The sequence below is a fragment of the Calidris pugnax genome, unplaced genomic scaffold (assembly GCF_001431845.1).
Source record: "Calidris pugnax isolate Ruff unplaced genomic scaffold, ASM143184v1 scaffold273, whole genome shotgun sequence".
In the NCBI taxonomy this organism is placed as follows: Eukaryota; Metazoa; Chordata; class Aves; order Charadriiformes; family Scolopacidae; genus Calidris; species Calidris pugnax.
Window position 1 is genome coordinate 7,556,934 of NW_015094508.1, and position 51,254 is coordinate 7,608,187.

General features: G+C 38.7%; 1 protein-coding gene across 2 annotated transcripts; it reads right to left on the reverse strand.

Annotated features, from left to right (window-relative positions):
* Nucleotides 1-8,176: 8,176 nt before the first annotated feature.
* On the reverse strand, nucleotides 8,177-48,669 carry RGS7BP (regulator of G-protein signaling 7 binding protein). Of its 2 annotated transcripts, XM_014965115.1 has the most exons (6): nucleotides 48,508-48,669; nucleotides 25,176-25,306; nucleotides 16,608-16,685; nucleotides 15,285-15,432; nucleotides 13,783-13,853; nucleotides 8,177-11,333 (listed from the first exon to the last, which is right to left on the reverse strand). In XM_014965115.1, the coding sequence occupies exons 1-6, from the start codon at nucleotides 48,576-48,578 to the stop codon at nucleotides 11,242-11,244; spliced, it is 591 nt and encodes a 196-aa protein (XP_014820601.1). In that variant the 5' UTR covers nucleotides 48,579-48,669; the 3' UTR covers nucleotides 8,177-11,241. The 2 variants fall into 2 exon arrangements, with proteins under 2 accessions (XP_014820601.1, XP_014820602.1); XM_014965116.1 differs by lacking the exon at nucleotides 16,608-16,685.
* Between the last annotated feature and the right edge of the window lie 2,585 nt (nucleotides 48,670-51,254).

Sequence of the window (51,254 nt, forward strand, 5' to 3'; positions counted from 1 at the left end):
GTGGTGGGGTGATGTGTGGGTGGGTGATGGATTTTTGGTTGGGGGTTGTTGTGTGTTTAGGTGGTGGGAGCTGGTGTTGTTTGTTTGGTTTTGGTTTTTTTGTTTTTTTTGTGTTTTTTTTTTTTGTGGTTGGACTCGATGATCTCTGAGGTCCCTTCCAACCACTACAATTCTGTGATTCTGTGAAATCCTGACATAACTGCTGCTGTTGTGCAGGCCCAAGGTATTGATTGTATGTCAGCTACTCAACGAGCACCAAAGATCTTACAATATACGGGTGATGCCGGTACAAACAAGGGCTGTTGTTCCCTGTCAGTTTACCTCAGTTATAGAATTAAATGCCTACTTCCAGAGAGAAAGACAAATATTTTTTTCTTGCCTGTGGGTGGGGTGGGATGAAGAAAATAAATGAGGGCAGGGGAGTGTCAGATGGATAGAATAATGAAAAGTCAACAACCTCCATATACCTTACAGTAATCTCTGAAATGCAAATCAAGCTCTATCAATAGGCATCCAGAATTGAAGTAGATAGCTGGTGTTTCCTTCAGTCTTCCTTCCCAGATAGTGGAAGAAGAACGTGAACATCTGCAATCCACCTTCTCCTGGGGAACAGACTGTGCACCGAAGGCTGGAATCACTGAATCAAAGCTGAACCAAGCTATTGTTTGACAAACAGCTAAAGGAAATACACATTCACAGCACAAAAATTAGAGCTTCACCGTTCTCTGTAGCAGGTGAGACACCATGAGATTTTAGTCTGTTCCGTTATGTATATATACTTTTTTAGGTACCTAGAGTAATGGAAAGATACTTTTCAGCACAATCTACTAAGTTTGTATAGCGTGTTTTAACTTTACTTGAGTACATATCAGACTGGCAGGGGTTTTGTACAACAGTGCAATTATCTTTTTAGACTTTGCTAAAGTTACACTTCCATGCTTAGTAGTTTTCATGATCTTCAGAGCATTTTATCAATATGAACATAATTGTTGTCTTCGTGGTCTCTTAGACTTCTGAAGTATTCTAATTGCTACTGTCATCAGTTTGCAGTGTGAGAAAAGTGATGTGTACATCACTGATAGCTTAACATTTTAATATTAGTTTTCTCTTTTACCATTACATGTTCTTTTACCATCCAAATTTAATGGATATTACACCATCACTCATTAAGTTTACATTTTTTAGATTATGGCATTTGGTAGTGTGAGCTTGTGCTGTTTCCGGGAGATTTTCCTGAATATTTTCTGCAGGTGAGTCAGATACATATTTACTTTTTTTTTTTTTTTTTTTTTTTTTTTTTGGGTTTTTTTTTATGTTTTGTTTTGTTTTTTATTTTTTTTTGTATTGTGAGCTCTCTTCAATGGTCTATGCTGGTTCTTGTGCAGTCTGCAAGGGAGCATAAATGAGGTCAAACAGAAGTATTACCCATAGGCATCCAAGAGGTGGGACTAAAATTGAAAGAAAAATAAATTCTGAGTGATACAGTATTATTACACACCTCTGCAGCTGAAGAGTTTTGTGTTCTTTTTTTTTCAGCAATAAATTGTGATGAAGAGTCATAGCTAAGAATTGCAAGAAGGCAATTATAGATAGGAAAAATTGCAGTGTCTAACTATAAACTTGGAACAGACTGAGTAACCTTACAGGTTTGATCGTTAAGGACTTAAAAGCTGCTGAGATAATCAATGCATATTGAACTCTGTTCAATGTTTTTATAGTTCAATTCAATTCAAACTCAATTCAATGCTTTTATAGTTGACAGCAACAAAGAAAATTGTAGCTGCAGATGACTCTAAAGAGTATCATGAGTAATGAACCTGACACGGTGCTTGTCTGTTTCATGCAATAATCAGTTCCAGGAACTTTTAAGGTGCGTTTTCAGCAGTTCATCTTTGCAGTTCCTCACGACTTCTCTCACCAGTAAAAAAAGGGCACAATCTGTATGTATGCAGACACGTATGTATGCAGTGTCAGATGTCACAAACCTTGTAACTGAACTGATTGCTCAGTAGTGCCAGGCAGCCTCCACAGTAGAGCGAGCAGTGAAGCTGTTAGAAAGGAGCTCTGACACTGCCATGTCTTGGGCACTTGCCTGTCTTAACTTGTCAAAATTACTGTACATCAGAGACTCTTTTAGGCAAAAGCACGCGCTTGGTGCCTCTCACCACAATTCCTCTGCCTCGGGGCAGAGAAGGACATTATTGGAGATTCTAAGCTACCAATCACAATAAATAAGAGCAAGGATGGGAAGAAAAGACATGTTTTTTAATACAACAGGAGGCCTCCAATATTGTACACTGATAGTAAGCTGTCTCAAACAGGCTTCAGATAATATGTAACAGAAACCTTTCAAAACAAAATCTAAGAAACTCAGATGCTGGTAGGTGTTTCACAGACCACAGAAGTATCTGGGCATTTATATTAAAAAATTTCTTAATACGATGCTTGACCCAATAATTTTATTTCTGTATTTAGGTAACCAGTATGATGGTTTGCCAGTACATGAGAGGCTAATTTGCCAAACAATCACTGGAGGATGCTTAAGTTTCCATTAGAGTTTCTTCCTCAATTCAGGTAAGCTCTCTGGGGAGGTATTGAAATTAAAGAAGTTCTGGTGGTATTAGGCCCAACTTCAGAATAAAAGAAGTGGGGAAGATGAGGAGGATGAAGTTTTCTTTCTAAAAGACTAGGTTGCTTGTGCCAGGGGCTAGGAGTATAATGGTACTGGAAGAAGGATGAAAGACTGGGATATAACCAAAAAAGCCTTTTTGTGGATTTGTACCAATGAGAACTTGAATATTTCTTTCAAAGGAGAAAAACACACTCAATTGTTTGAAAGATACCATTTTTTCAGATAACCTTGACTTCCTTCGGGAAATCTCTTCTGTTTTTTTAGGTTCTACAAATTCACTTTGCCAAACCTTTCCAAATCTCTGAAGTGTTCTGAATCTTAAATAATGCTCTCTTTCTAGAACATCTGACAGATACCTCTTCCATGTGCAATTGCTGTTTCTGATGTTACTGTATCTTCTCCTGGCTGAGAGAGATTAATTATTTGAATCTGGAAAAAGGTGGCCAAAAGAGTGTTGCTTTTGGATCAGCAACTCTTACCTTCCCAGCCCCGCACCTGCCCCAGCTTCAGAAGCTTTATTACTTTTCTTCTAAGTTGCAGCACAGAAGAGATTAAAAAGACTGTCCTCAGGGCTGACAGTAAAAATTTTTTCTTTAAATTTTCCCAGATGTCTAAAAATAATTTTCCAAGTTGATGTAGAGAAATAGGAGGTAAGTAAATTAAAGGAAGAAAAGACAGAGAAGAATAAATATTTATGTTCCGTTGTGAAATGAGTATATGTGTACTTTACATTTCATTAGATGGCTAAAAATGAATAAGCTATTTCCAATATGAGTGGAAAAAACCCACACATTTCTTATTATTAAATCAAAGGATTTTTTGCTCTTTTCTGTATGCTGTGCACAGATCTTTTGTATTCCTAAACAAAGCCTTAATTTACTACCTTTTCCCTCTTAAATTTGATAAGTGCATTGTATTGTGTTGTTTCAGTAAACCGTTACTGAAGGAACTCAAAGCCAGAAGAAAACTGGTATTTACTGGTTTTTGAGGTGGAAGGCATTATAACTCATCGTTATAGCAATGTTTACAGGAAATTAGAGAAACTTAACTTTTCAATTAGCAAAATCCAATCTGATAAGGCTATAGGCCTTCCTAAATGTTAGGGGATAAGATGTAAACAAAAGCAGAGAAAGCACTTAAAAGATAATATAAGTATACAAACAAGTTGGTATTATTTGTCCAGGAGCAGATTTAGGCTGGAAATTGGCAGAAGGTTTCTACGCATCAAAGATCTGCAGTCCCAGAAGAGCAAGAAATACAACTTCTGAAAGAGGGAGCTTGGTACATATAATGCCTCAAATGAAGATGTGGTTGCATGAGGCAGCAACAGACTAGGCAAACAGAACTAGGTGTCCAGAATTCCCATTACTACTGGTACTTAAATACACAAGGAAAATGGAAGGGATATAAATATCATACCAAGAAAATACACAGATAATAGGAAAAAAGGTCAAGTCTCAAGTACTAGTGAGGAGGAGACCAATAGTTCAAAGCTAAACGAGTTCAGACAGGAAAATGAAAAAAGTCTGAGACTGGCAACATGAGGCTAGTTCTGGACAGTAGATTAGGCATATGCTGTGAGCAGGTTAAATTGAAAAATACACATTAGAGGATACAAACACCAACTAAGGAGGAAAGGTATACCTCTTACTTGAGGTATGGCTGAGGTAGTAATTGAGATTTTAAAAATAGTACAAGGAAATAGAATCTCAGGAAAAAGATTTCTGGATTTAATATAAATGATTCAGCTGTGGAACAGTTTAAAGTCAGTGTTCCAACCTTTGCCACACTGTGATCCCTAGAAAACGTCTCCCGTCCACCTGTATTTAGCCTGGCTCAGTTCTTTTTGAAGCAGAAAAGGAAGTTTACGCAAGTAAAAGATAAGTTTTGCTGCCTGTCAGACAGTGCCTTGAAGGTCCTGGAACTTAAACAGGACTACAAACTTCCCAAAATAATGCTACAAATCTATTCTGGCTGAAGCAACACAGGACCAGGCAGGAGCAGAAATGTCCTCTTGTCCATGAAGCCAATAGGTTGCCTGCTTCTTACACGGATAATAAGGAATCTCACCTTTACACCAACGTAAGACCAGTAGGCATTTTAAAAAGAGGTATCAGTACATCACTGTGCATTTATTCCTGAAATGGGATAAAAGTAGGCTATTGTATTTTTCCCATTTGCTGACACAGATTTTTCTAAGCTGAATATCAAACCAAGATAAGACTAAAATTTAAAATTGTAATTTTAAGCTTTTGTTTCCTCATGATGTACTGGTTTTGGATGGGATAGAGTTAACTTTCTTCATACGAGTTCATGGGGTGCCGTGTTTTAGATTTGTGACCACAGCAGCCTTTTTTTGTTGCCCAACCTGGGGCTTGAAGTTTTCCAGATAGCAACAGATATGACTGGATACACAACAAATATCACACCTAGTTTTGGGTGAACTACGTCATTGTTTCTAAATCTAAGCACAAAAAGCCCAAATAGCAGGAATGCAATAGCGCTGAAGTCCCAAACAGCTGTAGGGTGAAGCACATCAACCAAGAGGCCCGTTCTGGGCTAGGCTGAGGGCAGTGCCGTGATTCTGCCTGCAGAGCACTTACTTTGGCAAGTGGTAGATGCAATGTCTGGGTAGAGGCAACTCCTGAAGGACCTGGCATTGCAGGCTGGCAGACAAAAACTGAACCAGAGGAGGGAATGACCTGCAGAAGGCATACTGACAGCATGTGATGTTTCCAGTTCTACACCTTTGCAGATTTTGCGTGCTAACTTTTACATATTGTGCAAGTTAACACGCAGCCTTCTTTATGTCATAAAGGATGAGGAAAAGGCTGAGGTGCTCAACGCCTACTTCGCGTTGGTCTTTAGCAGTGGAACTGGCTGTTCCCTGCACACCCAGCCTCATGAGTTAGGAGACAGGGAGGGGAAGCAGAATGAGAGCATCACTATCAAAGAGGAAGAGATCAGTGACCTGCTATGGTGCTTGGATGCACACAAGTCTATGGGACCGGATGGGCTATACCTAAGAATGCTGAAAGAGTTGGCAGATGTGCTTGTCAAACCACTTTCCATCATTTACAGGAAGTCATGGCTGACTGGGGAGGTCCCAATGGACTGGAGGGTGGCAAATTTAACACTCATCTACAAGAAAGGCAAAAAGGAGGATCCAGGAAACTATAGACCTGTCAGTCTGACCTCAATACCAGGGAAAGTCATGGAGCAGGTCATCTTGAATGCCATCAAAATCCACATAATGGGCAACCAGGGGATCAGGCCTAGTCAGCATGGGTTTATGGAAGGCAGGTCCTGCCAGACAAACCTGATCTCCTTCTATGACAAGCTAACCAGATTATTGGATGAGGGAAAGGCTGTTGATATTGTATACCTGGATTTTCGAAAAGCATTTGACACTGTCCCCCATACAAATCTGGTGGAAAAACTGGCTTCACACGGCCTGGACAAGCATACAATCTGCTGGATCAAACACTGACTGACTGGAAGGTCCCAAAGAGTGGTGCTCAATGGATTCAAATCCAGCTGGCGGCCGGCCACAACTGGTGTGCCTCAGGGCTCAGTGTTAGGACCATTTCTGTGTAATGTCTTTATTGACGACCTTGACAAGGACATAGGGTGTATCATCAGCAAGTTCGCAGATGACACCAAGTTAAGCAGGGGTGTTGATTCCCAGGAGGATAGGGAAGCCCTACAGAGGGACCTAGAGAGATTGGATCACTGGGCCAATATCAATGGCATGAGTTTCAACAAGGGCAAGTGCCAGGTCCTGCACTTGGGCCACAATAACCCCATGCAGCGCTACAGGCTGGGGGAAGTATGGCTGGAGCTGCCTGGAGGAACGAGACCTGGGGGTTCTAATTGACAAGCGGCTGAATATGAGCCGGCAGTGTGCCCAGGTGGCCAAGAAAGCCAATGGCATCCCGGCTTGTATTAGAAATACTGTGACCAGCAGAAGTAGGGAGGTGATTGTCTCCCTGTACTCAGCACTGGTGAGGCCACACCTCGAGTATTGTGTCCAGTTTTGGGCACCTCAATACAAGAGAGATATCGAGGTGCTGGAGCGAGTGCAGAGGAGGGCAACGAAGCTGGTGAAGGGCCTGGAAGACAAATCATATGAAGAGCAGCTGAAGGAGCTGGGACTGTTTAGTTTGAGGAAGAGGAGGCTGAGGGGAGACCTCATCACTCTCTACAACTACTTGAAAGGACACTGTAGAGAGGTTGGTGCTGGTCTCTTCTCACAGGTAATTAATGACAGAACAAGAGGGAACGGCTTCAAGCTCCAACAGGGTAGGTTTAGATTGAACATTAGGAAGGAATTTTTCACAGAAAGAGTGGTCGGGCATTGGAACAGGCTGCCCAGGGAGGCGGTTGAGTCACCATCCCTGGCTGTGTCTAAGAGCCGTTTAGATGTGGCGTTGGGGGATATGGTGTAGGGGAGAACTTTAGAGTAGGGTAGATGGTTGGACTCGATGATCCCAAGGGTCTTTTCCAACCTGAATGATTCTATGTGTTTACTGTCTACTTCTATATGCTTTTATTTTGCTTCTGCCCTGAAAACTTTACACTTTGGACTATACATAGATAACCAACTTTTTAGACAGGTTTTTTTTTCTGACTTGACATATCTGTGAAAACAAGACACTTAATACACAGGAATGGTGGTTATAAAGAATTTGGTTTTGCTCTGAAAGCTGGAGCTGCACAACGTTTTAATAAAAAAGAGTTGCTGGAACTTGACATATTTGACGGGTACAGAAATTGTGCTTCTTGTTCAAGCCCTGCAAGAGTTGTGGTGCCTTTATCCTACAGCATTTTCAACTACAAAGTTAAATCCCCATTCGGGATTTAGAAAGCAAGTACTGTTTTCCTCAGTATTTTCCTTAAATTGACTGTTTCTATTCACTCAAGCATTTACCAATATAAGTTGGCCCTTTTTTTTGGCAATACTTGGAAAATAAACAAATAAAAGAATGGTTCTAAATCATCTCTAAGTGATTTGTATATCATTTTGTTGTGGGAACTTTTAAACTTTGACTCCACATTGCCTGATTCCACTAAAATAAAATGTAGTAATATCATTAACATTTGTCCTTATTGGAACCATATGATGTTTCAGGGCTTAAAAAGTTTATTTTGTTTCTCTTTGAATTTTAGTGAAAGGTAATCCTCTGCATTCCTAACTAAACCAATTTATCCCTTAACACCTTTCAATTCATACACTTACCAGGCCTTGGTTTGTGGTCATTATCTATTGAAAGATAACTGGAGGACATTCCATTCACCCTTGATCACCAGTATTCCTTAAGTGGCCATAAAGGTTGGGAATTAAAGCATGTGTCTATTAGGATTAGCAACAGATATGATAAATAACAAGGGGTTTGAGAGAAGCTGCAAAATTGCTTAGAAGTACAGAAAGGCTTCAAAATGAGCAAAGACTAAAATATTAGTAGTCTTTTGTTCAGGAATAAGGGACACAAAAAAAGTTTCCAGAATAGCTAAAGGTAAAGGAATATGCACATTACTGTACACTTTAAAGCAGTGCACACAGGAAAGACTTTAAAGACAACGTATGTAAATCTGTTTCCATCACAGAATGTGCTAAAGTTGTGCAGCAAATTGTAATGAGGTATGACGGATGTCAAGAGCTTTGCATAATTAATTAACATGTATACATTTGTCTCATATATAACGTACACTCTATTCCAACAGATGTGATAAAAACACAGAGATTCGAGCTGTCATGTAACTTGGCATGTTAACTTAAGTGTGATGATATGTGGGCAGGTACTGCACTAAACAGGCTTACTGGTTAATCTTCCTTTGAAAGCAGTTATGAAAAGACATCACACTGAACTGATAAAGCAATGTATGTGTGTGTACTAATATAACAAGTTTTTGAAAGAATTAACAAGTTTGCTTTTGTGAAATTTTGTTCCTTCCTTTCTCATAGCATTGCTGCATATTTAGTCTTTTGTTCATATGTTGCTTTTTGGCATTAACACCTACAGGATTAATAAAATAGTAACAGTCTGTCTTTTTAATTTATGTGGAACCAAAATTAATTGGTTAATTGTAATTATAGATAACTCCCCAGACAATATTTTTAATAGCCACTAGACATCAGGAGTTATTTTTCCAAAATTTTAACAATTGCAAAACCTGTTGTTTCTCTGGGGATGGCGTCATAAGGCAAGTCTGCTTGTAGACTTCTAACAAAAACACATCATTGCTGCCATCTTTCGGTCATTCTTTACCTACTTATTATGGAAAACTAGGACAGTTAATGAGGACAGTTAATGAGTTAAGGAGGGGTAATGGTTTTAAACTGAAAGAGGGTAGATTCAGATTAGCTACTAGGAAGAAATTCTTTCCTGTGAGGGTGGTGAGACACCAGAACAGGCTGCCCAGAGAAGCTGTGGATGCCCCATCCCTGGAGGTGTTCAAGGCCAGGCTGGATGGGGCTTTGAGCAACCTGCTCTGGTGGGAGGTGTCTCTGCCACAGCAGGGGATTTTAACTAGATGATTTTCCAACTAGAACCATTCTACGATTCTATGAAAAATGCATTTGAACTCACAAGCACACAGCTTTGTGAGTGTGCAGGGATCTCCCTGCATTAAATGCCATGTACACTGAAGAACATTTTGTGACCTGAAATCCTTTTTCTGTGATATTTAAAGAATTCAGTCATGCATTCCTCAGATGGAATTAATTGTGCTTATGGAAACACACAATTTCCATGAGAGCATTTTAGATTTATTTGCTGTTATTGTAGTTAAAGTATTTATTTGAGGGCCTCATTTTTCAAATATACATTTTTTATCTAGGAGACAGAAAGGTGAAAAACGAACAGACTGGTTCTGTTCTGGAAAAAACCAAAGCACTCTGTTTTATCATCTGAGTGAAAAGAAAAATATCCTTCCAGAGAAATTCTGGAAGCTCAGTTACATGAATGCCTGAAACAGGAATGGTGTGGCATTCTGTCTTCCTGTCTTGGGAATTAGATTTGAATTTTTGGTCCTTGTTATTGACCCAACAATGTGGGTGTTTCCTTCCTTGTTCAGCAAACAGCATTCTAGGAGAAAAACCTGATATCAAAATGAGTCAGTTCAAACTTTGTAGGTGCCAGATATAGTTATAGCTATCCCCAACAAACTGGTTTCGGGAGTGTACTAGTATCCTAAAAAAACACATAGAATTTAACTGTATGGGTGTTTCATGTGACAAGGAAACAGTATCTCTTTATGCGCCACTAAACCCTCACACAGTAAGAAGGAATTTGGTTCCTGTTGATGTGCTGGGTCTTGGTGGAATGGCAGAAGGGCTCATAGTCACCTTCCTCATGTATTACTGACTACAAGGGTACGGTGACCTGCTCTATGCAATAATTAAAGACTGTTACAGGTTTCATAGCATTGCAGTCTAGTATTAGTCTAGTTCTGGTGTCCTGCCTATCATCCTGAAATCTCAGTACAATGAGTCTGACCTATTCATTTCTATTGCTGCTACTAGCTGTCAATTTACCATTTATATATTCATCACAATTTTTTACATGTGTTTGTTATCATAGTACTTGAAATGGAAAAATCATCAAAACTTACTGCACTACTCTGACAACAAAATTAGAAAAAAAAAAAGGCATATTATTGCAATATAACTAGAAGCAAGAAAAGAGTTAGTTTAAATAAAAATCTTTATTAACAATGTAAAACGTTTAGTATCTTAGAATTTGAGATAATTCTGGCATGCCCTATAGGAGTTAGTACTTAGTGATATGCAGACACCATGCTTTGAATTCTATTGGAAACAAAATCGGTTGGTGTTGTGTTTTACATTGTTTATTTTAATACACCTTCTTTTCATAAATTATTTATTTTTTCCAAAAGCTTGTAGAGACACTATAGGCTTAGAAGGAAATCTGTTGCTTCTACGCATTGTACAGTATGTAGATACTATGATTTCTCTGTATTTACAAGTTCTAAGTATTTTCTTATATGGTTTGTGTGCCATAAATTAAGATATTTTTCTATGAAGCTTTTTAATTGAGATATAGTGGAAGACTAAATATGAATGAGAGCACAAAAAGCAACTGGAGGTTTTGTGCAAATTCTGTTACAATATTGTTTAAATGTTTCAGAAGTTTAATACTTTTGCTGTTAAATAGTTTTCTATGCTTAAAGACTGTTAGAATATGATCAAGTATTTTAATATGATACTAATAAGAGTACTGTACTATGCACAAACTTTTAGCTGCAGTTCAAACAATAAAAAAAAACTTAAAAATTATCTATTAACCATAATTCATGTGTCTTTTCTTGGAGTGGCTGAACATAAGCATGCAAAACATACTTTAAAAAGTTTTTAAAACATTCTTAGTTATGTTAGATCTATTCCACAGCTGGTTTTTGACCACCATAACTTCAAACTATTAAAACTCTTATTTTGAAAAGGGGGATGAAGCAGAAGAGAAAAAGGAATAGGCTAGTGTAGAAAATGTACTTTATAATCAAGAGTAGTAATGTTCATCTTTTCAGTGGCCAAATAATAGTGGTTTAATCAAAGTAATGGTTTTCTTGGTGCTTCTGTACTTCATCTTCTAACTTGAGACAAGGCAACACAGTCCAAAGAATCTTCGCTTCCGTCTTCTTACCAATGGATACGGAGTCAAGTTTAGGAGGCTGCTATCATCTGTGATGAAAAAACCCACATTTTAATACAACTATGTACGCATGTACACACACAAAGGAGTTTACTTCATTTATGTGTTCTTACAGCACCTACATGATCAAGTAATAGATCCCGTCGTTCTCTGCATAGAGCAAATAACAACCTGCATTTTGTGTTTAAGAGTCTTACAATGCTAATTATCAGCATCTCCATAATAATGCGATATAAATTTTGGTGAGAAGAATACCAGTTCAATGACAAAGGCTAAAGGAAATTGCACCTCCAGTACTGGGAGACCTAAACCACAATGTTCCTGTATAAATGAATAATGTTAGAGTTCCAAATGAAACATAAAGATAAGTAGCTTGAGATGTTGCAGACATGCAAACTTGGAAATTTTGATCCAAAGCTTAAATTCTGGCCTATTTGAAACATAAAAACCCCTTGTTGTCCATGTCAGGGAGAACTGCCATTTAAAACTGCAACACTGGAACATCTTTCCACATCAAGAGAAAAAGCACTTGTCTGGGAAAGTTAGCACAGTATGTTCACCCTGTTGCTGGTTAGCTTTCTACCTTTTATATTAACTCCTTTTAAATTCATATAAAACGTATATATTAGTGTCCACACTTACGATAACTCATGCACTGTCAGTGAGCTATCTCACAAAAACTTTAGCATTCACTTTGAATTTGAGCTATCTTCAGGCACTGTTTCAGGCTAAGAGCTCTGCCTCATTATGTGCCTATTCTGGTTACATCAGGTACCTAGTTTTGATCGTATGCTCTAGACACTACTGTAACAGAAATACTTAAGAACACAGGTAAGAGATCATTTCATATTGTGAGTCAAGCTTATGAACCATATCAACTAAATTTCTTAGCATAGTAACTTTCCTGTTCTCACTTAAGAAAATTCCACACGAAAAAAAACCAGGTCTGTGAGGAGTCAGCAACATTTTGTACAGCTTTTCTGAGCTTGCAATAGCAAAACACTCAGTCATTTACTGAAAGCAGGATTGGGTCTTGTAAAGATAAACTCATTCAATGGCATTAATTCATCTCATCATCGCTTTCTTAAACAGTACTTGTAATTCATATACATGTCAAAATTACAGTCCAGACCATATTAATTACCTATAATGTTATTTGTTTGTTCTATTTACTTATACTGTTATCTATCTTTAATTAATTAAAGGTCTTGGAATATTTCAAAAATGTTAAGGGCTGTGTGAATAGTGAGCATGACTGTCCATTCCTGAGGCATCCGTTCTGAGAGGTCACCTGTAAGCTATGATCATGGTTGGAGTCTGTGGGAGCTGCAAAAACACCATTTAAGATTACCTGATCCTGGGACATGTCTCAGTGCTTTTAAACTCTAGTTGCTAAGTTTTCTACCCTGCTGCACAGGTGATCAGTGATTTTCTGGCCAGTGTTGAAGGGTAGACTAGACATCAGAGAAGAATTCTGTATGCCCTTATCTCTGTTCTGAATTCAAGTCTTTATATCCCCCAAATTTGTCTTTTTCTTCCTTATTTCTACCATGGTCCTTTCTTCTTGTCTAGGCATGGACTTTATGGCATTTTTCCAATCTCTACAATGGCACATCTGCATCATGTATCATAAGCAGCTCCCTTTCTCCATTCACATAGCTTTCCACCAAGCCATATGGCTATGAACTCTTTACTTGTATAATGAAATCATCCTTTCTGTATTCATTTCTTTCCATATTATGATGAATGTTAGACTGCTTAGTTACTTGGGACAAGATCTAAGACACATTAGGCATAGTCCATCAGCTGCCACTAAGCAAAGACTACACAGCATTTAAGAAATACACATTATCAAGAAAAAAATAAAAAATTATTATCTTTTTAATGTTGTTCACATGAAGAAAGAGAGTGCCTGCGTATGTGGAATATTTAACACTGCTAGGCCACAAAATGAAGGCCCACTGCATAGGATCCTGTGCCCCTGCATTTGTATAAGGTGCCTTATAGCTGGCTACTGGGAAAAGCAGGTTGCTAACAGATTCGAGGCAAGTATCTTTTCTACACAGGGTCAATGTCATGTCACAGAAGCTACAAGCCTTGTAGGGGTAAAGCAAACCCCACCAGTCAGTAGGATCCCTGTCATAGGGATCTGTGCAATTTACACCTTCACTACCTTTGAAAAAGAAAGCCTCCTGACACAGGGAATTAGTTGTGTTGCTGCCACCAAGTCACCAGAAAAAGTCTTTTATTTTATCTAGAGATACTGTAACTAAAATTCCAGAATATTTCATGGGAAACTCGAGGGTCCAAAGTTCACATACTGAATTCTGGTTCCACTCAATCAGTAGGGAAAAGACTTCACCTAGATTTTTCTTTTTGCAACTTCTATTAAAAACCCCTAGATTTCTTTGGATGTGATGGAAGGCAAACCCTTTAATTGTCTTCATTTTCCTTACATGAAGAAAATACAAAACCTACCTTGATTTTTCAGTGGTAAAGGCATAGTCTCCCTGAGTTTACTTAAAAGGTTTTTCATTTCTCTCATATCTCTGTGGAAACAAAAATGAAAAGAGGTACAATAGAACAGCAGTTGAAGACTTAATGGGGAATGGTTCACAGTATAGCTTTATATGCTGAAATAATGGAGCAACAAATATCAAAACCTATTGGGCAAGTATTTGGTTCACACACATGTATCAGAAGATGCATACCAAAATGAAGAGCAGTAGATTTAATAAGGGAGCACTTTTAAGGCAGTCTGACATTAACTATTCATATCTGGTGCAAATTTATGATCTATTCTGGCATTTGAGTATTCCATATTAAATGAGTTGGTGGGCACAACATGATCCTAGTGGGAAAATACACAATATGGCTAGTACACAAGCTAGTACTAATACCAACTTAATACCCCTTATCAGCAGTTTGTAGCTTGTGCCATGAATGGTTTATTGCTTAGAAGGAAATTACAATGCATGTAAGTAATCCATGACACTTAAGCTCTCTGCAAATTAAGTGAAAATTTTAGAAAAGTGGTTTTCTCTCTCACTCATGAGGACTCTGCCAGGAAATTTTCTAAAAGGCAGAAGATGAAAAATATGATAACAAAATATCATCTCATAAAGCAAGTTACATTTGGATATGTCTTGAGAGAAGTAAGAAGTTGCAAAAAGTTTCATGTTTTACAGATAGATGGCAGACTGGCAATTTTGTGTGCAGGCTTGTAATGTTTTAAGGCTTTCAGGATTTACAAACAATGTGGTCTTGCCTCATATCATCTACATATAAAATAGGCCTTAGAAATGAAGCAGTATGACTAATAAGAAATTGCTTAGTTTTATTCTCCAAGTTACTCTCGAGAACCTCATTTAATATAAATAAGCACAGTAACCTTTAAAATCTCAGCAGCAGCTTAATATACAATGCCATCAAAATAGGTAAGAAATGTTGGCCATAAGGATTACTCCCTACTAAAGGATCTCATTTTTTGTCTTTCAACTGCATAGTTAAAGGGGTAAGAGAAGTCCACTTCGAGAAACCTGTGGATGATGTTCCCCTCTCCTTCTAAGGCTTCCACACAAATAACTATGGGCAGAAACAACTGACATGAACTAGATTCTGTGCTTTCCATTTATGAATGCAGAACCACAGGTCAGCAGATTTCAGGTACAAAATCAGAAACCTCTCAAGGTGAGACAAAAGTCGCCTCTTTTAGAGAACCTTTTAGAGAAATAGCAACATCATTTCCCACTCTTTGTTTTTTGACAGTTACTGTCTGGTAATTAGCCCAATTAAGGATGTCACTTTTCTCTGCCCTTCTTTTAGGACTTGCTCTCAGATATGTTAAATGTAACAGAAATGTTAACAGGTTATTTAATTTACTAGTACCTTTAAGAGCAACACCAGCTGCCTGTTTAGAAAAGACTAAATACACCTAAGTTAGAAATTTGTTTTGTTTAGGAATGAAGTGCCACACATACCTTTCAGTGTTATCAATATCTGTGGAAACCTGCCATAAGTGCTGCTGAATATCTGTTGGTGATGATGACGTGTCTTCTAAAATAGGTACTTCGGAACTCTCCTCCACTTTAGTATTTAGGATCTTGGCTGGGGCACAAGGCTCTTTTCCTTTAAGATATTTAAACAAAAAATATATATCCCCTTTATTAATTAAAATACACACTCAGATTATAACATTGATGTTTCGAAGTTGATAAGTGAAGAGAGACTGCAGAACACAAGCTGAGTAAGAACTGTTCAGAAAGAGAGTGCAGACCCCACCAGTCTGCTGATGGGAGTGCTGCTACATGTTACTCTACCCAACAAAACCAAGAGAAGTCCCATGCAGGCACGTGTGGAGAATTCAACATAGTAAGTATTATGCAGGGTTTCAGTTAAAACTCCAGTGGCTCATATGTGACACAACATAAGAGCCAGAAAACAAAACAGAACAAAATAGGTAAGAAAACAACAGCATACATTCTGAAAGCAACTTCAAAAACTGTGACACCAAAGAACTTTGCAATCCATGTCTCCTAGTATTACAGCAATACTAAAGGAAAACAAAAGACAAAAATGCGAAGCTTTGTACTTGGTGATTTTAAAACCAATATATGGCTGCCACCACTCACAGCCCAATATGCATTATATTCTGAATTTTCCTAATTCATGCTCACTATATGAAAATACAGTGTTGGAATCTAATGGGGTTTTCATGACAGATCTGCCAGGCCTTTTGTCAGGGAGAGAATAGGATAAAGGATGTGGACCACGATAGTGGAGCATGCAAAATAGTTAACTGCTGGTGGAATTTTTTTTTAATCTTTGTAAATCTCCTGTGGACTGTCTGATGGTACTCCTTTTCTGCAGTGGCAAGTACAGTCCTGGCACCAAGTACATTTAAATGAGAAAAATAAAACTGGAGTGCATGCCAGACACATTATTGAGAAAAGTTTTTCCTCCTGAAAATGGACTCATGAAATGGAGTAAACGATCTCAGAAAGAAACAAAGAAAACTTTCTAAAAACAGAGAAAAAATGTCAATGTTTAAACCAGTGATATGAGGAGCTGAGTAGGAAATATTTCTTTATCTCATTTTTTTGCAATTTGAAAGGTTTGACAAAGAACAGGAAGAACAAGAACAGGTAACAGAGTAGTGGTCATTCAGCCCATTTTTCTGGGACATTAGAGACATAAAGTTGAGATCATGCTGTATTGCTCTTCTACACCACAAATATCCCTGCTACCAGACTTGTAACCTTTTTTTTTAAAAAAAACAAAACAAAACACAAGCAACAACCAACCTAGAAATTCCTGGATCTTAAGAAGCTCTTTTTGGGCAGGTTCTCTAAACTGCTGCATTCTGGTAAAATGTTCCTTTGCTGAAAAAAAACAATATTCTTAGCTACTTGTCTGAATGTCAAACTAGACATTACTAATACTACAGAAGATGCTTGCTTAATGTTCTCATTACTCTCTAAAGTCAGTAGAAGCACTTTTCACTGCTCTCCCCCCGCCCCCCCCAAGTCATTCAAGTATGATTCCAAGACACTGCATTACCTGACATTACAACTTTACTATCTAGAAAAGAATAATGTCTCGTATCCATTCTTTGCTGCTTACTTTGGCATCCACTGCTAACTTATGCTTTGCCAGATCCTTCTGGGAGCCACTTTAACCTATCAAATGGTAGAAGATTAGCCCAATACAAGGAAAAATAAAATGTGAAGTTTTCTAATGTTGCTGTTATTTAAGTGAAGAATCCTACATGTTCCAGAGCAAGTGCCAGAGGCGGATGATCATACGGCCAGGAGCAGTGGAAAGGAAGAAGAATTGAAGGTATGATGAGGGAGGGGAAAGGATCAAGACCTTTCTGGTGGTAACAAGCTATTATGCTGACTCAATTGCTTGTGGAACAGCAGCCTATGCCCAGATTATACGTTTTACTGTGTATCACCCTGTAGGTGGTAACTTTCAGCCTTTTCTAGTTCTTAGCTGCAGCTTATGCTATTATTTTGACATACTTCATCTTGTACAATTTTGATCTGTGTAAGCTTCATTATTCCAGTTGGTGGCTGCTCACAAGTGGTGTTCCCAACGGCTCAGTATCGGGGTTGCTTCCGTTTGATAATTTTATCAACAACCAGGACAAGCGGATTGAATGCACCCTCAGTAAATTTGTAGACGAAACCAAGCTGGGTGAGAGTGTGGATCCGTTTGAGGGTATAAAAGCTCTACAGAAGGGTCTGGACAGGCTGGATTGATGGGCTGAGGCCAATGGGATGAGGTTCAACAAGGCCAAGTGCCGGGTCCTGCCCTTGGGTCACAACAACCCCAGGCAGCGCTACAGGCTGGGGGAAGAGTGGCTGGAGAGCTGCCGGGCAGAACAGGACCTGGGGGTTATGTTGGCCTTCTTGGCCACCAGGGCACACTGTCGGCTGAGCCAGCAGTGTGCCCAGGTGGTCAAGAAGGCCAACAGCATCCTGGCCTGCATCAGAAATAGTGTGGCCAGCCGGATTAAGGAAGTGATCATCGCCCTGTACTTACATTGAGGTGCTGGAATGTGTCCAGAGGAAGGCAACAAACCTGGTGAGGGCTCTGGAGAACAAGTCTTATGAGGAACAGCTGAGGGAGCTGGTGTTGTTTAGTCTTGAGAAAAGGAGGCTGAGGGGAGACCTTATTACTGTCTACAACTACCTGAAAGGAGGTTGTAGTGAGGTGGGGGTTGGTCTCTTTTCCCAAGTGACAAGCAATAGGACAAGAGGAAAAGGCCTCAATTTGTACCAGGGGAGGTTTAGGATGGGTACTAGGAAAAATTTCTTCATAGAAAGAAACATTGGAACAGACTGCCCAGGGAAGTGGTTGAATCACCATCCATGGAGGTATTTAAAAGATGGGTAGACGTGGTGCTTAGGGCCATGGTTTAGTAGTGGTTTTGTCAGTGTTAAGTTAATGGTTGGACTTGATGATCTTAAAGATCCCTTCCAACCTAGACAATTCTATGATTGATTATTTTTCACATTATAAGAAGCCCATAACAGAACATACTGTTACCAATATCTCACCACTTTGTAAAAGAGGGTTGCTCCAGGGAAACCATCTAATTTGCCACTGATATCACAAGGTGTTACTGCTGTAACTGGGTATTAGTTAATTTTCCCATCACGTTGAACCGTTATGTTGGAACTCTGACCTGACCTTTGGTGACAAGCTGTCAAGAAAAACTCTGTCTATAGATGCATCCTTCAGGGATGTGAGAGGTGCCTCAATGGAAACAATAACAATGCTAGATGAAATAACAGAAAAGGTTCCCTTTCGCAACTTGAGAACAGAAGCACCAAGACTGTAATGTTCTTTTTGTTAGCACAAAGGCAAGCTCTTGCAGATTTAGCTGAATGAACAGCACAGACTTCTTTTGAACTGAAAAAAGCTCTTTACCAGTAATTCTGTTGTATTGTGAACAATTCATGAAGACTTTCTTAAATTTCAGAGCATCTGCTCAATCACTTGAAAACAGTTAAAGAGTCAGCTAATGATAAAGGCTTTTCTTGAATAATGTATATGACTCAGGCTTAACATTTCTACTACATAGCATAGCCTGTAGAGAAACAAAAGCTCTTTAATCTTCTCATCCTTCTACTGGCAGAAAGGATATCTTTTGTATTACACATTCTTAAAATAAGGATATAAACCTAAATTTTACTTTCAATTTAGTCAGTGGAAAGATCTTACTAATTTAGTTGGGGTTCGATCGTGCACACAATGTTTTCAGAGGTGTCAACATACACTTGCTGTTCTTGCCAGTTGAGTAGACAGAAGCTCTTTTTACTGTGGATTTTGATATAAAACATGATGTATTTTTTGTCTTCTAGTTTCTAATTCAGCTTTTTTTTTTTTACTTTAAGAAGCAGAAAATGTCTTTGGTATGAAATTAAATTAACTGAATTAAATAATGCTGAAGATCAAACTTGAGTGAGGATAATCAGAAGGTAGAAAATTATCAGTTCAGTGGGCTACATAAAACATCTGTCATCACTGTGCTTTATGTGTCTCACCTGTTGTGCTCCTTACTGATTCAGTGGTGACCTCTGTGTTTGCCTCTGGCATGCTACCCTATGGACCTGCCCTTAGTCATCACCAGCTTCCCAAAGAAACTCACATAATTAAAAACACATCTGTTAAAGGTCCCTCAGAGCTAGTTAGATTTCACTGCAGATGATTTGGAAAGATCTTTGAGGGGAACAACAGAATTTAACAAAGCTGAGAAAATGCCTCTCTCAAAAAAGAAGAATCATTTGTATCAGGCTTCTAGCCTAGCAATTAAGGATAAATGCACATGCCACAGATCATAGCTAAAGTGAATGAAAAGGAGAGCACAAAAAGGGGAATAGGAAAGAATCATGCAGGAAGTAGAAAAGTGGCAAATACACCTAACAGCCTAACAAACTTCATTCCTGATTTACACTTGGGACCTGCAGAGCTCATGAGATTGTCTCACCAGAAATATTACTATTAGGGAAAATGCAATAGGAACAACAAGCCTGTAGAAGTTGTGTTTTCCTCCTACTATGCGTATTTCTATTCTATTCATTTTGGCATGTTCACAGTATCCACATGACAATGGGTGATTCTCTGGATTTTTTAAGTGCTTGCTTCTCCACACCTATGTACTTCTCTTCTCTCTCACATCTTATCCCTCTTGTGTAAATAATATGTCTAAGTAATTACACAAATTTACCAATCTTTAAATAGAATGCTGAGATTGGAGCAGATCTGTTAAACAATCCTTCCTTTCTCCTTCAAAACTCTAAGTAGCATGTATTTTAAACAAAGCCAAATAAAACAAAAATCCCTTTCCCTTTTCTGAATTGAGGGTTTATTTTTGTAATCTGTAATATAAGCTATCACAAGCTTTTAGGTACTATTTTAAGGAAATACATGTTGTTATCACAAAACACACACTGGAAGAACAACAATTATGCTATGAACTTCTATGGTACATGACACACAGTTACCTATGATTTGGTATCATTCTCATGTACCGACAATGCAGGAATGAGTTCCGTCTGAACTTCCATCCTAAAAGCCTAATGTCTTCTGACTACAGTATCCACACATGATTTTCCCATATGACTTAATTCTTCCCTTTTTTACCATTTCATACAAGAAACTCTAAGATTCCAGGAATCTAATGTACCCTGGACTCATTTTTTTCACACAGATAATCAAATTCTACCAAAATGACTAGAGGTATGTGCAAATAACTGACAGTAGGTATTACCTCTCAGTCTGTGTACGCTTCTTTTTGAATAAGTTACACACAAAATAATAGGTTGTACTGCCTTGGCCTCTGGACTCATAAGAATAATATATTCTTATATCTACATAGAAGCAACAACTTACTTTGTTCAAACTCAGCATAAATGACTGTACAAAGCCTGTACTTCTTCGACAAGGTAGCTTTAACTACTTTTACAGCATGTTTTGAACTCTGGAAAACACCTCCAGTTCATTTAAACTGTCTCCTCTTGCCTTTTTATTTTTTACACGGGCCTACTCCTATAATTATTAAAATGAGTTCCTTGAGCAAATACTGTATAGCTAGTTAGTAAAATGACTGCAATCTGAAATTTAGAATTTTAAAACACATTTTCTAATATATGTAATTATATAACCAAAAAAGCCATTTATATCTGTAGATGATCCTAAGAAATTAATGGTTTCTATGTAAACATGTATAGACATTAAACTTTGGTAATGTGTGCTTCCACAGTGACATGCTATAATGATCCAATGATAGTAATAATATTTAAAGTTCCCTACAATGAAAGGAATATATTATTATTTTGGATATATGAAGCAGCAAAGCTTTTTCATCTCTTATGTTTACACATTTGGTCACATATTAAAAATGCAAAGTTCTTCATAATGTATCAGTGAAAACCTTTGATCCCAAAATATTTGTGGCTGAACTACAGCAGCGCATGCTGAAGAGTACTTAAGAACTCAAAAGTTTTTCTTTGTTTTCTCAGTGTGGGACCCTTGACAACCTCAGTATTAATTCGGAAAAAAAGGCAATCACATCCAGCAGCTTCCCTGGACAGAAATTCTGTCAACTAGTTCTTCTAGGACCTTGCTAGGTGTGCCAGGATTTGCTTATTTCATCAAAAGCATGCAAAACCAAGGTTAGGAGAGAAGCTGCAGTTTCTAGGTAAGTGAACTCATCTGTTGCTTGACAAAGTCTGAGAAAGATGACTCTATCCAGAGAAGTTCTGCCAGAGTGTGATAATGATGCAGAAGGAAACGAAGTGAACAAGTGCAGTGAGAAGTCTCAGAAGATTTCCTGGAGGAGCTGGAGCATAAGCTGCCATGTGTCATATCTGCCCCAATAAGTATTTGCTGTAGTCACCCCCAACAGGTATTTGCTATGGCAAAAGGGACAGTCAGATCCTTACATCCATCGTGTTAGAGACTGCAGGAAGACATCAGAGAGTTTCTCACAGTGCTGCCCTGAAAACTGGATTCTATACCTACCCAAAGTTTTCATGTGATCCTATCCAAGTTGCTTAAACCCAGTCCTCAAAATAGTTATTGATGAAGTATTTCTAATTGTCTGGCTGCTCAACCCAGAGCCTCTTTGCACTCAGCTGCAAATGAAGCTACTGAAAAATTACTCTATAAACACACACAGTGCTGCAATCTCAGATTCTAAATTAGGAATCTTTAGCTTAATCTCTCTTTGTTCTTTTTTTTCAATGGGAAAAATTGCTACTCCCTCACTACTCAACGCAGTTCTGAAGATGCCCCCACCATTGTATGAGTTACTGAGAACTATCTGAGGAACAGACAGATTCTGCCTTTACAACAGAATTGTGTGCAATAAATACAACATATGAAAACGAACAATTAGGATAAATGAAAGACGTATGCCCAAGTAAATATTTATATGTGTATTAGTCAGCCAGGAATCTTGGGATTGTGAAAAGGAGGAGTAATAAAATATATAGTCAGGTAACCAAACACCTAGTAACTACAAAGAGGTTGAATTATAGCTACCTGGACACAGGTTCAGTGTGTCCAAACTTTTTGAATGTTGAACTTTGCAATCATAATGTATTTTCAACACTGAGCTTTTGTGGTGTATGTATCTTAGAAAAAAATAATTTCACTTACTGCATAACACAGCTGGAAATATTTATGGCTTTTAGTCCCACTGAGACTTTACATGTCAAAGAAATAACAGACTACCTGACTTTTCTAGCAGAGGTTGTACGACAGCAGTAAGTTAATCTAAAGCACTGTAAATATGTAAGAAATTTCTGTACAGAAAGCTTGATATATAATATACAATATATAAGAATGTTTGTTCAACGGAACAGAAAGATTAGGAAAGACAGAAGATCAGTGCTGTGAAAGACAGTGAAGATACCCAGAGCTCAGCCCCTCAGATTGTAGTGTGGTGCTTCATTAAAAGCCATGTTTCCCAGATCACTGGCTGAGCTTCTCTCAGGAAAAGAGCATCAGCGTGTCTTATCTTTATCAGTTCTATAGTTGGTTGATAATGTCCAGTACTCACATTATTATGTATTGGCTGCAAGTTGCCGAGAACAGCCTGCATGTCCTTCTACTTGAATCTCTGCTGGCTCCCAAGTAAGAACATAAATTGCTGAAATCTCATGGGAGATTTAAATACCTAACAAACCACTTAACCAACAGGTAAGAGGACTACAAAATGGAAAACATTACATCCAAATAGAAAATACTACCTTCAAAAATGAGCTTCAAGACACACATCACACATGCTCATTTGTGACTTAAGTAATGTTTCTACAGTTAATACTCTTCGTACACAAGGAAAGTAATTTCTTTTTCTATGGTCACTCAGATGGAAAAAAACAGATGAAAAAACAAGTGAAAAAGTAAAAAAGCTATATACAGGCAACAGCACAATATATTTTATAATGGTGAAATCACCAGCTCTTTCATTCCTAGAGATAAATTTATGCACTTTGCCTACACTGCAGTACCATTCTCCATAAGTAAAGAAATTAAAGAAAGGTAAGTGTTCATTCTTCTTCTTGGAAAATAGTATATTTTCCAGAACACAGAATAAATAGGTTGCAAGGTAATCTAGTTTAACAGCCTACTGAAAGCAGGGCCAACTTGCATCAGATTGCTCAGGGCTATTCAAGTTATTAGTGTCTCCAAGAATGGAGAATTCACAGCCTCTTTGGGTGTCCGTTCTAGTACATGACTACCTTTACTGTGAAAAAATACTTAACGCGTAATCGGAATTTCCCTTGTTGCATGATGCCTTTACAATACTTCTAGGTGTTGTAAATACCAAGTATTTAATATACAAGAGCAGTGTTCTGTTGGCTAAGTTCCAAAATTCAAATCCCTGTGACTACATAATTTTTGCCTATTATGATTTTTTCTCAAAGAATATCACAAACACTTGGAGCCAAGTTACTGTGGTTATCTCTACATGGTTACAGAACAAAATTACTCTATTTAGCAATGGCAGAATAGCTACCATGACTTTCTCTATGATGAGAGGAAGAACCAAGTTAAATCAAAAGTACTGCCAGATAGGACCTAAGCTGGCCCATAACATAATGCTGTAATTAATTTTGTCCAACTTTAGACTTTAGATTCTCATAGTTTGATGTTTAGTTTAAGTTATTAATGTAGATTCCATCCAGAGGCAAAAGGGAGAGACAAGTCAGATCAGGGTTATTCAATTCACCTCAAGCTACTTTCTTTCTGCAATTACAGAAGGTGGTTTGACAACTGTAGCCAGTGCTAGGAAACATAGTACAATCTATGATGATTCATTTCAGCAGCTACTGGCATCTTGTTACAGAATCGCTCTGTTAATTCTGCCTCTTCCTATTTTATAGATTTCTTTTTGACTTGAGAAAAATCACTGAGAAACTCAACTGAGCAGTTACAAACCTCTAATTCTTATTTTAATAACAAAAACATCACTGGCTTTAGTTGTATCCTATTGCTAGATATGAAAAATACATTATGGGATCTTTCAGCATGACAGGAAATACATAAGGTTCATTACAAGACTTTCATTACAGTTCATTACAGAACTTTGTCTTGTCTTTACCTAGTATATTCTGCCAAGATTTTAGCTGGGGAGAGAGTAGTTAAAATTAGCAGAGATACAGTCTCAATCAGTGTGTGCTATCATTGAGTAATGAGGTTACTAAGTAACCTATTCAGTGAATTATCTGCATTTCCACATCTTCCTTTCAGTAGGTGGCTAATCAAATATGAAATCATTAGAGAGATACATTTTCACTGAAGCAAGGACATCTCCTTTTTGTGTAAAAATATCCTATGAGGTAGATTTCAGTTCTGAATCTAGTATCTAGTTTTATAGAGGTAAGCAGCTTTTTAACCATATTTGTCTGTCTTTTGCTATAAGCTGGTGTTGTTGGATAAATAAAACAGGCATAGTAAGGGATGTGCTTAGTACTAAACCCATGCCATATTGCTCCACCAAACACTTGCCCTCAAATATCATACCCAACAAATACCTGTAATAAAATGACTAAGATAGTTTGCTCACTGATCTGACTAATGACCACAAAAAATTTTGGGATGGCTCTTCAAAAAATAAAATAAAATCAGACTTCTAAACTACAAGGCCATTAGAGATACATGTCTGATATGACAATTCTGTTAAATGATGATAATGAAACAGAAACACAGCCTTTTTTTTCAGTAGCTGAAAAGCTTCAGTGGTAGAGTTCAGTTAACAGTTTGGTGCTTTGTCTTTCATGAACACGCGTACATGCCCCCAAAGGCTGTTCTTTCTTTTAAATCAGCATCTGTATATTTATGCAATTCAATACCTTTCCGATGAAACTGCAGTGATCCTAGAAGACACATGGACTTAAGCATTTCTGTGGTGTACATTTCTAAGCAACACTGCAACTGGATGTACAGCCTACAGATTTCAGGATGAATTTCACCATCTTCTGGGCTGCAGTAAAAGAGAAAAATTTAGTTAGGGATGGAGTGGAAGGACATGAGGGTCATCAAATCCACTTTCCTACTGTTGAAAGCAACCATATCATAATCTGCTTAATATGCTATTAAGATAAAAAGATATTCAGATAAAAAACCTATTTCTACCAAACTGTATTTACAAGAAATTCTTTAGCTCTGCAAAGCTCTAGGATCAAAACATCTAAACTTGGGTTGACTTTGGTAAGATTGAATGTCCTTAATTTCTTCTCCGAATATTTTTGGAAAAGGTGTGAATGTGTGACTGAGATCTCTTCTCCTCTTTAAAATCTTTGGACACGTATTTTATGGTAGATTGCAGGGTTCTTTTTTCATCCAGCTCCAGTTACCCTTGGTCCTGCTGCAGACGCAGGAGACTGCAGGGCCACTTTCACAGTTACTTTTCAGGTTACAAATCCTGGGTCAGGCATAATCAACCCTACTTTGAAGACACTCATCAGAAACAAGTCAGTTGTGTCTTTTGGTTCTACAGTTTTGCCTGAATTTCTCCCCGCCCCCTCCCCCCCATCTTTAAATTAGTATTCATGTGACACTGCACTGTGAGGAGAATGGGATGTTCAAGAATTTTCTTCAGAAAAGTAATAATAATATCGAAAACAAATCTTGAAAACAAAAACTGAAATCAAGAGTAATCCTACACCTCCAATTACTTGCTTAGAAAATTAATTGCTAAGAAAATAATTTACACATATACAGGAACCAATTCTCATGCCTGGCTGCAAAAGTAGGACACTGAACCTCACATCTACTTTCTTACTTTTACAGTGAAGTCTGTGTTTGCTGAAAAATTATACCATGCACTGTATGGTATTTCCTGCATCTTAATCATAAGGACAGAATAAAGCTATGGTGACAGAACAAAAATGGTTCACCCCCATTACTCTGAAGATGCCTTTTCAGATGCTTCCTATAATATTTCTTCCTATTCTCAGTGATTCCAAGCTGGAAAACATTTGATAGCCTTAAGACCCTGAATAATTTTCGTGAAAAATTAATAACTTGACAGTTTTGGGGTTTATTTTTACAGAGTCCTTAACTGCATGTGAAAACACGTATTTATTAGAAATGAATCTGTGTTGAAATCTCACATTCTTTCAAAGGATGGGAAGATAAATTTTTTAATGACTTCATAAGCAGTATTATAACAAAATAAAGAATGCTAGTTCTGAAATGCTGAAAATTATGCTTAGAAGACACACAGCATTACAACACACATATATGCACACAAAATTACTTTGGGGTAAAATGAATTTGATTTTTTAAAAACTGTACTTAATTGCAGACTCCTCAGACACTTAGAAGTTCTAATTTGTATATTACAATATTTTCTATGTTTTAACCTTGCATTAAGTATCTAGTGCTTTTTATCTTGCATTAATCCATAGCATCTAGTCCTGGTTTAACAAGAGTTAAATCTTAACATTCTCTGCAGTTGTGTTTGCTGTTTCTTTCATTTTTAACCAATCTATTTGTTACATGAATTGCAGCTGTTAGATCTGTGATCACTTAGCTGATTAGGAATGGACTGTTCTCTCTGCATAAACAATCACCATAAATTTAACAGCATTTCTTTTCAAATTGGCAGATGGCAAGAAGGGTTTTTAATGTAATCATATTGGTATTAACCAAGGAAGATAAAACACATATAGCCCAGATAGAAATATAATTTGTTTTAATATAATTCAGGAGCAGTTCTTCAGAAGCAGACTGTTATTTCTAAATCACATCAGCATTTTAAAGACCAGCATCTAGTCCTTCATTTTACACGTACGGCTAATGATTCCAACATTTTCTGTAAAAGAGTTACTACAAAATTGGATGAATCTTAGAGAAGAACAGGATTCTGACGTTTGATGTAAGAGATAGTCTCTGGAGCAAATGTAACCTTACAGAATTGATCGAACCAAATTCAGCATGAACAAGCAACTAGCAAACGTACAGCGCACCACATTTTCTTCCTCTGGAATAGTATTTTTAACTTTCTGAACTTTGGATCGTATATAATTTGTTTTATTTCTCTGATTGCTAAATTTAAGAACCATGACATGCATATTTAGGTAGTACATGGCCTCTTGAAGGCTTTTACTACCTTGATTTGTCCTACATTTTAGCTTATAGATGCGATCTTTCATAACCCTTAGTGTCACATATCCTTACATGTGCATTGAACACTCTTCCCAAGTTGAGCACCATGGAATCACTGCAGTAGATGAAGATACGGCGCCCCCCCATCCCATCATCTGCATCATTTCTCCATGGACACACATACAGGAATTTCCTTTGAGCTGTCCTTACCAACAGAATGATTACAAAAATATTTGGGAGTGTAGAATTCCATTTACTTTCCATAATTAGCACCCAGGTCCAACATCTAGCTCTTCAAAATTATTGCTTCTTTCATGTAATACCCAAGGCCTGGAGCCCCAACAATATACACACAAACACATTCAGTCTCTGCTTGAGTATCCTAGATGCCTAAACTTTTCTTTCTGAGCAGGTTTTCCTCGTCCTGATGATGAACAGTTACACAACTAATAGTGGATAAATGAGTCATTAATTTGTCTATTCCACCTGCAGGGCGCTGCCCCACAAACATTCACGTGCAAAGTGGAACCTGCAAAAAACACAGCCACCACAGATGGTAAGGATGACCTTTTTCTGCTCAGTGATGACAGCTCTTCCTGGTAGGGAGATACAGATCTACTCCACTCTCTTATGCAAATAATGCTGAATCTGTCTAGTTCTTCTGAAAGCTAGGAGCATGGAAACTTACATCAGGATAAGACAATTTCCATCTACTAGATTTAGGCAAAACTGGATTACGGTTGACCTATTTTTCTCTGCAATGTTTCAAATGTTAGAAATCCTTAGATTTTTCAGAAGCCATGGCCAACATAGGAACTTTATTTACGATCTTGAATGTATTGATTTCTTCACTTACACCTGTCACAGGCAAAAAGATTAAGGGCCTGCACATGGGTATAAGAAAACAGTATTTTCCTTATACAACTATTTAATTTCTAAGAAGTAAAAATGGTGAAAGCCTTTCTTTAAAACTTTTTTGGTCTTACTGACAGATTTTTTAATTGTGCAGGGTAAGAAAGCAGCAATTACATATAAGATTGTTGGCTCATAAGCCAATTTGAATTTATCAGTGTCTTCTTATTCACAAATGAGCTGGAAGAGTGACTGGAAAGCACAGTAATAGGTATTTTAATTTACTTTTTTGCCATTGTAAATCAAATATATTTTTCTTGTAAACTGTATTTATGAATAGCAAAAGAATAAAAACTAGAAACATCTATGATATATGCATGTTCTGACCCATTCCTGTTTTTTCAAAAATATGGAGCATCTGTAATTAGACTGCGAGCAAAATTCTTCTCTAACTTGCAAATCCAGAGTGACAGCAGTGACATCCAAGAAAAATACTTTTAATTATCCAAAGTTTATACAATGGGAATTATTTCCAGGCCACTACCCCCGCTGATTGTCTCAAACTGTTTAATTAGTGTTTAGTTGCAATAATGACCACAAGAATCCCATTAGCTTGCAACCAAACGATTTTCTCTGATGCACGTATATAGGCCTCATTTTCACTGAATTTCACTGAATTTCACTGAATTTCACTGAATTTCTAGAGTTGGAAGGGACCATAGAGATCATCTAGTCCAACTCCCCTGCTGAAGCAGGATTGCCTAGAGCTTGTCAGAGCATGTTACTCAGGACTGCATCCAGGCGGGTCTTGAAAATCTCCAGAGAAGGGGACTCCACAACCTCCCTGGGCAGCCTGTTCCAGGGTTCCGTCACCCTCACCGTGAAGAAGTTTCTCCTCATATTTGAGTGGAACCTCTTATGTTCCAACTTGTGCCCATTGCCCCTCGTCCTCTCACTGGGAACCACTGAAAAGAGTCTGGCTCCCTCCTCCTTCAACCCTCCCTTGAGATACTTGTAGGCGTTGATAAGGTCTCCCCTCAGCCTTCTCTTCTCCAGACTAAAGAGTCCCAGCTCTCTCAGTCTCTCCTCATAAGGGAGATGCTCCAATCCTTGAATCATCTTTGTAGCCCTACGCTGGACTCTTTCTAGTAGTTCCCTGTCCCTCTTGAACTGGGGAGCCCAGAACTGGACACAGTACTCCAGTTGTGGCCTCACCAGTGCAGAGTAGAGGGGGAGAATGACTTCCCTTGACCTGCTGGCTACACTCTTCCCTATACAACCCAAGATACCATTGGCCTTCCTGGCCGCAAGAGCACACTGTTTACTCATTGTCATTTTACTGTCCACCAGGACCCCTAGATCTTTCTCTTCAGTAGTTGCCTCTAGCGGGTCCACCCCTAACCTATACTGGTACCTGACATTTTTCTTCCCCAGGTGCAGGACCCTACACTTTTCCCTGTTGAACCTCATGAGGTTCTTCTTTGCCCAGCCCTCCAGCCTGTCCAAGTCTCGCTGGATGGCAGCACAGCCCTCCGGGGTGTCAGCCACTCCTCCCAGTTTGGTATCATCAGCAAACTTGCTGAGGATACACTCTGTCCCCTCGTCCAGGTCACTGATGAATATATTAAACAGCACGGGTCCAAGTATTGACCCCTGGGGGACTCCACTGGTTACAGGCTTCCAACTTGAACCTGCTCCATTAATAATTACCCTTTGGGTCCTGTCACACAGCCAGTTCTCAATCCACCTCACTGTCCCCTCATCCAGCCCATACTGCCTCAGTTTCCCAATGAGGATGTTATGGGAGACAGTGTCAAAAGCCTTGCTGAAGTCAAGGTAGATGACATCTGCTGCCCTCCCCTCATCCAACCAACCGGTCATGGCATCATAGAAGGCTATCAGATTGGTCGTACATGATTTACCCTCTGAAATCTCTGAAAGCCACATGGTCTGATGCCAATGTACACAATGATTTCTTTTATAATCCCTGAAGTACCTTCTGCATAGTGGGCTTAAAATTTCCCTTTAAAGTGTCATCAATTTCACTTCTCTCAGTAATCTATTTCTGTAGGTTCAGCATCATGCCATGAGGAAAGCTGACCAGGGGGCTAGTACAGACATAACTTTCAGAATGCTGATTATGATATGTTTATTATTAAATAGCTATATACCAAATTAATATATACTTACAAAGAGAAGTTCGTGCAAACTTGTATTATTAAGCCCCAAAGTCAGCTACCTTTGTTCCAGTTAGTCCCTCTGATTTCTTTATGAAGACCACTTAGATGCTGAAGAGAAATCTCATGTAACACAATCTCATACAACTGCTGTGCTAAATTGTGTTCTCAAGGGAGCTGTTTAATAAGCTCATGTGCAGCTGGACGTATGAGAGCCAGCACGGCACTGAGCACCTGCCCATGAGCCAAATACCAGTTCCCAATTGCTGGCTTCTGAGCACAGCTGCCATGAGGCTGTGAATAGGAATTACGCTCATTTCCTGCATCCCTTGTGGAATGGGGAGAAATTTTCTTCCTTCTCCCTATCCACTTAGGTAAGACAAAGAGGTACTGATAACCATTACAGCATTAGGATACACAGATTGTGGCATCCTGGGGACACTTCATCTCACAAGGGAACACTGCTGCCTTTCGTAAGACGAATGCAATGAATGGCCCACGTAGAAAGGGACTAAAGATAAAATTGATGGAATTCTACTTCTCTGAGAAAGACTCTTAGATTGCCAGTGAAGCAGCAAGACACACATGTTCCTGAACAAGAGGAAGGGGAAATGGTGAGATGGGCATACATGTGCATATGCAAGTATTTTGCCCGTGGGATAAAGTTCATAGGTGCATACATGCCGGCATATTGCTTAATAACTGTCAGGCTTCACTCCTGCCTGGGCTTCACTAGCAAAAAGGAGGCTTTGGTTTTCAAATAGAACTAAGAGAATGGGTTCCCTCATACAGAGATTAGTTTGGAGTTTTTTTAGTAATAAAAACTCTGTATGAAAGAAAGCCAGACGGTTGGCTTATTACTACCCGCAACACATTTTCCACCATGAGGTCTGTAGGATTACTAATTTGACTTAGAAACACTTGCTGATGTCTAGGGAAAACTGGCAGATCATTTGGCTCCGACTTTCCTTTTTAATCTCTCTGCTAAATTATGCTGATAGCTGTATATGAAATAGTTTCAGATTCTCTCCCTTACTAGAAACTTCTGAAATTGTCACATGAATATTATACCACCAGGGTGTCATAAAGGGTAGAAGTCCTTATTCAAAGATGTGAATACTACTCAGTTGATGAGAAATTCATACTCCTGTGAGCCATACTTCTGCAGTTTGAGAGCTCTGAGAGCTATGTGTATTAAAAGTAGTTACAAAAGAGAAAATGCTGGTTTATTCCTTTATATAACAGTAGCTGAAGTTATGTAGTTTATCACGCTACTATTAAAATTAAAAGTATAAATTTTTGTAAATGTAACTTAAATAAATCTATAATGTTTGAAACTCTGTTTTTTAAAAAACAGGTCATTTTGTTCAATTGAATGTGTTTATGGAGCACTGACAAGAGGTGGAATTTATTTTCGTTTACATTTTCCTACACTGATACTTAAAATAAAACCTATAGAGGGAGCTCTTATACCAACCATATAGAACGCAGTACACATAAGAAAGGCGAATAAATGCAGTTCTTAGAATAATAATTTTAAAATACAAAAATAAACATAATGAAAATGCCCCTCCTTAATATGAAAAGATAGAGTTAAAATTCCATTTACAATTTTAACTTTTTTCCAAAATAGTTTAGAGATTATTTTATTGTACTGCCAAAAGTTGGTTACAACTGAAAAATGTCTTCCAGTTTTTCTGAATTCCCGCAGGTGTCAACATTTATAGTTTAATTGAAATTAGTGAAACTTAAAACTACCGGAACTTAAAAAAGATTGTGGTCTAATTATGAATTTAACTTCAAAATTTTACTCACACATTTAAAATAAAGCAGCATTTTACTATCAACAATATTCAAAAATACATACTGATGTATTATCTCTGGTTAAAAGAGTAGCTAAGTTATATGAAGGGTTTGATATACCTTTTAAAAGTACTGTTTTGACAAATTCTGTGCTAAGAAAAAGTATTAATTTTATGAACAGTGTCAATAGTTTTAAAGTATTACAAGCTGAAACGACAATCTAGGCATACAATGAAGACTGCTTTTCTTCAAAAGCTAAAGGAAAATAAACCCTTGACAAATCAGAAGTGAAAACTAATTAATCAAATACTACCTTCAGCACCATATATGTACTTACAATGAAAAGGAATATAAATTGGCTTGGTAAACTGTGGAAAAATCACTGTCCACAATTATTATCCTGTAGATTGTCTTTTAATTTAGTATCAGAAAGAGTGCAGTTTAGAAATAAATAGCAGCTACAAAGAGGATCCTGAACTAAGACCTACCTCACACATTAGGGTTCTTCTGCTAGAATTAAGAATGTGACAAATACTGCAGAGGAGACAAATACTTAGATAATGAGGGCAAGAGGCCCCACTGATTATAGCTGAGGTGCAACAGACTCTTGAACCTGCCTCTGCTTTTCTGTCTTAAACACATAATTTATTCCTTTATCACTTAACCATTCATCTTTAAAGGTAACAAAAGACTTGCTGATTCATTTTGAATGTAAGTAGAAAAGCCATCGGACGACAATGTTTTCTTCTAAACAGATCTTTAGAAAATTCTTATTTGTATTCCTCCCATCTGCTGAGGGTTTTTTGGTTGGTTGGTTGGTTGGGGTTTTTTTGTCCAAAATTGCTGTCAGTTTCCGTATAACATTTATTTTTTTGTTCTCTACTAACGTGCTGTAATACTTTGATGCAACTGCTACATAACATGCTAGTCCAGCCAGAGGAAAAGCAGTGCTAGTTCTTTCTAGCAGACCCATAAATGGTTGCAATGTTGTTTTTATTAAATCAGATTGTTGTTTTGAAGCAGTTACAACAGTGCTCTCAATAGCAGAAGACATGTGATCAGATTTTGTGCAGTTAGACCAGTGTAAATCTCCAATTACTCTGATAAGGCTGATGGAGTCAATCTGGGTGTATGATAATACAAAGAGAACAAAAACACAATGCAGTGATTCATATTGTAGAGACATTTCTAACTCCCAAGTTGATGACAGTTTAGATATTTCCATGCTACAACAATTTAGCTACAACTATAACAGTAGCATATATACTTTTCTTATCCATTCAAGAAAATCTCACAGACTTCCACAGAAGTTATGTGATAAATCAAGGGCCATGTCTGGTCTGCAAATTACACTCATTTTGAATACACTGTTCCTTCCATTTTCTGGTGGGCTCCCCTCTTTCAGAAATACTCCCAAAGGAAAAAATATAACATCACTTGCATTATTGAAGTCTTATATTTATTTTTTTTAATGTTGAAGTTCTAAAATTATTTTGTAAACTCACTCTATGAGATAATTACTACAAATGCAGTGACCTTACATTAAAATGGATTAATTAATTACTAATTAATTAATACTGTGATTCCTCCACACCCCTGGCTTTACGTTATCAGGAGAAGAAGCATCACACACTATTTTTAAGAGCTGTGCATGTACTTAGCAGCTTATCCAGTACTAGCAGGTACTAGTCAGAAAACATTTCTTTGAAACAATCGGTATCACAGACTGGAATTTTTTACATTTATTCCTTCAGAATTGAATTTTACTGGCTGAATTAACTCAAGCGTGGGCAAGAAGTAAATTACCAAAGGACTATCCAAACTGTTCCACTAGAGGACAAAGCCATTGGCAATCACTTGGGGGACCCACAGCAGGTAACAGGGGAGCCCATCAGCCAAGTATGTGCGTGTCACCTCTTCAAAAACTTATTTTTAAAAAGGGCAGAAAACTCCACAGGAAGAGAGGAAGAGGGAACAAAAAGCGTGAGAAACAAGAGAGGGAACATCAAGGTCAGCGAAAGGAGGAGGAGGTTCTCCATGGCAGAGCAGATATTCCCTGCAGCCTGCAGAGAGGAACACACCAGAGCAGATGGATATTCCTGAAGGAACTGCCACCTGTGGAGAGCCTATACTGGAGCAGATTTTCCTGACAAGAACTGCAGCCTGTGGAGGAGCCCACGCCAGAGCAGAGGGAAGTGTGGAGAGGAAGGAGAGGCAAAGCAGAACTGTTGTGGACTGACTGTAGCCCTCCATTCCTCATCCTCCCTGCACTGCTCGGGGTGAGGTATAGAGGAGTCTGGAGTCAAGCTGAGCACAGGGAACGGGGGGAGAAAAGGTGTTGTTTTAATGTTTGTCTTTTTGCTTCCCATTACCCAAATTAGCAATTACTTTTATTTTAATTGGCAATGAATTAGGTTCATCTTCCCCAAGTCAAAACCTGCTTTGCCCACAACAGTAGTTGGTAAGCAACCTCCTCGTCCTCATCCTCCCCCCAGCTTTCTCATTCCTGTCTTCCTGTTTTCTCTCCATGTCCTGCTGAGGATTGCGTGAGCAAGCAGTTGGGTGGGAGTCTGGCTTTTGGCCAAGGCTAAACCACCACACTAGCTAAGCTTAAAATCCCACGATACTTCTAAGCACTCAGAATTCCAAGTGAAATTGCACATGTCTCTCATTATGCTTTTGAGTTATGAGAAGATTTTAAAAAAAATAAAAATGCCGGGCTTCACCATCAACAGTCGCAGAAACTCTAACTCTAAGCCCCCTTTCCATAGTTCTTTCCTTCAGCTGGTTGTCCCTTGCCTTTACTTTAGGGAAACCCATAAGAGCTCTGCACTAGCCAAAGATGGGCCGAACAGGCCCTTTCTCTCTGTGCATTATCAGTCCTCTGATTAGAAGACATGGTGTCAAGGTAGATGAAAGAAATTTTTGGGTGAGTTCTCAAGTCAGCCTTGTTCAGCTCTAGCCTCAGCTAGCGTCATAGCTTCAAATCATATGACAGACACTACAAAGTAATAGACAAACCCAAACAATGACACAGACCTTCCAAAAAATACCTGTACTAACCAAGAAGGTGGCAGTCAGATTAGTTGTATATGCAACAATTTTTAAGTTTCCCAAATAAATTCCTATTCAGCACCCTGCCTTGTCAGCCTCTGCAAGTTGTTCTCACATAAATTTCTCTGATAAACCAGTACCGAGAGCAGAGACAGGTCTGTGCCAGCCAACAGGCTCAAGCCCAGTATACCTCCATATTGTCTAGTACAACTTGACTGCATGTGAATTTCCCCTTTGATTTTAGTTAAGCTTCTAAATTCTTTAAAATGCCCCTTAATCACTTAATAGTCATTAATAAATGATTTACGATTCTATCTTTGACAAGACTTCAAAGCTTAAATGGTAAGAACTCGTACCTACACTCCTCTGTAATTTCTTTGGTTACTAGTTGAAAAAAGAATGTTTGAAAACTATCAAGTATCTCATGGGACATGATCTATGAAATTTGTTCTGATCTGTGTGGACATATAGGGTCAGACTTCCCAGACAGGCTTGAAAAAGAATGAAAAGCTTTGGGTATTTGGTGCTGTAGGATCTAGGTCACAACAAACTACTAACATATGGGATTTAGAAGGAACTCTGCTGCAGGCAAGTGATGCCATCTGCTGTTGACCATCCACAGGACACTAAACCAGATGACTGCTTTGATTTATGACACTTCTCTTTTCCATTTTTTCCTGTCTGGAGTACCTACTTTGAATATAAATTTCAAGATAAAATTTTTTCCAAAGGGCATTCCATAAAGTGCTTGTGTGATCTGGATACCTGTTATCTGTCTGTAACTTAGATTTCTGGTTTCCCATATTTCAAAATGAGAAAAACAGAGCAGATATGAAGAGATGGTGAAATAATAATAAGAAGGAAACAATGTATTTGCATTTCCTCAAAAATAAGATAAAATATTTTGGTACAAAGGCTATTGAAATTAAAGAGGAAATGTTCTGCAAGCTTCACTGAGATTTGGGTAAGAGCTGTATTGCATTAAAAATTACCGAAAAGATCCGTATATTCTCATAATCCTTTTTTTTTACATTTATTTTTTATTTTAGTCAAACAACATGACTGCTACAATTCTAAACTGTAAGGAAAACAGTCCACCAAGCAGACCATTACTAGGTTTCTCAGAATAAAGTAGTATTTGGGATTCTGGATGTATCAAATGCTTCTAGGAGTGCTTTCAATAGGTGTTTCTTATGTCCTGGAGTACTTTTTTGAAAACAAATATCCAAGTACCTTCATATAAAAGTATTCCAAGTGAAAAAGAAATTGTGGTATAGTGACAGTAGAAGAATCTCAGAGAGCCCCATCAGATATTTCACAGATCAAATCTGTACGAGTAGTTAAGTTAAAAATCACAGCTGAGAGACTGTGAGAAAACTTGAATGTGTCAAAAAAAAAGAAAAAAAAAAGATAAAATAGAAATACATTAGCTTCCTGAAATGTTTAAATTCATATATGGATAAAGAAATTTTAAAAACCATCTGTTGATAAAATGTGCTCAGGAAGCAGTATTTTAACATAAAGATCTTTGCATTTTTTTCACTTTGGATTTTTGAATCCTGCTCTAGTCTCCACTTGACTTTATGAACTGGTGTTACTTTTTTTTCCTCTTTGAAATGCCTATTTCTGCTTGAGAAGCAAGGATGCTTCCACAAAGTCTTCCTTGGGCATCCAGTACCCTCTATTAGCAGCCTCACAGACATACTACTCATTTCCACATCTTGAATGATGTAAAACGTATAGCGTGGCTGTACACTACATTGAGGGGGTCTGCAGCTTATTTAAGTGCTCAGACTTTGGAATGACCACAACTTTGGGGCCCTGGTGTTCCTCAGCCTGCATGAAGGAACTGCTTCCTCAGCACACAGCCCCACATCCCTCAGCCCATGGTCCAGGGCTACAGTGGCAGCTGCCGTACCATCCCCATGGACCAATCTCTGTTTTGTTGGTGTTGGAGATTTTTATGGGTGGACAGATCTGCTTCACCACAGTAACAGCTCCAGAACTTGCAGAAATAATTGGAGACTGCTGTATAAACATGGCACTTTAAGTATTTTGTCACTTAGCCATCTGACATGCCGACAAGGTTAGCAACAGTACAGTTGCACGGATCTGTCTTGCCATAGACAGAGATACAAAATGTCAGATTTTCTTTGCTCACAGAATAAATGCAAACTTGCTTTCTTCTGCAATGGGAAATCAGTTTGTTCAACAACTTTGAGCACGTAATTTAATATAGTATGACAGTATTTGAATTCTTATGTCAAATTCCTATACTGACAGGAGATGTTCACACAGAAAGTATTCATATGAAATGTAATAATAGCAAGGTAAAAAATGGAATGTAAGAGAGAAAAGCAAGACCTGCAGTGAATAATTGTTCATATACAAATAACAGTATTATTCCTCTTATAGTTAAAAATTATGTAGAAAACCTAAATGTAGACCTGCAAATGTATCCATTAAAAAGGAAACAGTATTCAATAACATCCAGCACTTCTGTATATGTTTAATTTTAAAACATTTAAACGTCATATAATTGATAACAGTGGAAGGATTCCTGATTAAGGAATACTTTGATACAAAACTTGAAAAAGAATTAAGAAATGAGAAGCAAAAATCCAGCATATGTGGAATTATAAGAGCCCACATTGAAGTCTTTTTCTGATTATCTCATGTTCTCATTTCTCCTAAGATATATGAACATACTGCTAAAATAGTCTGGATTTATAAGAACTTCAGTGAGAATCAGAAGTAATTTTCTGAAAACAACATAACCAAAGCTTTACAGAACAAAGGTAAGCAAAATGTAGAACACTAAAAATTGCAGCCATGTGGGATTTCTTAATGAAATGGTATTTAAGAAAATGATCAGGAAAGAAACACTTAAAACTCATGACTACACTCTCAGCTTCGGCCTCAGCTGTGCTTCAGTGAAAATCTAGAGAAGAAAATTACTGAAATATGCTGGTTAGACAGATCTCAGTGCAGTGGGCCTAAATGGGACATAAAGGCGCTCTTCTTGGCCGTCTTCATCGTACATCAGTGCAACTGCATCTTTTAATCACATCTGTGAAGACAAGCATGAAACTACAGTATACTTTTTTCAAAAAATGTGGGTTTTGCAAAATTTTGCAATAAATAAATTTCCTCTCAGAAATACTGAAATGAAAATAATATTTTTGATTAGTCTAACATTAATTTGGAACTCATGTAGGCTTCCGTGGTACCCATAATTTTTGTGGGCATAGGGTCATTAGCATGACATGAAAGACTTATCATTAGCTGCATTTGTAAGTCTTCAAATACCTTTTAAAATTTAGTTCTAAATCCCTTTTTAAAGCACTATTTACAGCTATAAGTTAGTATCACTCGGGATTTTGCACAGGAAGAGTTCATTGACTGATTCCACTTGAGACATGCCAAAACACGTACCGCAAGGAGTTGCTATGTTCTGTTACATGTTACAGCCTAAAATGCAGAATCACAAAATCACATGCGGTTGGAAGGGCTCTCTGGAGATCATCTAGCCCAACCCTCCTGCCGAACCAGGTCCGCCTACAGCAGGTTGCACAGGAACTTGTCCAGGTGGGGTTTGAATGTCTCCAGAGAAGGAGACTCCACCACCTCCCTGGGCAGCCCATTCCACTGCTCTGACACCCTCAAAGTAAAGAAGTTCCTCCTCATGTTTAGGTGGAACTTCTTACATTCAAGTTGGTGCTCATTTCCTCTTGTCCTGTCACTGGGCACTACTGAAAAAAGACCATCCCATCCTCTTCCAGCAAATTGACATTTGAAAGAGAATTTTTAAGAAAGAATTTAGGAAAATAATATGATAAAAATATAATCTTCCTGTTTTATTTAGGAAACTCTATAGCAATAATAAATTATAGTATTTGAATATTATGCCTTCCTTTCAAATACTGAACTATGATGTAAAAGCATTAAATAATATAGAGTATTTTTCAGAGAAAATAAGTACTAGTACACCTATTTAATAAGTGATTCACCTAAAACATTAGTCAGAGGTTGAATGAAAGATTTTCAGGACGTTTCCCAAAACATAAAAAGAAAGATAAATATTCATAGCATTCATTACTCTTGTTGATCATGTATGTGGATTCCAGTGGGCTTGCTATAAGTACATTCAGATATCTGCCCTGAAAAGTCTCCAAATAGTTAATGTGACAGCAGCAAATTTGATGTTAATTTCATTACTGTTTGGAGATGCACTACAAGGAAAAAAAAGGCCAGAAAAGAAACAGTGAAGAAAATGGATGACAAGGGAGACGAGTTTATGAGAAAATGTGGAGTGAAGAAAAGGTAACAGCAGCTGTCAAAAAAAGAGTCAACACTTAAAGTTTAGTAGGCTTTTCAATATCCCCAGTCCCTGCTTCCATAGGTGCACCTAACAGCTGGATCCTAAGGCTGATTACTCCCTAAGAAAATTGCTTTCATAGAAGAAGTCTGAAAAGCTTTTTATGTCCAACAGTGATAGCCAGTATTCTGAAGGAAGGACAAAACGGGGCAAGAGAAGTGCATGAATTTAAAGAATGTTTGCAAAAACACTGAATTGTCTGAACAAGGTCAGCTCTGATGCTGCAGCATTTCTAAAGGGAGCCTGCCAATGTAATTTAGTCCCCAAATCTCTCTGGCTACATTTTGAAGGTTGTTTTCCTTCACTTCAATTTCTGATGTAAAAAGTTTTTGTAGCTCAAAATAACGTAAAACAGAGTTGTTATTTCAACCACTGCTACAGATAAATAGGCTTACCTATGGCTGGAATACTCCATTATTCCCCAGTTAAATTTAGAGAAACAAACCCCCTGGAATCTAACCCTAGTGGAATGCTATCCATGCATAGAACAGATCAGTCCAGTGAATGACTTAAAATACATCACCACCTTACTTTTTGGTATCCTCTTCCAGGTTGGTAATTGGGACCCAGAATGGAGCACCGAATGCAGACAGAATGTCAAAACAGAAGCCAAACCACCCTAAACCTACAGCCTACGCCAACCCTAGACCAAGGTACTGTGTAGGTGAGTTTACAGTTCACCAGGTTAAAGATGAGTTTACAGTTCACCAGGTTGAAGACGTTGGACTTGATGATCTTGGAGGTCCCTTCCAACCACTAAGATTCTGTAAGATGCAGAATGGTGAAGAACACTCAGCATTTATATGAATTCTGAATCTCTGCTCCCCTGCACCTTTACATGTTTTATCTGTTTAAAACACAGGAAAAATCATGGGAGCCTGGACTAGAACACAAGTTCTCCTTACTACCAAGGAACCTCTTTAACAACTTACAATTTTTATCCTGTACAGGCACTGCTTGAAACCCAAGTAGGTGTGGACCTCTACACTGTTTTGCTGCCTTGAGCACAATAGCCTGCCCACTGGGTCAGAAGATGGCAACATGCCTCCTCCTTCCCTGCAGCTCCCTCACAGCTTCAGGTCATATCACAGAGGAAAAGCCACGCTGCTCTGTGCCTGCTGGGGAGAGTGTGGTGGTTTGTGTGAATCCTTGAAGCCTCTCCTCTGTCAGAGGATCCTTCACAGAGGTAGCAGGCTCACCAGCACAGTCCTTGAGAGTCTCAGCAGTGGCAGTGCTGTGAACGTGCTAGTTGAGAATGAGATGGGAGATAGGTGCAAATCAGTGACTGACAAAGATGATGTCCATCCTAATCTTAGCTCCCACCTTCCCCTGACTGCAGTGAGGGCATTTTTCTGGGAGTTAGGTGCAAGTGTTCTGGAAATTAAGTTGACTCACCTGCAGCTTAGGTCCAAAAGAAACTGGCAGATGCCACCGTGTTTTGTGAGGAGTCCAAAATTCTAAGTATGTGTTAGGCTCTGAGGATGCTCTGACAGCACCTACAGGATCAAGATCATCGGAGCTTGGCCAAGCAAGAACACCTCTCTTCTGCCTGCTGATTAGGTTCACCATTAAGCAAGGTGCTAATCTCTTCTGATTTGTCAAAACAAAGTTACACTCCTACTGCAGCTGTAGAACTTTCAGGCTTTCAGAATTGCTGTTTTGGACACAGAGAAGTAAACACTAAATTCGCTTTTAGGTATATTTGCCCTTTACTAAATCCGGCCTCCAGTTATGAAAGACAGATCTATAAAGGGAGATATTAATACCTTGCATCTTGAAGTCCCAACTGCCTATTAGAGCACAGTTCCAAAGACAAAGGTACAAAGGAAAAGGGAGTCTGTCGAGGTTAGCTATTTTGAGAACTCTAGCTTTAGTAAGTAACCTTGCTTTCTCCTCCATTATCTGCTTTCTGAATGGACCTATTAGGACTTGAGGTATCTGACTTAAATGATTTCTTTTTCAACTTGCTACTCAAATGGAGTAAACAGACTTCACTTTCAACAACAGAACCCACCTTCCAGTTCCAGAGAAAATGGCCTTAGATTTTCAGCGTCACTTTGCATCATTTTAGATGCACATAGCTTCTATAATTAGAGACACTTTTCCAACGGAATCTAGTGAGAACAATGTATGTGCATCTTATTCTTCTGAGAAAGGAGTAAGCTATGGTTTCTTTACTGCACTATTGTGCACTAGCTTATCCATAAAGAGTATGTTCACAAAATGTCCATATCTGAGCTTACTCCCTAAACTTTTCCATGGAGAACAACTCCCATTACTCAAAAATGGGACTGGAGTCACTGCAACAGGTGCAGTGTCTTACAGGCAGTAGTAAATCTAGAGTCACTTCATGATTGAGAAACCAGTGAAGATATTCTAAAACAAAGTGGAACAAATATAGTGAGAATTTGCCCCTAGAATTTGATACGCTCAAAATCACAAGAAAATCTTAAGAAAGTTTTTTTAAGAAAGTTTCAGTAAAAGTTTACAGAAGCTGAATGTAAAGGCTGAGGGAAAACAAAACTTTTTACAGTAAGAATGCTCAGAAATGAACCTGCTCCAGATTCTGAAAGCTCTTCTTTGGAGAAGACAAAGATCTCCCTGACTCCTCATTGTGGACAGTCCCAGTTAAGTCATCAGGACTGAGTAAGGTACTATTCAATGCCTGTAAGAACTGTGGGATCTGGCCTGTCAGACTGGAACACCTTACTGAGATGATTTTAGTATACGCCTGTGAGTGCAAATGGAAAGTCTGATTTCCAACAGTTTTCAGAAGCAGAGAATCTCAACATTTTGTACTTACTTAACAGGATTTTGAAGGTCAGATTTTGAAGGTCTTACTGTTTTAAATATCTGCAACATTTTGGCAAACTTCCTCCCTCCCCCCAGTGTGAATTCAGGGAGCATAGTGCTGTTGGTACTATCATATATAACAGTACTGATTCTTTATTGACAGCTTGGTTTTCTTACATGTCAACACATTATTTTTAATATTTGATTATACTCTCCTCAGGCCACATTCTGGGTACCACGGTGCCAGCATCTGTGAAGCACCTACTTTATTCTTAACTTTCACCTGGCTGTTGAAACAATGCTGACTGCAACTGAGGTAGGATACAGGGGCTGTGCTTGGGATTCAGAACTCCAGGGATCAACATTAAAATCACTCTCCCTGCCTCTGGCATACACCCTTAGAGGAGTCCACCGCCAGGGATCAAAAAGATATCCAGGGAGGGCAGAGATCTCCATATCTGCTGCTTGACTGGTATCTAGCTTGGGCAGGGCTCTAGCCTGTTGCTCTGTCTGCTGGCATCACCTTGCTTTTGATTCATGGTTATAAAAATTCTTCCCTGTTAAGCTATGTGTTGCTACATTTGCTTCTGCTCAGCTATACTGCCTGCCAGCAGTGTTTTATTTAGCATCTGAAGTCAAACAGTTAAAATGGTTTCTGTTATGTCTGTGTTAATGCAGCTTTCATTAAGTTATAAGCCCGAAGTCTCCTTTTCTCTTAATTTGTAAAATATTTTGGAGCAACCTTTTTACGCTTTAGAAAGCTTGTGTGCTTTAGAAAGCAGATGATAATTTTTAGGTGTCATAACTTGGGGAAATACAGACAGTTTAATAAAAATTTGGAGACAACTGGCTGTCAATAGAATGTTTTAACACAACCTTAGGAACTGATCTAATATTAAATAGGTTGGAGAAATTAACCTCTACTGCTTATTGAAAACACTGGAACTCTACTGTAGATTGCAAAGGAAAACAATAGTAGAAATTATGTAAATACATACTTAAAGCAACACTATGGTAACTTTTTTGTGCACTGCAATAAAGACGGGAATGCAACCAGGATGTGATTTTTAGGTCTACTTCCTTAACTTTTCTTGAACCTAGGGGATGTTACATTATCAACTCTTTTATAAAAGTAACAGATGCACCTCAATGTCAAATAAGGAAACTTTATCTTGGAATTTTCCCAATGAGAAGATTTACAGTGACTGCTGTCAGATGCCGGAAGGGTCATCTAGAACTAATCTAGTACAATCCTCTTCCTCAAAGCAGTGTCAGCTAGAGCAAGTTACTAAGGTCCATGTCCAGTTGAGTTCTGAGTATCTCCAGGGATGGAGAATCCACATCCTATCAGGGCACCTGTTTCAATACTCTACCAACCTTGCAGCAAAAAAAGGATTTTAAAAATCTTTAAATCAGATTTTCTGTATTTCAATTTATGCCTGCTCTCCTGTCACTGGATACTACTGAGAAGAGGAGGCTGGCTGTGTCTTCTTTACGCTATCCCACCAGGTATTTTCTGCACACATTGATAAGATCCCCTTCCAAGCTCAGGTCTGTCAGCCACTCCTTGTATGTCAGACGTTGCATGCTCTTAATCATCAGCATTGACTAGACTGTCTCCAATATGTCCCTTTCCCTTTTCTACTAGGGAGCCCAGAACTGGGCACAGTACTCTAGATATGGCCTCAACAGTGCTCAGTAGGAGGGAAGGATCAATTCCCTCAACCTGCTGGCAACACCTTCTTAACACCTCCCCACAGGGGCACAGTGCTGGCTCACGTTCGACTTGGTGTCCACCAGCACAACCCAGGTCCTTTTCTGCAGAGCCTCTTTTCCAGGGGGTTGTCCCCCAGCCTGTACTGGTGTATGGGCTTATTCCTCCTTAGATTCTGGACTTCACACCCCCAGCCTGAACAACAGAGGACAACCCCTTTCAAAGCCACGTTCGCACAGATGCACATTGCCATGCGCCCCCGAGCTCCTCACAAGAGGTTCATTTCATGCTGAAAAGCGCCACTGTCAACATATATATCAGGCTGTCACGGAGAGACTGCCAGTTCTGGTTTCAGCGTGCCAAGCACACACAGAAGCACTCGCATTATGTAAGCGTATCAAGTGCTTCAGCACATGAAAGGCACATTTACAAAAGCGTGTGCACAGTTGTGCAGACCTGTATCTTAAAATACAGTTCTGAGTTATCTTTCCATTTATACCCCAGACTTAGTCTACTTCACCTCTAAGGCCGGCTCTGCTTGATGACTTCTAAAATACCATCAGCCTGTATCATTCCATAAAGCCGATCCCCTTCCAAAACAGAGATTTGCAGCTTGCCCACCCCCCCCGCCATCTTCTTCGTGTTGCCAGCATTTTTCCTTTCTTTTCTGTTGCAAAAAATATCTTCCTGACTCATTTTCTTGCTGCTTTGCTTTCTCTGGTTTTGACCACAACATCTGGTACTGCAAGGTGCAACGTAATTAATTAGAGATATTTAATTTCTGAAAAATTAATACAACAGAAAATGTAATCAAAGAGCAAAACTGTACTCACTTCCTTCAGAAGCAGCTCAGTAAAAATCACAAACAATTTCTAGTATGAGTGTGGGTGAGTAGGAATTGACCTTAAGTCCTGAGAAAACCACCACTGAAGAGTTTAATTTGCATTCCTAAAAGATCATCAACTAGTATATTTTAATTTAAATTATTTTTATTTCTAATCTGTATTCCCTGAAAGCCATGATAGTGTTGATAAGATCAGGCATGTATTTACTCTTTGATAAGATTTCACTTATTTCTACAAGAAAAACACGTAAGAGAGAAAGTTAAGAAGAGGATGTAATAGCTATTAGGCCCCATTAAATTGGAGATTGAAGTTTCCTTTCTCAATAATCTTTTATTTTTGTAAATTAATTTGTAACATTTTTAAACACACCACAGTCTAAAGATGTTGTTATTCACCCTCAGCATTTTCTGTGTAAAAGACCTTCCTATTTAGACAAATCCTGCAATCTTCTGTGAGAACTCATATTTGTCAGATACAAATTGTTCAGATGCAGCTTTTGGCTCAGGAAACCCTGAAACTACGGATTGCTGGGTAGTGGCAAGTATAGGAGAGAAGGCATCATTCTATACACAGACTGCTTTTATATGCTTTTTTACGAACTCTCTGCTACTGGCAGCTGTCAGGTTTGAGCTAGATGGGGTGATATGGTCTAATCCAGGGCAGACTTCATGCGATTTCATCTTTCCTTGCTATTTTCCTATCTTTGGCATCATCTCCTTTGTTTTTCTTTCTCTCAGTTTTTAAAATCTAAGCGTGGCTTTCATTTCTTCCATTTCCCTAGCTGAATCTCCTTTTTATTGGCATCTCAGTGTATACTTTTTCTACAGCTCTACGGGCAGTCTTCTCTTGTTCATATTACACCACTGTCCTACTCTGATGTCCATCTAGTATTCCAGAACTGCTTATCACCATGATTAAAGTTTTTTCCTCCTCATGACTTCTATCCTGCTCAGTTCCTAATGCATTATCTCCACCTCAACATTTCTTTACCTTCCCACAATTTCCAAAATTTCTTCCAGAGCTGCTTTTCTTAGCACTAGTGGATCTGTTCTTGTTTCTTTCCATATCTTTGCAGCTTTCCTCTTTGTTACCTTCCCTACTCTCATAGAACACGTGAGTTAGGAAGGGAAATAGGTGCCTCTTCCAGATGCTAGGATCAGGAGTGCATTTAAGAGTCTCAAATCTTGATGCATTCAAACAGGAAGCACAAAATGAAGCTGTCCGTTAATTTTCCGAGGAAGACATCAGCACAAACAAGATTAATGAACTTCACATTGTTCTAGACAGTGATGACAACTTCTTGAAAGAAAGAATGCCCTGCAACAGCTCAGGTCATTTAGAGAGTAGCTGAACATTACTAATGACCTTAACTAATAGAATGCTGATACGTAATGAAATTTTACAGTCTAGTAACATAATTAGCTAATTGCTATTATTCTCTCTGGGTGGGGAAGGAGTAGGCTTTCTTTAACAAGCTTTGGAAAATGGAAATGATTGTGTAACCCGTAAGTTTGCACAATGCAGTACTGTGCATTCTGAACTAAAGCAGTGAACTAAACGAGCCTTTGACCCATCTGCTGACTATCAGCGGTTTGTGAGCAATACACTACTCTCCTGACTATTTAATAACGAGGATGATTCAATACATTCCTGACCCTAAGTATTTTTCTTGCTGATACTTTTTATTCCCACCAAATTAGGTTCCCATTCCAGATCCTATGCCATATGCACTACATCACTCTTCCTACTGAATTGAAAACCGAACCTCTGAGACTATTTATTACTCCTCTCCTCCTATTTCTTTTCTACACTGAATCTTTTCTGCACCTTCATCTCCCATCTCTCCTCACAGATACACCAAACAAGTTAAGTTGGCTCATATGGCTTTCCTCAGCTGTAGGAGGGAGGGGATGCGAAGCACATCTTGTAAAATGTCTGTCAAACCAAACAAGTAATTTCCAGAGGGTTTCTAACACCTACCAGTTGTTATGGATATCACATTATTATCACAGTTATTTAAAACAGTTTTAGATTAGCTAAATGTCAATCTCGCAGCAACTGCACAACCTTCAGGACATCTTTGTGTATATGACAGACTCTCAGCTGTGAAATGATTACTTAAAGAACTCCGTACTTCTACATGAGATTGTAACAATTGTTTTCTTTATGGAAAAAAAAATAAATTAAAAGATACAAGATAGGTTCTGCTATTCAGATGTATTATTTTGGTTTGTATTAGTCTCTTTTGAGTCTGAAAGTGCAAAAGATCAGTTTCACTACTGTTTGCTTCCACATTTTGAGTGCACTGGTTAAAAAGAACTGTATGTGTTGGTTGGTTGTTTTTTTTTTTTAAATTCTCACAGACTTTAATAAGTTATAAGCACACGTTTTGTTTCAGGAACAAATCAGAGGTCACAATATAAACTTAAGAGTCTTTGCACAAAATCACATCTGAAAAGGTTGACAATTCTATAAAAATGGCCAACTATTGTTTTCTTCTGTTTAGTTTGTTAGTGTGGTCTTTCCACTAAACCTATGACAGATTTCTCATATAGATTAAAGTGACGAAAGAATTTCAACAGGGATTATGCAGAGCTGCAAAAATATGTGGTTTTTTTTTTTTTTTCCCAGTGGTACACAATGGTTTATGGCATATACGGTGGGTGCAGAAAGTTCTGACAGTGTCGTCAGAGAGACTCAACTCAGGAACGTGTGTTCATACAAATGCCCTAGTCACCATACAGTGAAGAACCCACAAGTAATTAGACTTTGTGTAATCAGCATGAATTCCCATTTTGTAAGAAACAGCTACTTATGCTGGTATATCTTGTAGTGAGGCAGAGTCTCAAGTATGTGATGATACATTCTGTCACCATGGAAAGGAACATGTGTAATGCAATAAATGAAAACATTATATGCTAGCAAAGCTTCAATCCTCATTTCAACACAAATAAGGATTTAAAAACATGCAGAATTTAAATACAAGTTCTCTCAATAGTGTATGTGTTTGCCCTACCCTTATGTAATTTTCACCTAATTATTTTTTCATTTCATTTTGTTAAGTCTTTAGTTGAGCTGAGCTGTGTGTCTCTAACTGTTCAGTTAGGAATACCCAATAAAGGATTGGGCAGAAAGATAGTGCTATTTCACCCCTGAAAGGCAAGGCTTCTCCCATGATCTTTGTAAGTTGTCTTGTGACGCTGAGTAAAATCCTGTTCATCTTACGTGAAAGCACCCAGCGAAATCAGTAGGATACCATCTTTGTAAGGAGACCAGAATTTCACCCCAAACTGCACTATCATAAGGGTATGAGCATTCTGTAGAATTTGTGGTCACACATCTCTAGGCCCGAAACTGAAACACAAGTTAATGCTTTTCTTGACAGTTTCCATAATGTAGCATTTAGCAAAGACACGCATGTGAGTACAGCGTTAATTAAACGTAAGTAACTCCTACCCAGAAATTGCTGCTAGTTTTTGATGAGCCTGGTAGGCCATCTCACATCCCCGGGTTCGAGTTTTGTGCATTTCCGCATGCAGAGAAGGGCAGGTAACTGAGACATCCCCAATTGAAATCACCAGCTCCCGGTACAGAGCCACCTGGGTATTGAACTCCTGGACAAGCTGAAAAACAAAGAGGATTTACTTACAGGAGGTGTTTAGCCAGACTGATAAAAACAACCGAGTTTTTAAAAAACACGGCCAATCTAGGGCTTGTTCCTGCTGCTCTCAATTTCACGGCATAGGGGATAAGTACCCAAGATTTAGTACATGACCAGGGCCTCCATGGCAGCTGCCTCTTCTGTGAGAGCTATAAATGTTCATTTGAAGGAAAGCAGTGTCTCTGCTTAATATCTGGAAGTGTTTGAGTTATTAGTCTTAAATATTAAGCAGACAAAAAAACAGCTGTTTTACTAGTAGCATGAGGTTATTTTTTGCTATCATAAAAGACAAAAATATCTTCAGAAATTATTGCCTTTGCTCCTCCTGCTTCCTGATTAACAGCGCATTTAGGGATTGGAATGCAGCATTTGCCTTTACACTGGCGATTTTGCTAATTTGTTTTGTAATGATTTCTGTTCTGTCACTGGCCTCTAACCCAAACTTCAGACTTAAAACTGATCTGAAGTTACTGGCTGAGAAGACGTACCAGGTAGGCATTTTTCAGCTAGGATTCCAGAAAGCACTTTTTCTAATGTGTGTGTGGTAAAAAAAACAGACAAAGAAGTAAATAAACACTTTAACCTCTACAGAAATCCAGTATCCAGCAGATACACATGGGTGCTATTAGATAAATTAGTAACTTTTACAGTGACAGGAAGCTCATTACAGTTTAGTTCCACTGATCATGTACGTGGGATGATATTTTAAGGAAACGAAGCATTTTCTGTCTTCTGAAAGAAAGCACATCAGACCATTTGCTCCACATGGTGGCGGGGGTGGAAGGCAGGGAGCAACAGAACAGAGTATTTATTTATCTGTGTTTTGCTAATTTGACCTCAATTTCCAAACTACATAAAAACAGACAAGTATAACTGCTCATAATTGTGCAGCCATCATTACCACCAGGAGGTCAACATATCCCAACATATAAGCATGCTAAAAACCTCGATTTTTAGATCTGTCAGATCTACCAAATTTTATAGTCAAGCCCTCAGATTCTCACACTCAGAAAATAAACAAGTCACTTCTCCTGCACTGTTACATTCTGCATCTTCATGCATCCTACTATAATTACTCTGTGCAACTGAGAACTAGTTTCAGGAGCCATTTTTTGGCCATGCTTTCTTAAATTTCCTTCTAAGAGCAGCAAATAGGTTTCTCTGCTTCTGGAGTAGAAGGATCCCAGTGCATTCCAGTACCTCTGCACCCTCCCACCTCCCCAAGCCCGAACAAAAGCAAAAGCACACACCAAACAAAGCCCCAGGCACATTATTGGCTAAACCTGGCTTCAAGTCTCTCATTCTGCAGCTTAAAGCATTGCATGAAAGTAATGGAGAGAAAAAAAAAAAAAAAAAAGTGCTACGTTGGGTCATAGTGTAATTACTCTGCATGAAGAAAAAGAGAAGTGTCTCATCCTAGAAGGGGTAACTGGTTGCCCCAGACGTATTTTACCAGTGCTCACCTGACGTCCCCTGTCTAAACAGAGGACACATTCAGCCACCTCAACATTGCCAAGGAAAAACAAAATCACACTGATGTTCCAGTGTCAAGACCGAGAACAAGAAAAAAAACCCACTGGCTTTATCTCCCGAATCTTACAGCATCTTGAAAACCCATCTGTAAATCATATTTTATTCCTAATCAGTGAAATTCTACAAGGCTAGCAGTTCTGTTTAACTAACCACATTATGCTGTCGGGAATGAGAAAAAAGGCAAGACCCAGTGGGATCCACTTGTTGGGTATATTTATAGAGCTACTTTGGCAGCTTTTGTTCCTCAGTGCACTGGGAGTTGCTCCCAATTTTGAAGTATCAGAGTGGATATCTGCCAGTACAATTTGCAGTATTAGAGGAAACAAATTGCCAGAATCCAAGCAGAACAGAAGTAGCAGGTAGGTACATTTCCAAGGCTATTTGACCAAGCTTTAGCAAGATCCAGATTTTTTCAAGTAAAGCGGTAGCAACTTCATTTGTTTTCTATTTCTGTCATTGGTTAGAGGAACAATGTTGGGGCCCAGACCTCAAGACGCCAGATAAAGGGGTATATGGCACTGGTTTGGGGGAGAAGTGTCAGGAGCCAAGCATTCTGAACAAGAATGAAGAAAAATGCCACACCATAACGTGACAGTCCAAAAATAACATGGATGCAGGTGCTTGAGGCGAGGTTTTACGGTCGCAGCCAGCTAACTCAGGGGCGACTGGGAACAGGTACCACGTATGAAATTTCAGGGCCCGTTTTCGAAGGAGTTTAGGGCAGGAGCGTGGTTGCTGCCCCGGACGGCAAGCAGGGCGTGCAGTGATGCCGCGGAGGCAACTGTCCACCTACTCCGGCTTGCACAGATTTGGCCGGACCTCCCAAAAAAAGGCAACTCCATCGGTGTGCGCCGGGGCGAGGGCTGCTGCAGGACCGTCCGCCCGCCCGCCCCTCCGCCCCGGTACCCAGCCCGGCCGCCCGACGGCCCCCTCTCCCCTCCCCTCTCCCGCCTTCGCACGGCTCCCGTGTGGGTTACGGGGCAGCACCCCCGACGGGGACCCGCCGTTT

Excerpts from the sequence above, each read along its gene's own strand:
- RGS7BP (XM_014965115.1), bottom strand. The coding sequence starts at position 48,578 with ATGCACAAAACTCGAACCCGGGGATGTGAGATGGCCTACCAGGCTCAT. Across the intron at positions 25,307-48,507 it reads AAACTAGCAGCAATTTCTGG|CCCAGAAGATGGTGAAATTC; the intron begins GTAGGAGTTACT and ends CTTTTACTGCAG. Across the intron at positions 15,433-16,607 it reads TAAGATCCAGGAATTTCTAG|GAAAAGAGCCTTGTGCCCCA; the intron begins GTTGGTTGTTGC and ends AATATCTTAAAG.